We start from the raw sequence: 60,029 nt of genomic DNA on the forward strand, positions 1-60,029 counted from the left end.
ACCTATTAAGATATATCTTGTTAAGATAAATTTGTTTCAAGCTTAAAGCTAAGTAAGTTTTAGCTTGAGGGGAAGTGTTTATATCTTTTATTAAGATTGAGTTTTTTAGATAATATGTCTTTTTTTAGAGTTTAACACTGTCAACCAATCTGATTTCAAGGATGTGAGAAAATCTATCTTTTATTTAATTTCATTAATTGACATGACACATCCTTAAAATCTGATTGGTTGACAGTGTAAAAAAACTTGACACCGTTGGTGCATCATCCTTTTTCTCGTACCAATAGGGAGCCTATTGTTCAAGCTTTGCAAGAAAATCATCAACTGGAGTTGCTTTCTTAGCAAATAAGTTGTAGCCTAAGCTCATCTTAAAATTAGTATCGGTTAAGATAGAGATAAATTTTGGTAGTTTAATTTTTTATCTCTGTCATATCTATAAATCGTACTAGTCTATTGATGAAATGCACCGAGAAATATTTTCTACATCCAAATACCAAAAATAGAGAGCATAATGTTCAAGCTTTGCAAGAAAATCATCCACAGGAGTTGCTTCCTTAGCAAATAAGTTGTAGCCTAAGCTCATCTTTACTTAAGAACAAAAAATCAGTGTCTTAGCTTCCATCTATAAAAAACTGTATGTCCTTTTGCAGTTTTGCTTGATTGAACTTGAGAAAATGTTACAAGTAAACAAAAGGGGAAAAAAACAAAGTTTTTCCCTCCAAAATAAGACCAAACAACATCATAATATACTACAAATCATGACTTGACAAACACTGCAACTAAATAAAAGTAGCTTTAGCTGAGTTCAAACAAGAAAAGACTAAAGCCACTTACTTATCATCCCTTACCAGAACAGATTAAAAATGTCACATAAGTAAAGGATCAACACACTACATGATAATCACAATGGATAACAATCTTAAGTAATTTTGTAAAGTCCAGTATTTGCAGCACCTAGCATGTGCTCATAGTCCTTCATCCACTGTATCTTCTTTTGAACCAGCAACTAGATGAACTTTCTCAGAACATGAAAAGTTATCTGCAGATGATGTGTGAGGGGCACACCCATTGTTTTGACTCATCGTATTCTCCATTCTTCTCCGATGTTTTCGCCCTCTTTTGTGGTTTTCCATCACACCTTGAGACAGAGTACTAATTCCACAAATGTCACACCAGAACTTCCTCTTCCTCCCTACAAATGCGTTTGTTTTCCCAGCTTCCTTAGTTGATACTTCTTTGATCTCAGAAACACCCATGCTCTGGCTTTTCTGAACTGCTTGCTCCTCTTTTGCACCTTCCACTGCATCAACATTGTTCTGAGTCATGCCTCCAACTACCAAGGCATGATGTGTCTGGATATCTGGTTTTGCATCCAACCCTAGAGTTGCGGTAATGAGATGTGTCTGGATGTCTGGTTTTGCATCCAACCCTGAAGTTGTGGAAATGATAGTTTCACCTTCCACTGCATCAACATTGTTCTGAGTCATGCCTCCCACTACCAAGGCATGATGTGTCTGGATATCTGGTTTTGCATCGAACCCTAGAGTTGCGGTAATGAGATGTGTCTGGATATCTGGTTTTGCATCCAACCCTGAAGTTGTGGTAATGATAGTTTCACCTTCCACTGCATCAACATTGTTCTGAGTCATGCCTCCCTCTACCAAGGCATGATGTGTCTGGATATCTGGTTTTGCATCCAACCCTGAAGTTGTGGTAATGATAGTTTCAGTTTCTATAGACTTCACATTCATATTACTTTTCATTGGTGACAGTGATGAACTTGTGCTCTTACCAATCTTCTCAGCTCTCTGAGCTTCCTTGGCCTTGTGCTTCTTACCGCTAAGGTGCATGTTCAAACCCCTCTCATCTGTGGTGCTGACCCCACATAGCTCGCATCTCCACGCCTTCTTGGGCTTTTTCATCAAACCAAATTGAGTCTCATTAACAGCGGGTTCCGCTGCTTTTCGTTTTGCATCATAAACACCAGGGTTTGGCTTAGCCTGCAGTGGGAAACTCAGTCAAAATATGATATGCTAATATGCAAATAAGACATACATATGGTGAGAACACAACATTGTTTCATTGCGAGTGAAGTTATGGTAAGGTAAGCTGGAAGAAATTTTATATGGCTAGCCAAACAAATAGGAGAAGCAACTTAATCAAAGAAATTTTGACAGCATAAAATCAGCATAGTTATATCAAAACGGAGATTTGCTTAGGGCCCTTAAAGTATGAACATAGTGATAGTGGGGTATAAGAAAGAAATATTAGGATTGATATAAAATAGCTGCATATTTTGGAAATTTATTGCAAACAGACATTATTCAACACTGCATTTCCACTCCCAGATACAAAAATATAACAGATATAGTATTCCATACTACAAATATTTCCTTCATATACTTCACTATATCATTCCCCACTAGAGTAGCTATGAGACAAGCCCAATAAAAAAAAAATTCAAATAAAAAGAACTTAAAATGTGTGATCAATCAAGTTAAAGTTCTACAGTCATATGCAGATGAGCTTACAATTTACAAATACAAGATTCACAGGAGAATTACCAGTTTGCAACTAAAATAACCCCATCTTAAAGTTGTTATGATGCAGCCAGTTGTGTTATTTTCTTCCTATCTTATTCAAGTCATATCTAATTGACAATGTCAGAACATTTTACAAATAAAAATCACTTTTAGCAGGGAATAAGTGCAGCTTCAAAGACAAAAGGTATTGAGCTTTTTCCTAGAAAAGTAATCAAAATGTGGAACCCATCCCCACAGCAATTGCTGCTAAATGTGCATACCAATGACAATATTTTTTCAGACACCATATTTTAACTTTTAAACCCCACCCACAAGCAAAGGAAAACAGAAGCTAGAAAGACCTCAGACCAAGACACAAGGTCAGGGGGCACATAATACAAACAACATGGAAGCACTTAACAAGACAAATATGGCTAAAATAATAAAGAAACAGAGAAAAAAAATATAAAATAAAGGATAAACAAACATAACACTAGAAAGTAGAAACTAACCAGCTGGATCACTTCATCATGGTTATTTGCTGGTTTGATTTCAGTAATATCCATAAAACGAGGTTGAGGCATATCCTCAATGGCAACCTGGTTTAATTTTGGGTTCAGACGCAGATTCACCCGCTCCTGAAACAAGAATAACAAATTAGCAATGTCAAACATTTTACTAGTATAAGTGTATAGTTGCATAAGTGATTGTAGATAGTAAAAATCATTTTAGGAAAAGGTGAAGTGGTTTATTATTAGAAAACTACTTTCAGTAGAATAATTTTGTAAAACCCGGGTGTGAAATTATACAATTGGTTATGTCCATCACAGAAGCTAGGATTTGCTCTCACATCGTAGAGAAAACCTACAAATTGTGAAAGAAACATCCAAAAACATAAGAATTGATTCAAACATTGCAGAATCAATTTTAACCCTTGCACACAAAGAGCCCAACATTAAATCACTTTTAGCAGGGTACCTAGTGAGAATGTGAGATTCCCAACACATTTCATCAGCATCAAATGGAAGAACTGGCCAAAAATACCCCAAAATCAGAATTTTCAACTTTGTAACAAATGTGAAAATATTCATTCATAAGCTCTACAATCCTGTGTTTTCATGAAACAAACAACCCTTACAAAAAAAAGCCATTAAATTGCAAAGGTCCATCCCCACAACAATTGATGCTAAATGCTCATACCAATGGCAATGAAGTCTTTTCACCCCCAAAAAGGACCTCCAACCAAAGAATTCAGGGACCACATAAGACAAATTGGCAAAAATAACAAAGAAACAAAAAAAAACAAGGAATTGCTAACAGACAAATAGACAATCAAACATAACACTGGAAAAAGGTAGAAGCTGACCCTATATTGATCTGGAAGTTTAGCAGTTTCGATTTCAGCAAGGTCCAAAATTCGAGGTTGTGGTGGTGGCATCACTGGCATGTCTTCTATTGCAAGTTTCACTCTCTCAACAACCAAAAACCTCTGTTGCGGCGGCGGCGGCGGCGGCACCAAACTCCTCTGCATTGGAATCCCCAACTCCCTCCTCACCTCCTCCTCCAGCTCCCGCCGCCGAGCCCGCGCCATCTCCTCCGTGATTATCTCCCGCCGTATCCGCTCCTTCTCCACCGCTCTCTCAATCTCCTCTCTCACACTCATCGTCGGAGGAACCATCCTCGCATAACCACCCTCCCCTGAAAAAAAAAACATCAATAAATGTCAGAAAAGATTGTTTTTTTCTGTAGAAACATGCAAATGGGTGTTCAAATTTCAATTCTCACCTCCCAATGGCCCCTCAGAGAAGTAGGTGGCGGCAGAATGAGGATACGCCGATTGCTGTGGCGGTGGCAGCGGCGGTGGTTGTGGTTGTGGCCTCTTGTCAATAGCACGATACTTGAACTCGTTCTCCATGGAAGAAAATCAAGAACACGGTTGAAGTTTGCAACCTAAGAGACAATGGTGATGATGATGATCACAATTCACAAACAATAAGCAACAAGAAAATACTCTGTTTTCTGTTACACACAGGTAAACAGGGGAAGTGATCGAGATTCTGACAGTACTGAAATTTATGTAAACAGTGAGAAAGCGATGATGATGATGATGACGATTACTGAGATTTATATGATGATTGAGAGATAATGAAACCAGGGTTTATAGGATTTTTCTGTAATTTTTTTGGTTTGGAATGGTTTTGTATTTGATTCTATGGTCGCTTTATGTGGTAATCGAATATTGAGAGAGAATTTAGCAAATTCTATAGATAGAGAAAATCAAAATAAAGATTTGGTTTCAATTTTGATATTTTGAAAGATCTCAATTCTTCTTATCATCATCACAAAATGGCGTGAGATATCTAACTGCTATGCACTCTCAAACTGAAAAAGCTTACCAGAAAAAAAACTCTCAAAGAGAAAACGCGGAGAGAAAGACTGAGAGAGAGACTTGAGTTGAGGTATTAAAGAATAATTATATCTTGACACATCATTTTTTAGGCGTAGAGAGGGGGAGGAAAAGAGATATGAAGAAATGAGAGAGAAAGTAAAGATGTGATAGATGATTTGATTGATAGAGAAAAGAGAAATAGATAGAGAATGAATGGGAAAAATGAGTAGAGAGGTGTGTGTATATATCATAACTCCGTATTAAATTGATTAACTGCTTACCCAAAAAAAAAAAACTCAGTATTAAATTAAGGATTAATGCGTTTTATTAAAGGGGAATTTTTTTAAGAGAGACATTTAATGGTTTGACCAGAAAATAATTTCTTTATTTAATTAAAATAAAATAAATTTAGTACTTTTCACATACATTTATTGAGAAATTTCCTATTTTCTCATACTTTCATGTATATTATTTTACTTAATTACTATTTCTTTTTTTAACAAAAGGAAAAGTACTTAATTTTTTTGAAATATAGGAAAAGTACTTAATTACTATTACTAAATAACTTTTATACTATATTAATTAGTGCAAGAATCAAATTAAAACAATCACAATGATGTCTTTTTTCTTTCCATAAAAAAAATGAGTGTTGGAAATAAAATAGTCTTTTTGACCAAAAAAAGAGAAATAAACTAGTCTTAAAATATTTTTTTGACTAAGCATAACATTAAATATATAAATTTCTCTAAAAAAAACTAATGTGTATTTACTATTTAGTCAATGCTTGGGTATTTTGTCAAAATGTCTTATTTTCATGTATATTATTTTACTTATTATTACTTAAAAAAAAATTAAAAGATATTGTTAATAACTTTTATACTACTCCCTCCATTTTAAAATTGTTGTTGTTTAAAGAAATGCACATAATTTAAGTGTTCATTAAATAATATAAAATTTGACTAAAACATATTTAAAGTTGAGTTTTATTAAAGTGAGCGAATGATACTTATTGGTTAAGTGATTGGTGAGAATTGAAGGTGGTAGGTGAGAGATACAATATTAAATGAGGATAAATATATGGAAGAAAATGTGATAATAGTCTTGAATTCCTAAAACAACACTCATATTAGAATACTCCATATGTGAAAAAACTAAAACAACAACCATTTTGGAATGGAGAGACTTTTAATTAGTGCAAGAATCAAAACAATCACAATAATATCCTTTTTCTTTGCATAAAAAAATTAGTGTTGTAAATATAATAATCTTAGAATATATTTTTTGGCCACAAGGGAAAAACTAATAGTGAGCATAACATTAAATATTAAATTTCTCTACAAAAACTAATAATCAAGAATAAAAGAATAATTTCTTTTTTTCAAGAGAAACAACTTTTGAAAATAAAAAATAAAAATTCTAATTAAATGCAAAAAATAACTCAAGAATAAATTGAATTATACCAAAAAAAAAGAAGGTAGAGCACTCAAACAGAGAGAAATTGAGATAGAAAAAAGAGAGTACATAATTTTAGAATGAGTGGTCTAATATTGGAATTCCACAAATAACCAAACTACCAGTTTGTTTAGATCCAAATCTATATTTACATACATTTATAGGTAAATTACTCGTCTAAATCTTTTGTAGTTTTGGTGATAAATTGTGAGTAATTTTCCATATACCAATCTTTCCGATTGTAGTTTCTACTCAAGTAATTATTTAAGGCCAAACAACATCATCATATATTGTAAATCATGATTTGACATGCATCCATTGCAACTAATTATAAAAGAACCTTTTAGTTTTAGTTTTGCAACCTCTCACCCTTCGGGGATTGGGGAGGCCACTTCTCTTGTTGCAGGTCGTGTTACTCCTTCTCACTTGGGAATCCTGGCAGAGCCTTTCTCGAAAGAGGAGGTGGAACAAGCACTTTTCCAGATGCATCCGACGAAGGCCCCAGGAGCGGATGGCCTTCCTGCGCTTCTCTATCAGAAATTTTGGCATGTGATTGGAGATGAGGTAGCTGCTTTCTGCTTGCAGATTCTGAGTGGAGATGTATCTCCAGGTATGATAAATCATACTTTATTGGTCCTAATCCCAAAGATAAAAAAGTCTGAGCATGCAACACATTTTAGGCCAATAAGTTTGTGTAATGTTATTTTTAAAATTGTCACTAAGACGATAGCGAATAGGCTTAAAGTGATTTTACCAGATCTTATTTGTGAAAACCAGAGTGCCTTTGTACCAGGGCGTTTGATTACTGACAATGCGCTGATTGCATACGAATGTTTTCACTATATGAAAAAAAGAATCTCAGGCCGGAATGGCATTATGGCGCTAAAATTGGACATGTCCAAAGCGTATGACCGAATCGAATGGTCTTTCCTTGAATCGGTTTTACTTCAGATGGGTTTCCCTGTGAACTGGGTAAGACTCATCATGAATTGTGTCACATCTGTGTCTTTCTCTATTATGCTCAATGGTAATCCACAGGAAAAGTTTTTCCCTCAAAGAGGACTCAGACAAGGTGACCCATTGTCCCCGTATTTGTTTATACTTTGTGGTGAGGTTTTTTCAGCTATGATTGAGAAATCCATGGCTGCATCTGAAATTAGTGGAATAAAAATTAGTCGGCATGCGCCTGTGATATCTCACTTGCTTTTTGCAGATGACAGTGTTTTGTTTGCACGAGCAACTATGGAAGAGGCACAATGCATAAAGAACATTCTTGGCGCTTTTGAGCGTGCTTATGGACAACGGATTAATTTTGACAAATCAATGCTTTCTGTGAGCCGAAATGTGCATGATAATCGATTCAATGAAATTAAGCAGCTTTTGCAAGTAAAGGCGGTTGGAAGCTATGATCGATATTTGGGTTTACCGACCATCGTAGGTAAGTCAAAAACTCAAATTTTCAATTTTGTCAAAGAACGAGTCTGGAAAAAGCTTAAAGGCTGGAAAGAGAAATTTCTTTCGAGGGCAGGACGGGAGGTTCTTATAAAATCGGTGGTTCAAGCCATACCTTCCTATGTTATGTCATGTTTTATTTTACCTGATGGTTTGTGTGCAGATATTGATCATATGATTTCGAGATTTTATTGGGGTGGTGATTCAACTCGCCGTGGTCTCCATTGGACAAAATGGGAGAATTTATGTAAGAGCAAGGTGGAAGGAGGCCTGGGGTTCAGAGACGTTAAGTCTTTTAACATGGCCCTAGTAGGGAAGAATTGGTGGCGTATCTACACCCGCCCTGAAAGCTTGGTGGCTCGGATTTTTAAAGGTGCCTACTTTCCTAGATGTTCATTGCGAGACGCAAAAAAAGGGTACCGTCCAAGCTATACATGGTCTAGTATTTTAAAAACAAGCTGGGTTTTTGAACGAGGGGGACTCTGGAAGATTGGTGATGGTTCACAGGTTCATATATGGAATGATAATTGGGTACCAGGGGGTGCACCCCTTATTTATAACCAGGATCTTGTTGATGAATTTCACTTAACACATGTATCTATGCTTATTGATCATGCTTTGCACAGGTGGAGGACAGATTTGATTGAGCTTGTCTTTAATCCTAGCACTGCAGCTCGTATAATATCAATCCCTTTAGGGGTGCATGGTGGCCCGGATGAGTTCCATTGGCCTAGCACTAGCAATGGTCATTACACGTGCAAGGAGGGATACAAGTACATGAGAAACCTTCTGTCCATGGCTGAAGCTTCATCTTCCACAGCTGTCACGTTAGAGGCCAAGTTCTGGAATTTTTTCTGGTCATCCCGAGCTCTCCCACGATGCAAAGAGACATGTTGGAGGGCTATCCAAGGTTATTTACCATTGAAAGAGAGGTTGTTTAGCCGTCGAGTTGATGTGGATCCAGGATGCTCTTTTTGGCGACGGAGAGGGAGAATGAGGACCATCTATTCATCCATTGTCCAGCAGCGAAGCATGTTTGGTTTGCTTCTCAACTTGCTGTCCGTGTGGCATCTTTCTCAACTTTTCGTGAACTTTGGCTTGCGTTTTTGGAGCTGCATGATGAGGAGGTATTGGCCCTTGTACAGTCCACGGTATATGCTTTTTGGGAGGCCAGGAACCATACTATTTTCCAGCAGTGGCAGTTCACGGTGGATAATGTGCTCGGCCGAGTACGTTGCTTGACGGAGGAGGTTCAGGTGCGAGATCAGATGCGGGCACCATCGGTGGCCTTGCCTGCGGCGTGGAAGACGCCAACTTCAGGTACTATCAAGTGCAATTTTGATGCCTCCTATCATGTGAATGGTTCGACTGGATTGGGCATGGTGGCACGGAATTGTAATGGTGAGGTGATGGCTGCTGCATGCTCCTATCCCCTTTCAGCTCTTTCACCACTTCTGGCGGAGGCTATGAGCTTGAGATGGACAATGCAATTGGCTATTGACCTTGGTTTTCGGAGGATTTGTTTGGAGACAGATTGTTTACAGCTGTATAACTGCTGGAAAGCACAGGACAATGGGCGTTCTTATTTGAGCTCTATTATTAGGGAGTGGTTCACGCTCCGAGGTGCTTTTGATGTTGTTACTTTCTCTTTTGTTCGACGCACGGGTAATGCCGTTGCGGATTTTCTAGCTAGGAACCCTGAAACCTACGCTAATCTAGTTTGGGTGGAGGAGGTTCCGGAAGCTGCTTTATCTTTGGTTATTTCTGATGTAACAACTCGGTTGCCGAATGGCTATTAATGAATTTTCAGTTTACTTTCAAAAAAAAAATAAGAAAATAATAACGCCACTTCAATTCGCATGTTCCTTTGCTCCCATTCATGCATGCACATGACAGTAATGAGCATGTGCAATGGAAATGGAACCAAAACCATTCCTAACGTACGGTCACTGAGGACTAAATTAAACAAATTAAACAAGGACAAATGAAAGTTGTAGTGAGTCAACATACTACATGATGATAATCAATCTTAGCAATTTTGTAAACTCCCGAATTTGCAGCACTTAGCATGTGCTCATAGTCCTTCACTCACTGACTCTATCTTCTCTTGAACCAGTAACTAGATGAACTTTCTCATGAAAAATTATCTGCAGATGATGTGTGAGGGGCACTCCCATTGTTTTGACTCATTAAGTTCTCCATTCGTTTCTGATGTTTTCGCCCTCTTTTGTGGTTTTCCATCATACCTTGAGACAGAGTACTAATACCACAAATGTCACACCAGAACTTCATCTTCCTCCCCACCAACGCGTTTGCTTTCCAGCTTCCTCAGCTGTTACTTTCATTGGTCTCAGAAGCACAAATGTTTTGGCTTTTCTGAACTACCTGCTCCTCCTTGTTAGCTTCCACTGCACTTGAAGCAACACTTTCCTGAGTCTTGTCTTCCCTTCCCAAGGCTTGATATGTCTTAATATCTGCTTTTGCATCCAACCCTGTATTTACAACAAATTAAAGAGTCACTAACGATCAAAGGATACTTTTGAAATAGTTTATTTTATCTTGAACTAGTGCTTTTTTACCCGCGCGTTGCACGGGGAATATGTCTATTGTATTTGATACATCGATTCATATTTTAAATTATAAATATTTAAGATGCTAAGAATGTAAGAATAATCATAATAAAGATGTAGATATTTAAAGAGCACAAATTTTGAAAAACACATAAGTTAATAAACCAAAAGCTTTAATTTTTGCATATGTGAGGTATAACTGAATTTTGTTTGTGAAGATGTATACTCGTGTTGCATAAAGGGTAATGCTTTTGTGTTTTAGATATATAACAATACATAAATATATATATAATTATTTTTTAAATTATTAAAAATACACTTAAGTTATAGAAAATGAATTTTTTTTTAACTCGTACAAATTTTCATTTTCATGTAAAATGTTTCTCTCCGTGAGATCTCGTAACTCTAATTTGTTAGCACTAATAAATTCATGTCATAATTTTATAGTACATATTAATATTTTGTATTCCTCTTACTTTTCTTATTATCAAATTATTATAGTTATATACTTATATAAATATACACTCTTAAAATTTTGAAAATAATACTAAAGTTAATTATATTAAATTTATTCTATTAAAATAATATCAATTAATTAGTTTAGAATATAATGATTGTATAAAAAAAGTATAATGATACTTTTTATATAAAACAAAATCTCACGTAGATAGCATTATAGTACTTTAAAATTAAAACATACAATTGAAAATTATACGCAAATACAAACAACAACCACTTTTAGGTTTCAGAGCAGACTTAAATGCAAATCATCTTACTCAATGGATTCTCATTTATCAGAGAAACAAAATCTTATAAATTTCATAAATCAATATAGAAGGGGAAATTCTAGTGTTTTTTTACCCACGCGTTGCACGGGGAATATGTCTATCGTATTTGATACATCAATCAATTATTTGATTATTTAAAATATATTAAACAACATATGAAATAGAAGGGTCTCAAATGCTAAGCAACGTGGACCAAAAGACTTGTCATCTAAGCCTGATTGAGATCAAGATGAAATCGTTTCACATTCTTCATGAACATGAAAACAATGACACAAATAATAGATATAAGGAATCACCAATAAAGCAAACGATAAACACATATTATGGAAAAAAAAGATGTGATAGTAACACTAATCAGGATTGTAAAAGATAAATCATAAAGTATGACATCATTTTGTGTTTATATCAAGTCATCCAAGTTTGAGTCAATATTGCAAGGTACCTTCAAAATTTATGAAATATATCGGAATTTTTTTTTGGTTTGTTTGCTCTGTCCTGTTTTCTTTCCGGCACTTTCTAGGTTTTCCTATCTTTCTGTCTTTGGGTTTCTTCTGTTTGGTTTTTGTCTGGCTCGATCTTTGGGTGTACTTTCGGGTTTTTTCCGCCGGTGTTGGTTGGTTTGTATTTCCTGCTTAAGAGTTTGCTCTCAAGCCTTTTGATATTATATATATATATATATATTTATTTATCTTTCAAAAAAAAAGTTTGACTTTTTTATTAGTAGTTTGTCAACACTACTTTAGTTGCATATAATAATAAAATGTGTAAGAAATATATATTGATTCGTCTACTTGAAATTTGTCTTCTAAAGGAGAAGAGCCGAAATATATAGGGAGTTTATGATCTTTTATAGTATATCAAGTAACAATTTTGTGTCTAAGGGTGACGACTGTCCTATTACCACAACGTGATTCCACCCTTAGTACATTCATTAAAAAATTATTCTTTTTTTGAAAATGGAAGAAATAGCACGTGATTCTTTTTCAAAAAATTCAACGTGTCAATACATTAGATAACAACTGTGATTCTGTTACATATTTAATTTTTAAAAAAAAAGTGATTATTAAACAATAGATGAAATAGAAGAGTCTGAAATGCTAAGGAAAGTGGACAAAAAAGAATCACCAATAAAGTAGATGATAAAGACATATTAATCATGGAAAAAAAAAAGAACGTGATAGTAGCACAAATCTGAATTGTGAAAGATAAATCATAAAGTATGACCTCATTTTTTTTATTTCAAGTCATCCATGTTTGAGCCAATATTTCAGGGTGCCTACAAAATTTAAGATATATATCAGACTTTGTATATACTTGTTTTAATCAATAAAGAATTATTTCATTGTAAGGGAAAATAGAACGAACCTTAAACCGACAATAATATTTTTGCATCAGATGTTCATCAACTTATAAGATGTCATAGACATCATGTTAACAATGAAATAAAGTTAGGTCACTTAGAAGTCAGTTTGTATTAAAAAAAAACTATTAAGATAAAAAATTAAACTAACCACTCATATGTTCTCAAAAACTTCTTGGCAGACAACATTGCGCTTGGAGTTTGAAACTACCCCTTGTTTATCCCCTAGTGTTTTTTACCCGTGCGTTGCACGGCAAATTGATTGTTGGAGTTGACATTAATAAAAAATATAACAAAATGTGATGAGTATAGAGAAATACGTGTGGTATAGAGTAAATTATATAAGTTGTTTGTATGAGAGCTGTGATAGTAGAGAAAGAATGACGTAGATTCTCTCCCATCGTTGGGTTAAATAGAGAATAAGAGAGGGAATTAGTTTGCCATGAATCGACATTTAAATAAAAATAAAAATATCAAAATATAAAAACAATGATAGACTTAATAAATTAATAAGATTACTCCCTCCCAATAACCAAAAAAATTAATAAGATTACAATTGGAAAGCTAAAAAAATTGATCAAACTTTGTTCTATGTCTACTCAAAATGAGAAGATTGAAAAAATACATTTGACCCACAAAATCTGCCCTTTTATCTCTCATCCCTTGTCAATCAAACACACTAACTCTTATCTCTCTCTCTCCTCTATTTCTCTCTTCTCTTTCACTACCATATCAAACAAAGCATTAGAGAACCTAGTTGAATAGTTTAGCAAGGCTATAACAAAATGGCATAGGAGTTCTTGGAAAATAATTTTAAAATTTCTTTAAATTATTTTTCAAATCTTATCCAATATAGCTTTTGTTTGAAAGTAACATATCCACTTCATTATCATTCTTTGTGTGCAATCACCCTCCTCTCTCTCTCTCTGTCTCTCTATTCTCCTGCCTACAACTCATTTCCTTCTTCTAGCTTCTCATACCTTATTTCAAGTAGTGCATTGATTTCTTTAAGGCATTTGATTCAAATTAGCCTAATTGAACCAACCAAAACACATAAAGAATAAAATTAAAAACAGACACATAAGTAGCTTCAAACCAATACATTAATCTTATGAATCAAATGCTAGACATAAAGAACTTTTAACTAAAAGGATTCATTCTCCTACCTCAGAAATTAAAAGCATTAAGCCACATGCTTTTCCTTCCCAAACTCTATCTCGAGCCTTTAATGTACTTCAACAATTCTTCTCTATTTTTTTTTTGAAATCTCCTGCATTCTTCATTCCTTAGCATAGTCTGAGAAAACAAATCATAATATGTCTTAGATCAAGAAAATCATTTCAACCTACAATATTATATCAAGAAACTGATTTTGGAGCAACACGCGTAGGTAGATTGGCGGAACCATCACCTATAACCCGAGTCAAAATAAGATTAGACATAAACAAAACTATGCAAAGAAGGAATTTGAAGAGGAAAAGGGAGAATGCTCACCACTTTTTCCGGCCAGCTCTCCAATTGAGTCATGGAACGTGACAAAGAGGGGAGTCGAAGCCATCATTATAAATTTAGTAAGGAGTAGTAGTAAATCTTCTTTCAAAATATAATTTATTTAAATCTTAGATAATTAGGGAAAATCTTTTAAAATTCAGGTTTCAAGATAAAATAGCACAACATAAGAGAGGCTATCTAACAAATTGACAATAAAAACAAAACAAAATCTTTAAAAAATATTTAATAAAAATACGATAAAAATTCGGATTTTTTTTAGAGTATTAATTAATTTAAGATAAAAATAAACAACCTAAATCCTAATTGATTTATACTCTAAAAATAACTCTAAAATAGAATAAAATATTTCATGTAGAATCACATACAAAGGAGAATAAAAAAACATAAAAAACAAATCAAAATATTGCAAAATTCCATATAGAATATAAAATGGACTCACCATCCATGGCTTCAAAAGAATCTCTTTTGGTGGAATATCTATAAAAAAAACCTGAAGAAAAGAATTTGAAATTAGCATGACAAGTGATGAACGAAATTGACCTTGAAGTCAAACATAAGTGAATGAAAGTTAAAGGTAAAGTAAAATAAAATTGAAAAAAACCATAACATATTATGCAAGCAAATGAAGAAAATAATTTGAAACCTCCATCTGCAACCTTCCCAATCAGTCCAAGGCAGCAAATCGGAGGGATGCGATTGCAAGTCGATGGCAAAGTGGTTCCGTTGAGAGATGAGACGATTTTGTGGGGGTGGTTCCGTTCAGTTGAGAGATGAGATGAAAATTGCATGGAGGAGATGAATTCCATGGAGGAGATAGTGGAGGTAGGCAGGGTTTTAAGAGGGTTTTTGCTGATGGGATGTATTATTGATTTAAATCACTTATCACAGATTTTATATTAAGATAAAATCATGAAATAAACAACATAAATCCTAATCAAATCTAAAATTAAAAAATGTACCAAATAAATATAGATAAAAACTATCAAAATCTAGCAAATCACAATAAAAACTCATAAAATCAGGAATTAATTAAAAATCCGAAAATTCAATAAAAATACCATAAAAAAATAAATAATAATATAAATTAAGATAAAATACAGAAATAAACAACATAAATCCTAATCAAATCTAAAATTTAAAAATGTACTAAATAAAAATAGATAAAAACTATCAAAATCTAGCAAATCACAATAAAAACTCATAAAATCCGGAATTAATTAAAAATCCGAAAATTCAATAAAAATACCATAAAATTAATTAATACTCTAAAAATAAATCAAAAATAAATTAAGATAAAATCAAGAAATAAAAAACCTAAATCCTAATCAAATCTAAAATTTAAAAATGTATTTTTTTATTAAGGAGAAATAAGGTAAGGAAAAATCAGGGCACATGTGGCAAGTGGGGCCAAGGAGAAATAGCTTACATGTAAAATATTATGTGAGAATTAATCTGGGAGCGACACGTCATTAACTTGGCATGTGAGAGCGACACGTCATGCTAGAAGTTGTTCTTTTCTAATATATATAAAATTTAAAAATGTTCTAAATAAATATAGATAAAAACTATCAAAATCTAGCAAATCACAATAAAAACTCATAAAATCCGAAATTAAATAAAAATCCGAAAATTCAATAAAAATACCATAAAAAATAATTAATACTCTAAAAATAAATAATAATATAAATTAAGATAAAATACAAAAATAAACAACATAAAACCTAAAATCAAATCTAAAATTTAAAAATGTACTAAATAAAAATAGATAAAAACTATCAAAATCTAGCAAATCACAATAAAAACTCATAAAATCCGGAATTAATTAAAAATCCGAAAATTCAATAAAAATACCATAAAAATTAATTAATACTCTAAAAATAAATCAAAAATAAATTAAGATAAAATCAAGAAATAAAAAACCTAAATCCTAATCAAATCTAAAATTTAAAAATGTATTTTTTTATTAAGGAGAAATAAGGTAAGTAAAAATCAGGGCACATGTGGCAAGTGGGGCCAAGGAGAAAAAGCTTACATGTAAAATATTAGGTGAGAATTAATCTGGGAGCGACACGTCACTAACTTGGCATGTGAGAGCGACACGTCATGCTAGAAGTTGTTCTTTTCTAATATATATAAAATTTAAAAATGTTCTAAATAAATATAGATAAAAAATATCAAAATCTAGCAAATCACAATAAAACTCATAAAATCCGAAATTAATTAAAAATCCGAAAATTTAATAAAAATACCATAAAAAATAATTAATACTCTAAAAGTAAATAATAATATAAATTAAGATAAAATACAAAAATAAACAACATAAACCCTAATCAAATCTAAAATTTAAAAATGTACTAAATAAAAATAGATAAAAACTATCAAAATCTAGCAAATCACAATTAAAACTCATAAAATCCAGAATTAATTAAAAATCCGAAAATTCAATAAAAATATCATAAAAATTAATTAATACTCTAAAAATAAATCAAAAATAAATTAAGATAAAATCAAGAAATAAAAAACCTAAATCCTAATCAAATCTAAAATTTAAAAATGTATTTTTTTATTAAGGAGAAATAAGGTAAGTAAAAATCAGGGCACATGTGGCAAGTGGGGCCAAGGAGAAAGAGCTTACATGTAAAATATTATGTGAGAATTAATCTGGGAGCGACACGTCACTAACTTGGCCTATGAGAGCGACACGTCATGCTAGAAGTTGTTCTTTTCTAATATATATAAATAAGCTTAATTAATTATGAAAGACGTCATTCAGTATAATTTTATTTTCATAAGCTCATCATATTATAATTTATGAATAAATGTTTATACAAACGTACTTATAAGGATGCTAAATGCTCATACCAATTGCATCTTCTAGGGATTGATCCCTGGAATTCTCCCACCCAACTCATGTCTCCTACTCTTACTACTTGAGATATCATATGGGGACCTCCTAGATTATCTTTTAATAAATATAACAAAACAACGCATATTTTAAAATGAATTCACGCGATAAACTAAAATGAAAATCCTCCGTGCATCGCAAGGGTCAAAGTACTAGTTATATATAGATTAAATGTTTACTTGATAATTATTTGATAAGTTATTTGTTATCATGTGAATATACCAATTAATCTTTATTTTGAATATAAATATTTATTTTACATTATTATTAAGATATAAATAATAAATTAGAAAAATTAATCAATTCATAGGTCTTCATATTAGTTTCACGACTGTTTGTATTCTTTTCTTATTTTATTTTGGGTTAAATGTATTTTTGATTCTAATTATACACTATAATCTAAAGCGGTTCTTATAAAAAAATTATAGTTTTCAGTCCCTAACAAAAATTGTTTAATTGAAAATAATCTTTAAGGGATCATAACACATTTTTGAAATATATTTTACCCAATGACTAGCCAACATGACAATTCTAATCAGATATAGGTGTTCACGTGTAACTTTTGCATAAGTTTTAGTCCTTTAAAATTCGCTTTTATTAAAAGTCATTCTCTATTTTATCCACTTCTTCCCAATGAGATATAAGTGTTCATGTGTAACTTCTGAATTCTTAAAATGGGAAAGACTATAATTATTTTTTATTTGATGAATTGGGGTGTGAAGAGATTAAGGAAGAGGATGGTGGTGGGTAGAAGGAGGAAGATAAAGAAGATTGAGGTGATTGAATTTCTGGATTTTTTAATGGTGAAAATGCATGAGCCATGGAGAAACAAGAAGATGAAGTAGAAGAGGAAGAAGATGATGAGAAAAATGAGGGACTAAAATATGATTTAAATAATTCACAGAGACTAAGGGTGTGTTTGGAAAACTCATTCAGGATCCACGTTTGGCCCGATCCACGTTTTTCAGAAGTAAGAAATAGTTGTTTTTTGATTTCTGGATCTACGTTTGGCCTCTCCACAGATTTGAAACCAAACACGCACTAAAACTGATGCGGCACTTGGTCACCCTCAGTTGACTAGGCTTCCTACCGGATAATTAACTAGTCAAAATTCAATGATACATAGGCAAAATAATTAAAAAAAAGATTTTAGTTTTTAGGATATTCCTTTTGAAAAACCCAAAAAAGATTGAAAGGGATGAAAATCCCTAATAGTCCAAAACCAATAAACAAAAATATCACAAAACCTGCGTTGATTTTGGCTCACATGTTCCATCTCCATTGATGAGCAACAAAACGAGCATAATCATCATCATCAGAGTGAAAACATGCCGTCCCGCTGCGCAATTTGCTGCGAGTTGCTGATCGCCGTCTTGCTCCCTCCACTCGGAGTTTGCTTGCGCCATGGTTGCTGCACTGTATGTATCCACTCGGAGTATGGTTTTGATCTGAATGTTGAATGAAGTAAAACTATGGAAGCTGTGAAATAAATTGAGTTCTTAATTGAAATTGGATATTAATTTACCAATCTGAAGTTATGTGATAGTATCATAGTACTAGTTTGTGGGAATTGGAATTTGATTTTGATGGATCGATGATTTTGATTGGGTTTGTGCAGGTTGAATTCATCATCTGCTTGCTACTTACTATTCTGGGCTATATCCCTGGTATAATTTATGCCCTCTATGCGATTATCTTTATTGATCGTGATCAGTACTTTGATGAATCTAGGCGTCCTCTGTATGCACCAGGACAACAGTACTGAGTGACACATACAGGGTTTGTTACTGGGTGTGTCCAACTCTCAATTATGTAATGGATATCATATCACTTGAACTGCATTCTTGTTTGTGATTTCATTGAAACTGCGCTTTTCCAATTTGTAATTTGCATCTTTTATGTGGCAGCGTCGTATTTAGTTGAGAACAGGTGCTCATAGTCATCTGGTTATGTGATTGTTAATTGTATGGATATATGTGCAGTGATGAAATTATGAAAAGAAATATGTTTGCTTATATTTTTGAAGGTAATATAGATTTCTGTTCTAGTTGATGATATAGATAGAAGCTTAGAAGTGATGTTGATGGCTTGCTCAATGGTTGATCATATGCATAACTACTGAGATTAAGTTTACATGCTTATTGAAATTGATCAGGATTCTTCTGCGGCGCTCTCTGTTTGTCGTTAGTTTATGCCTCTTGGTTTTGCATGTATCATTATCTCATGTTATAATCTGTAGAAATTTTCAGTTTGCGAATGAGTTCTGAGGGGTTTGAACTTTGAAAGTCACAACCATGTTTAGGGGCTGCTGGAAGTGAATTAAGAGTTATAAGCATGTACTTTTTTAGATTGAGTTTGACTTATCCTTTGATAGCAGTTTGCAAAACTCTATATTATCAGCCTTACGACTTTACATCCCCTAGCATCCAGCTTATTTATTTAATTTTTAATGCACTTTCATATCATCCTTAACTAAGACTCTTGCTAGCATACCATGTTTATTTGTTAAGGAACAGTTGATGGTAGGTTCTCCAAATGAGGTTCATAAGAAGATCAGTGATTACTGACAAGTCTCAATAATTGAATTTTATTCTGCCCTTTTTCTCTTTCCCTGGGTGATGAGGTGGGAGGGGATTTAGCGGACCTTTTAAATGTCTAAGACTAAGAAATGCTTAAATATGTGATTACGTAGTTATTGATTCTTGAAATTGTAGAGGATATTAACCTCTTTGTTGATCTTTTGAATTTACTCTTAACACTACTTATGAATATTTTAATAAAGGTTTCTTCCTTGTCATAGTGCTTACTAATTTGTACATATATGATGTTATTAGAAGTATAAACAGGATTTTATTAGCTTCAGCATTGTTTTTGAAATTTATTAAGTACTTCTAGTGACTTGACTTGTCCAGTGATTTTTAAAATACAGTCTGGGTTCTTTCAAGTGAAACAGGGAATTTAAAGACAGTGGAATTTATTGCCTCCTTTCAAGTGAAACAGGGAATTTATTAAGTAAAGTGTATATCCATTTTTACATTTTCAGTTGCTATTTCCTAACTCCATTTAAAAAAACAGTGGTTGCATACTTGCACTGTTATTGACAGGGGAAGTTGATTTATCTAGAAAGCATTCCAGATTCCCAAAGGAATGACTTAATTAAGTTACATGGGTTCAACCAAGATTCAGTACTTTGAGTGGCTTCTGGATTTTAACCTCATGTTTTGTACGTGTGTTTAGTTTAGACTGTATATTCTTAGTTTCTATGCATTGAACCATTTCAAAACAGTTGTTACCATCCTACAATTAGAGTTTACACTTGACAATGTCAATCTGGGATGACTGAGTGGAGGTCAAGTGAGTTTCAGTTTCCCTGATAGTTGCTTTTGTATATTGGATTATCATTATAGTCTATAGTATCCTTCCTTTTTCCCCCCGCACCCTTTTAATATTTTTTATCTCCATAACTATGTTAATTCAGCAGATCAGGGGTGGGATTTCTTTGACATGGTAGCTTTATTGCTTCTACCGTTTTATTGCCTCCTTTATGATAATCTCCTATGTTTCCTGAGAAAATAAAAGTGGGAAATAAAAATATAGAAGTCATCTTGCTTCTTTTCCCCTTCCTTTGCTGATTTGAATCCGTAGTTGCCAACTTACCACACTGTTTGATGTCATTCTCACCAGTTCTGCCGAAGAACATTATGTTTATGGTATGTTTTTGTGATTTATCAATTTGTATTTATAGCTTGGCTCTTTCTAAGTTCTAATGCTCTGCTCTTATGACATGAACCCCATGGGCCATGGCATGGAGTCATTATTCATGACTAACACACGAATCCATATATGATGCTGGGAAGATTATGTTGACCTTGACATTTGTGCTTCATTTCGTGCATCATGACTGCTTTGCCTACCACTTTCTTCATCTCTACATCATGCCTTCCATTTTGAGTTTGTACTTCAGCAGTATGATTTTCGATCTCCAGACCATTATCATCATCTGCATTAGGTCGACTTTCAATTCCAGTAGTTTCATTTTGTTCTCAATCTTGAACATCAATCTCGAGCCTAACACTTTTGCTCCATCATTATCAGGCTCTATTGTGGGTTGGTCATCAACTTATCATTGTCGTCAATCTTGTGTTCAAAATATATATCACATTCTTTTGCCAATGATGGTCATTCTCCAATGTCATAATCATCCTTGAGCTCCATCAAACTAGTTTCAAGATCATGCTGACATGCTCGATGTTTAATCCACCAAGTATTCTCAAATTAAAGCATATCATGCTGACATGCTCGATGTTTAATCCACCATGTATTCTCAAATTAAAGCATAGCCTTTGTCACCCTGACAATTTTCTAGGGCTAAACCACTATACATATCTTCCCCACTCTTGGAACGTTCCCACATGATGTCATATTCATTAAAGTCAAATGCAAGTCTATCTACAAGAATGCAACCACAAATTAGTATTGTCACATTCATTCAAAAAGACTAAATCAATAACGAAAGTGCATCCTCTAAGACCACACACATTGATAAACCTACTTAAAACTAATAGGAATAGCATATCTCTTTTTAGACTACAAATTTAGAGATATTGACCATTGTCCCCGTAGGATAGCTCAAGTAGTAGGAGTTGGGGTACATATGGGTTGGGTAGGGGAGGTCCAGAGATCGATTCCTGACGGGTGCAATTTATCTTTCCGATGTACCAAAAAAAAAAAAAAAGATATTGACTATTTAGTGAAGTTCATAAAAATCAAAACCTTCACACATGCAAAACTACAAATAGGAGACTACACGCTACACCGAGTTCGAACACAAAACTAAAAATAACCACCAACAGGAGTGTTCTTAAAGTATATACCTCTAAAATCCTTCATGCGAGGCTTAGTCACTTATATAATCCAACTAAAATCCGGAGTGCAATGCGAACTAAATAGGCTTTCATCCAAATTCATAAGAATTTTGTTCATTTTTTACTCAATGTGGGCTTTCATCCAAATTCATAAGAATTTTGTTCATTTTTTACTCAATGTGAATGTCAATGTTTGTTTGCATAAATCCAACGCATATCAAAACATAACAATTTTCACCTACCATATTAATGGATAAGTAACTATGAAATGGTGTTTTGATAAGGTTTTTTTTTCTGAATGGCGCGAAAAAAAATATTAATTGGAAAAAGGGGGTGAAAAATAAAAAATTTAGCTGTCTGGGGTAGTTTCTGACAAGGAATTTATGCCATTCGTGAGGTTCCTTGCGAATGGTAATAAGACAAATAACAAAGTCAGTACTGAATGACATGAACGGAAGCTTTTTCAGGTTGAACAAGAGTCATTCGAGAGCATCCTTGCGAATGCTAATAAGACAAGGAGGAATCTGCTTTTTCAGTGTGCCAGGAGAGATTCTCCTCCTTCCCGATGCATTCTTGTTTGTTGACTGGGAACAGGGAGCATTCGCGACCTGACACGCGAATGACTGACAGTGTTGTGGTGATGGGTGACACGGTGCAGAGCTGCAGAGGCATTCGCGTCCTACCTCGCGAATGCTTTGTCGGCCATAATGAGCCATTTCTGGCGGTCTCAAACCCCTAGAAAAGGACCCCCAGAAATGCTGAAGTTATATTCCATGCATGCTCGGCTTCACCTCTCCAACTCTCAATTCTCATCTTTCAAGCCTCATTTTTCAACTCTCAAGTGATAAGTTTGATACCTCTCAAGCTCTACTTACCCTCAAACTCTCTCAAGTCTAAAGTCTCTCTATTGTTTGTAATTATTTCTAACTCCATCTCTTAATCTTACCTTTCAAATATTTTAATTTATCATTTGTATTTGAGTCTCAAACTTTATTTGATGCCTAATTTCCGGTTGTATGTAATAACTTCAGGAAGATTTTGTAAATGGCGGATGAAGCAGTGCTAACTCTCGGCCCAAAAAATCTGACGTTGTTGGTGAAGCAAAACAAACATGTATCGGGATATGTTTGGAACGAAACAAATAAAAAAGTCTTGAAGCTGAGATTACCCCACATTCCTTTCAATGGTGTCCCTCCACAAATCGAACCATATGTTCGACTGGCTGAATTTTACGAGGCTGCTCTAGCTGGTTCTATCAAACAAGACAAAGTGTTGATATCAGCACTGGTGGAGCGTTGGCGGCCCGAGACGCACACCTTTCATATGCCGTTTGGAGAGTGCACCATCACTCTTCAAGATGTTGCCGTTCAGCTGGGACTAAAAATTGATGGGCAACCTGTTACCGGGGTGACATGGTGTAACTGGTCCGATCTCGTTATTCGTGCGCTAGGAGTCGTTCCACCGCCAGGTGCTATTAGAGGAAGTGGTTTAAACATGAAATGGTTAAACCAGTGTTTTAATTTTCAAAACCTAGGTGCACTTGCGCCGGCAGAAGCTGAATTTGCTGCAAGAGCATTCATTTTGCGCCTGATTGGCACTTTCTTATTACCCGACCACACGGGATCACATGTGCCTCTAAGATATCTACTACTAATAGAGAATTTAGCTCTGGCCTCCACATACAGTTGGGGTTCGGCCGTGCTTGCAACTCTCTATCATGAGTTATGTCATGCAACCGGTTATGAACGACAAGAAATCGGTGGTTGTACTTATTTGCTCCAAATATGGACTTGGGAAATGATTCCAATGACTGCCCCGTAAGCATGCCAATATTGCCACTCGGCCGCCCCCTCACAGGAAGGTATGCACGTAATTTATAAGTAGTTATATTTATTTGTTCACATAAATGCGACAAAATAAGCCGTTAATAAATCTTTAATAAATTTTATTTCAGGTGGGGAGGAAACGTTGGTCGTCAAAAGAATCAAATTGATTTGTGGCAGATCAAAATTGACGAACTGAGAGCTGAAGACGTGAGTTAGTTATGCTAATATTATATTATGCTAATATTATATTATTTTGATATCTTGTCTCAACCATTTTATGTTTATGTTGTTAATTTTTTTCGTCTAATTTAAATGTGTAGTTTGTGTGGAGGCCATACCCAGATCATGTTCTAAATTCGCTACCGGAACGGTGTCGGCAAAGTATGCACTTGTGGAGATCAGTTGTGCCAATGATATGCTACAACTTTGTTGAGTGGCACCAACCGGATAGAGCCTTGCAACAGTTTGGCATGTTTCAGGGGGTACTTGACCCACCATATCAAATTGATGAAATGCATGACATTTCCTTGTCGGGGAAGGAACAGGAAGATTGGGTTACAACCATGATGCCCTTTATACAGATGTGGGAGCAAAGACACCACAGGACGATTGAGCAACCCATGGTTAATATGTTTGCTAGCCCTAATGACCCTTACATGAAGTGGTACGCCCAACATTCCATTCGTTGGCTGACGCGCCAGAGTTCGACAACAGGGCAAATTGTGATGTTATATAACCTTTGCTTCTCTTTGTTCCTACGTTCGTAATTTTTGAAATACTAACTTTTTATTTTATTTACTAATGTAGGGTGAACACATTCATCATGTGTGGTATGAACTTTCTGACGTCGGCCGTGGTACGTATACACCTGAGGAAATGCAAAGCCAAGCCGCACATTGCCTTACATTATGCCACCAGCTTGACAGGATTACTGTTCCTGCCGCGTCAGTTCAACCCATGCCTACGGACTTACCACGTCCCACACATGCAGACGTACCATCTGTTGGAAGAGATGAAGCACAGGGTTTGGGCAAGAATTGGCAAGAAGTGCATGCTCAGGATGTGACTATACATGGAGGTACTCTACCACCCCGAGAGGGTGAGTACTCATTGTATCCCCTACATCATGGTGATTCATACCGACAATACTTTTTTGGTGGTGGGTCGAGACCTCCTGCAAATGAGTCAGGGTCATCTTATAGTTCCCAACACTACCAAGAGCCACATATGCAGATGCCGGAGTCACAACAATATTCTGGCTCCCAGCCATACATTCCGGACATGCATTTCGGTGAATCACAGTCACAACAATATTTTCATCAGGAGCCTCAGCCGATTTATGACCAGTTCAGGACACCGAAAATGCAGCACATTGATCCCCAAGAATGGAGCACTGTACCTAGATGGGGAGGCGGTGATGTAAGTGAAGTGTTGGATATCCCCTGAGCTTTAGAAGTGTTGGATATCCCCCGAGCTTCTAAAGTGTTGGGCCCCCGACCATCATTATGGAATGTTGCAAACCCATATGAGATTATCCATGCACAGGCTAGCTTTGTGTTTGACTTGAACCAAGCATTTGGAGTAGGAGACAATGAGCCCAACATCCAACATGGATTTTCTTACGGCCAAGGTAGCCAACATGAGAACGAAGCAGAACAGGAGGGTAGGCCATATCGAGTAGCAAGAGACACACCTTGGCCTAATTGCGGAATAGGATCCCACCGAACTCATCATTGATCTATTGTATTTTTTTTGTTAATTAATGAATATAAGTGAAAATTATTAGTTTAATCATAAACTCATTTCTCATCTTCTTCATCATAATTAATACAACCTCATAACAGTTGCGTACTTCCACCACATTATTGGGGCAAACACAAAATCAACAAACAAAAGCAACCCAAACATAAAAACAACCCTCAAACACAAGAACATCCCTCACACACAAGAACAACATCTATCTCTGTAGCGAAACAGATCTTCGACTTGATTGAGGTTCCGTCAAGTCCATCTCATTTCTTATTCGAGTTGACCTAGGACGACCCTTCGCCCTAGCGGTGGACGAATCTGGAACAATTCGATCCCCTTCCCTCGGTGGCATGTTCAGATCATTGTCAATGGGATACCACTGTCCCTGATACGCATCCAATATGCTCTGGAGCGTATAAACAGGGTCCATTAAACTCCAATAGTCTAAACTTTGATGCATACATGCAGCGATTGCGTGTCACATGGATACTTGAATGTTTGAAAGCGCCCACATTCGCATGTTCTATTATCCAACCGCAGAGACCAGACATACCCATTGCGATGCCTGCGCTGGTTAAAACCTTCCTCCACCTCAAACCTTGTCCTATCGATGTTGTACGTGCACACGATATGAGCACCTGCGAGTAGAACATTCTTTTCTATGGCTACAATGACCTTTTTACAGAATATGTGGCCATCGGCCTTTTCACGAGCTGTTGCCTGACCTCTCTGAACAAAGTAATTCACCATCCTCCCGTATGTGCATTTCATCAATGCAGTTATAGGCATGTTTCTTGCACCCTTCAACACTTTGTTAACGGCCTCAGATAAGTTTGTTGTCATATGGCCATATCGACGCCCACCCTCATCGCATGCTCGACTCTATGTCTGATTGTCGATGCGGTCAATCCAATCTCGGATAGCTGGACTTATTCCTCGAAACCGGCGCAGTACTCGAAAGCATCACAACATTGTTTGAAGGTCCAAAACACACGTTTAAATGTCTTCGAACCAACAACTACATTACCATTACAGTCGATAATGTCACTCGTGGATACTGCGTAATAGGACCCAGGGGAAAACCGAAGCATATAATTCAGCCATCTAGGGAGCAAGTCATATGACTCTTCCCAATCACCAAAGATCTGTGCAATCGCTCTCTGCTTCGCTTTCCAGGCTTTAAAGTACGATACTTTATACCTGAGCACACCAGTGATCCTCTCTTGAATAAGAGAAACATGTACAGTAGGTTGGGTACGTACTATCTCTGCGACATTAGAACAAAATCATAAGTTACTAAGTATTTTTAAGGCTAACAATATAATAATCATTAGAAAAAATTGTACCAAGAATGAATGAACAGATAAAGTCGGATGTCATCTTCTTATGATCCTGCGACGCTATCATTTTGATGCACGTATGCAGACCGCCCCACCTAGTTACCGTCCACATTCCAGTTTTTATAGAACACATGGCCCTCAACTTCCAAGAGCACCCATTCGGACATTTTGCCACAAAGTATGTGGGTTTGGATTCGGCCACAATATAAGTTATATTTAGCTTAAAACAATAATGCTTGAGGGCCATCTGGACATCTTTCTTGGTCTCAAAACACTGACCTATATATAATTCATCACCTAGCTGCCACGATGTCTGATCATACCCGCCAGTATAGAAATCTATCTCTTCATCGGGGTGTTCCCAGTTAATATATGAATAGTGTGGAGACTCATTCCAAAATGGGGTTGGGACGCCTGTAGCAAAGAAGATTTATACCAGACACGATATATGGATAAATACAACACCTGAAGAGTTAAAGTGACTATACATACCATGCGTTTCAGGAGAAACATTCACCGGCATCGGTAATCCAATAGGAGGTCCAGGATTACCGTCAGAGCCACCCTCGTCCGAGTCAGACGAGTCACCTCTGTTGTCCAATCTTTCATCTTCATCATGATCATCTGAAGATAAAATCTCCTCACCATCCACATTATCAGTGTCATGGTAGTCATAATCGTCATCCAAATTCACTGTGTCATCACCCAAATGAACAACCTCCTCAACGCCACGGCTACCACCGGCTTCATGAGTGAATGCCTGCGAGCGAATGCCTGCTGCGCACTTATCGGATTGGTTGAGGCCGGTATTGATGAACTTCCAGCTTCAGCAATATCAACGTATAACTCGAGCGTTGTCATGGAAGACTGCTGACGAAATCCATCCATCATGACATTCACGTCTTGTGTATCAACTAGCTCAAGAGGTGAAAAAAAGATGGGATTTGAGTTAGTCATAAATATGCAAATGACTCTAGAAATGATTTGGTTTCTTTGGAGCTTCAACTTCTCATGGATTTTCCTCTTCAAGCGGTCGAATGTGATGTTGCATTTGAGATGCATGGGTCTAGCTTGACCTTCAAAAATGACACATTGGTTGCCATTGAAAACTCTACCTCCAGAATACACAAAAGCAATGACCCTGTCCATCTTTGGTGATTTTTGAGCTATTAGAACGTATGAAGTTTTGGAGAAAATTCGCAAATGGTGTTGAGAAGAAATCTTGTTCGGAGAGCTTGGTTTTATAGCTGGGGTTCGTAAATTATATTTTTAATGCATTCACAATAAAGCATTTGAATGCCTGTCAACACAGCATCTACATGCCTGCTTGCGAATGGCTTGTCTCCTGTCTGCTTGTCACCCATCACCTGACAACACACAATTCCATGTCAGCCATTCGCAATAAAGCACTCGAATCCTTTGTCTCCAGATTCCCACATGCAGATTCTCACATGCACGTCAGAAAGGTACCTGATTCCTCTTTGTCTTATTAGCATTCGCAATGAATCTTACGAATGCCTACTATTCCTGTCAGCTCACTTCTGAACACTGAAAAAGCAACTGGAAAAGTAGTTTGTCTTACTAGCATTCGCAAGGAATCTTCCGAATGCCTAAAAGTCCAAGTCAAAAACTACCTCAGACATCTAATTAAATTTTTTTCACCCCCTTTTTCCAATTAATAATATTTTTTATGCCATTCAGAAAAGAAAAAAAAGCCTTTTGATAAAAGTGTCATTAAAAGTGGTTAAAAATGGCTAAGGGTGGAACTAACTTTTCTAGTTGAGGTTTTTTACATCCACAAGGTTCAAACCCGACTTCTTACTTAAGGCCTAAGGGGAATTAAACATGTAACACTTGAACAAACTATTCATTGGTTAATTATCCGTTTTTTAATGTTTGAAAATATCTCATTCAAATATATTTTTTTCTTTTATTTAAAAAATAATTTCTAAAAATAGTTTTTAAATACAAAAGACTAAATTACAATCAAACACGCCTTCACTTTCTATTTTTTTTAATCTTTGACGAATGCAGTTACTTATCCGAAAAACAATTGTTGGTCTCACGCAACAAATATTTTTACGAAATTCAAACTTATTTTTTCATCCAAACGGGATGTAAGTTACTTATTACTAATCACTTTCTATCCAAACAAAACTTTACCAAATATAACACACCAATGTGTTTGCTTGTGATTTGGTACTAATTGGATATTTAATTTGACTCGTTCATCAATCATATAGAAGATAGAAACCATTGTTAGGCAGCACAACACGGATAAGGAACAAAGAGGAAATGGAAAACGAGGTAGAAGAAGGAAGCGATTCAGAGTGGAGCGAGTTGACTCGGGAGTGCCTCATCAACATCCTCTCTCGACTCACCGTTGACGATCTATGGCGAGGCACCATGCTTGTCTGCAAATCATGGTTCAGCGCCTTCAAGGAACCCTCTCTTCACTCTGTCTTCAACCTCGACCCCCTCTTCGACTCGCCCCGCGAGTTGCCTCGCTGGTGGTCCCCCGAATTCGAGGCCAAAATCGATTCCATGCTTCGCTCTGTTGTTCAATGGACCCATATCTTCCTCACCCAGATCCGTATTCGTCACTGCTCTGATCGCTCCCTCGCTTTGGTCGCCGAAAGGTACAAAATTTCTCAAAAATTCAAATACCCAATTGTCTCTTTTGTTTATGTTTGCATATGCATGATTAGGGTTTCTGGAATTTGGTCCCAAAATTTTGATGCTTTTGATGAAAATTGGAATTGGGTATGCCATGATTTTTCAATTGGGTTTTAATTTTGGAGGCTGCAGAGTGTTATGTGATGGATTGTTTGTGGAATTGTGTTTTTATTGTGTATATAATGTTGGAATATTTAGCATTTATTTTTTGTTTATGTACAAATTATGAAGGCTCACATTGTTTTGTTTTGTGTTTTTTTGTTGCTTTGAATATGATGAAACTGTATTTCAGATGCCCAAATCTTGAGGTGTTGTCAATCAGAAGCTGCCCTCATGTTACTGATGATTCTATCTCTAGGATTGCTGTTAATTGTCCAAAGCTTAGGGAATTGGACATCAGCTATTGTTATGATGTAACACATAAGTCATTGGCTCTGATTGGAAGAAATTGCCCCAATCTTAAGGTTCTGAAGAGAAATCTCATGAACTGGCTTGATCCTTCTCAGCACGTTGGGATTGTTCCTGATGAATATCTAAATGCTTGTCCGCAAGACGGGGATACTGAGGCTGCTGCAATTGCAAGGTCCATGCCTCATCTAGAGTGGCTTGAGATTAGGTTCTCCAAGTTGTCAGCTAAAGGCCTCAATTTGATATGTCAGAGGTGTCCTAACCTTGAGTTTTTGGATCTTTCCGGGTGTGCTAACTTAACTAGTCGAGACATTGCTAATGCATCTTCCAGTTTGGCACACTTGAAAGACATCAAAAAGCCTAATTTCTACATTCCAAGGTCTGTCTTTCACACTGAAAGGTATGGACATTGGCAATTGTATGATGAGAGATTTCAGACAGATGTTTTCCGAATTTGAGCATTGTTACGAAGATTAATCCAAGATGTAAACTCTGCAATCGGCATGTCTGTCCCTCGTCCTTCACTCGTCTAGTCCGGAAATCTGAATAAGATTTTTACTGTGATTGTTACTGTTAATTATATATGTAGAAAATTTGATATTTGTCTTTGTAATTGCTGTTGTAAGTTGTTTGTCTTCCATGTATCTGCAATGTATTTATGCAGAAGATCATTTGTCTGAAATTCTCACCAATCACAATGGATCTATTTGCCTAATAATTTTGTAATTATTTCTTTCTTCTTTGGCTGCTGCATTACTTATATGATTATCTTAGCTGTCTACCATAACAAATTGTCTCAGAATTATTTTATATTCATGCTTATAGGACCCTTATCTACAGCGAACTTAAATTGTTAGTCAATGTGTAGATACTTGTTCTTGTGGAGTTATTAATCAATATCATTGAGGTGATTGCATATCTGAAGTATAAGATCAGGTCACTTTTTTTATTCAGATTGCTAGGCCTCTCTGTCTGGTTTCATTCTAGCTCTAGTTGAAGTGGTGTCTTTAGTCATTGTAATTTGAATGAATGGAGATAGTTGCCTAGTCAAGAAGACATCCAGCCTTTTTAAATTTACACACATCATGGAAAACTAAAGAGAGAGGAAAATTTACAAATGCAGTTAAAGAGTATGGTTATGCACTTCAGGAAAAAAGTGAAATAAACTTTTCTTATGGATTGACATGAAAGTCCGTTAACATAACACTCAAATGGCACTGAAACACCAAGTTATTTATTGACCCGCTAAGATGATAGTTTTGTGACATGTCTAGCAAATCACCAATGCAGTTGTACTGTAAATGAAGCTTTGGATACCAAGGTAAGAATAGGAGTGTAAGATGGGCATTCAGGTTTTGGGAATTCAAGGGAAGCAAGTAACTAAGAGCAATCCAAAAACGAGATGTCTGAGTGCCGCCATGAATAAGGTTGAAGGTTTGATTGAATAGGAGTTTGATCTGCCCCGAACATTGCTGGGCTTTATGTTACTTGGTCCTCTATAAAGACCCTTTGCTAACGGGGAAATCTTTGTTTGTTGGGCAACATGTTGCGTGCCTGGCTTGCTTGGTTCCATGACCATTCCGTACATTACTGCATGTAAGATAGAGAAATTGCTTGTGATCAAAATGTCCAATTCAGATTAAATGTCAGAGGAAAAGAAAAACTAGCAAATTTGGAGTTCAAAGTTGGTTACGTTTAGTTTCTTTTTGTTGCTTGGAGGTCATGAATTCCCTGGTTTCTGCCGTGCGTGTGCTTCCATAAGCTGAATAAATTACGATGTTGAAGAGAAAGAACCATATAGCTAGCGTTTTGCTCATATCTTGAACGTGATTGAATGCAATAAGAAAAAGTGATATTTGTGGAGATGCACTTATATTAGTAGTTAATATCATTATTTATAATAAGGTTAGAGCCCATACGCATCTAAGAGGAGCAACTTTAGTATTTTGAGATAACTTCGATATGTGGGCAAGTAGCAAAAGAAATGTTCTTGGCTTCTTGCAACATGCTCCGTAATTCATCTAAATATTATCGTATCTGCTTTATGGTATTCTTTCGGTTAAATAGAATAAATGAGCACACCGAATTTTGAAAATGGTTGAGAATTTATTCTTTCTGACCTGTAGGAATGGGAAAGTAGAAGAATAAATAGTCCTTTTTGCTGTTGGCAGTGTAGATTAACCCTGAGATATTTGCTAGTAAGTTTAATTTTGACTAACAAATTAAGTGACCTTACTGGTAAATAAATACACTCTTGGTTGTGGGATGTCAGCCAATCGAGTTAAGTTGGCTCACTTTTTAATCAACTCGAATGAGCTGAGTTAACTCACTTTGCCGACATAACGCAATCTAGAAGCTTGAGCAGGAATCGAGTTCTGTAAGCAGGTTACAAGATGTATCAATCTCAAGGTCAGTAATGTACGTCTACTGTACTCAAGGTCCACTATCACACATCACAATTTTTCAACATTTCAATCTATACCAATGCTTCATATATGGACCACAAATCAGCATATTACTTACAATTCAATTAATGTTTAGCGAAACAAGCAATTAAAAATATCCGGTTTAAGCTTCTGAAGTGATGAGACTGCGTCAACTTGTTTTGCCAATTCCCCAATGACTCGGTCTATATAGAGCACATATAGTCCATTTCTGCTTTCCAGAAGTTCCAATGCTTTTCTTGCCTGGATAATTGACGTTACCCAATCTTCAAGAAGCACTATAATGTCACAGCCACTACTTAGTTAAGTTGTTGTTTGTTGTGAGTCACAGAAATCAAAGCTCAAGATAAACGGAAATTACTTAATTTGAGGAAGAATATATGTGAAAAATTTAACATGAGCAGAAAGTATGAAGCATACTGTCGTCAAAATGTTCAGCTTTTGACCAATCTAGTAAGTAATCTGCCACCAAGAACTCAATAAGCTGGATCCTGACACCCACAAATAAAAATTAGATAAATGTATGTCTCTAAAGCACTACTCATTTGGATAAAACCTGAATTGATCTTCATTATGATTTATGAATCTGGATATTATGCTGACAGGCATTGGGAAAGAACTTACATTATGAACATACATTCATGCATGTCAGGAAAGGCATCATCAAAAGGATCACAGAAAAGCAAACGTTCTGCTAGAACCAAAATTCTTTGGCAAACTGAGAGTATAGCCCGCTGACCAATATAGGGCTCACTTCCAAGTTTACGGATCAAATGCTGAATACTAAACCGAGCATTGGTGCCACCAGTTTGTTGAGAGCCTAGAAGATAAGATTTTGAAAAGGGAAATGGCAACAAAAAGATCATAAGTCAATAAATAGAATGATTAGAAAGTTGACAGTAATATTTAATGGTGAAGCTGCAGAATAACAAATGGCACATTTTTATACTTGAAATGAAAGTAAACATTCATTTTCATGATCAAACTCAAACTAGTGATACCATTTTCTGACAAGAGCCTGCACATCTGCCTAACCAAATGTGTAACTAGGTTGTTGATAATTCCTTCGACAAGTTCCAGGTTCCTTCCTATAGATAGAAGATTCTTCAAAGAAACTTCAGAAAAGACAGACAACAACCTTCAGCATGGATAACAAAGAAATGTGGCCGTAGGTAACATGCGCAATTACTAACTGATATAATGGTGATCATATTGATACAATAAAATCAAAGAGAAAAACAGTGGAGCTCAGAAAGTATAATTTGATTTGATATTAATCACTCATTACTCAAATTACCACTTAATGAGAGGAATGGGAAGAGAGGGAACTTGTAATACGCTACCTTAAAGCTAATCAAAATACTATAGGGGAGAGTGGGAGACTGACCATGGAGTTGTATGTTTACAAAATAAATCGTTGGATTGTACTGTTACATTACAATGGTCTTATTTGCCCTATAATTCGACAGCCAAAATTCATTAAGAAGCTGATCAGTGTTTTAACAGCTCGATTGGTAGGAGCTGCGGATATGCAACAAGGGAGAGCCGGGTTATCCCCACAAAAGTTTCCCATCCCAATTTCCCTTCTCCTATCTCTCCCACTAGTAGACACATCCACTAGGACCACAAGGGTTTTTCTTAAACAGATCAGTGAAATCATCATGACTGCATGATTTAGCAGCTCTAAAAGACTAAGCATTACTCATATAACAAGCAGAATGAATATATGTGTGGACAGAATGAAGTATTTGCTATTTAAGAAGAATTGATTGTGAATGCCAAAAGTTCTAGTTTCACATCATAATTTAGAAGATGAAAAATAGCAGGAAAAGCTCCTCAATTAGAGAAAAGAGCAAAATACCCAATATAAAGTCTACAGCTTGATGTGCCAGGTTTCCAAACTTGGAATCATCCACCTGCAAAATATAATCAATACAAAACATGATGAAACAAATTAATCAACATAGCACATAAAAAAAGTTCACATTCAGTGTAATACATGAACAACATCAGTATTTCTATGAATTCTTCTTCTAACTGCATTACTGAAATACAAAATGTATCCTAAATGCTAAAAAGTAGTGAAGCACCCAACAGGTGATACAGAGTCGCAAAGCTCCACGAGAAAATCAACAGAGGCTCTAAGCTGCTCTGCTTCATCCTCCTCAATCAAACCTATGATTTTAGCGTCAAATTAGTAAACAATCTAGTACCATTCCATTCATTTCAAAATTCACAAAAGTATCCAAGTGCAGCATGCTAAAGCATCATCTAGATCTCATTAGAAAACCCACAATTCTAACTACTAGTTCTGAAAAATGCATAACTACACAGCCTAATACTAGTTTTTAGCTACAAATTTCCTTACTATGTAATGTACCTGAAGAGAGCCGCTGCTGACTCGAAGAAGATGAAGAAGAAGCAATTCTTCTCTTCCTTTCCTTAAATCGCACTACAGAAAGCAAAATTTCAACATCAATAGGTCAAAAAAAAGCATGATGCAGAAACAAAGAAGAAGATGATGATGATGATGATGAAACCTTGTCTTAGAAATCTGCGGCGAAGGACGTCGTTGAATCTGTTATCAGATCCATTTCCTTGACGATTAGGGCTCAATTCCCCCAAATTTCCGAAGAAATAGCACTTGCAGGAAGCACTCTCAGGGAAGAGATCACACTGCGAAGCATCTAAATCCAAAAACTCAAAATCAATTCGCCAAAGACCGTTCAAATTCACATGAGATAGATCAAACCTTGAGATTCCTTCAGATCTTCTCTGAGTCTCAGAATCTCTTGCTTTCTTTCCTTAGCCTGAGAATCCGAACATGAAAAGACGAAAACTCAGAGGAAAATAGCAAATCAGATTTCAGAAGAAAATAAGGAAGCGTTGCGTTTTGCACCTTTCGCTTCCACCGGAGAAGAGCGTCGGATTGCGAAGGAGAAAGCGAACGAGGCTCCTTTGTGTTGCTCAGAAGCTTGGATCGGAGAAGCGACACCGCTATCGCTATCTTCAGCGATTCATCGCTCGCGGTGGCACCTCCGTTCTCTGCCATTTCCTTCAGGTGAAGAAAGATGGTGCGAAATGGAAAAGGCGCCAAACTTTTGAGGAGGTTAAATTTGAAATTCTGATTTACTAGAGGCTATATTTCAAATTATAGTGATTTTCTCTATTTGGTCCTCTTTCCCTTTTTTTAAATTTCTCTAAAACAAATATTTCAAAAATTAATTTTGAATACAAAGTAGTCTTGCTACTACTCTTCCATATATTTTTTCACAATAAAAAGCAATATGTATGTGATATCTTATTTGGATTCATTAATACTATTTGGTAATCTTATATACTCCCTCCGTTCCTAAATAACTGACACTTTAAGGTTTCTACACACTTATTAAGAAATGCAATTATTCTATTAAAATTACTCATTGTGTTCCAATATTACCCTTTATCTCACCTGCTCATAAATTTTCTCATCATTTTACACCATTAAATGAGACTTACTTGGTTACTCCACTCATTTAGTGTACTCCTTTTCATACTCCTATATCCAATGTGAATTGTGAAGATAAACCTTCGTACTCCATATTCTCTTTTCACATCTGTGTTCATTAAAAAAATTATGCTAACCCATTTACTCATGTCTTTTGGTTGCTCCATATTTCATGTTTTCAATAAAAAAAAAACGGTTGAACTCTTTACCTCCATACATTTGGATGTTAAAAAAATTCTGGCTCTAGGAGTAGTTTAAATTAAAATGTGTTTACCTCCATAATTTTCAATTGCTTCCCACCATAATTTTTGAAACATAATTTGTGGCTCTATTTATATAAGAAATCTGAACATAAAAAGAGATCATATACTCTAACAAGTATGGCTGCAGAAAATCTTTTAGATGATATAGACTTAAATTCCACCCCTTCACAAATTGACAATGAAGGCATTCAACATTTTTTCCCAAATGAAGTACATGGAATGCTTCCAGATTTGAATGTTGACGGAGAAGAAAATTACCTTCTTGATCTCAATGCTCTTCCTCATTCTCCACAATTATCACAATCAAACCATGTTTTGTTTGATTTAAACCAGAAGCCATTTGATGCAGATGTGGATGGAGAAAGTAGCTTCACTGTAGGTATGAATGTATATTCTATTTTCTTTTAGCCATGTCAAATACCAGAGGCTTATCCAAATATGAAATCGTAACATTCATTTCCAAATATAAGATATTTAATGTCACCCATTAATATAACCTCATCCTCTACCGTCAAAAGAAAAACCTCATCCTGTAGTGCATGTTCTCTTGTTGTGAAACACCTCTCTATTTCTTCAGTAAAAATATTTCTCTAATCTTTACTATTGCTCTCTCTCGATCTATATAACTGATACAAACTGTGTTTGAGTGAATTTTTGCTGAATACACACCTGGGTACAAAGAGGGATTCTCCAATGATGAATGTTTTGTTTGAATGGTTGAGGAAGGGATGTACGAGAGTGAAGATCATTTTGGGGGCATTGCTTTTGGTTTGATTTAATTATTATTTGTGTTATAAATAGAATATATTATTTGAAATGCTTTATTTATGGTAATTATTTTTTTGTCTTTTTAAACAGGAGAAGAGAATAATGCAAACACATATGTGAGAGAAACAAATTTGAATAATGGTATCGAAATTATTTTGAGCTTTTTTTTTCTTTCTGGCCATCTGGGCATTGATTTTATTTATCTTAGTCATTTTTATCCTTTAAACTTATTTGGGTGTTCCATTCATTTTATTTTTACAATGATTGTTTATTTATTTCTTTTATGTATTTTAATGTTAAATAGATGTGGAAGTTAATGAAACAAATTTGGAAGGAAGCATTGATATTGTCCAAGAAAATTTTGAAGAGGAATAAGAAGTTAAAATTCCTTAGCAATGAAGAACGCACGGCTGTTTATCATATTCTACATCAAAATAGTTTTAATGGGAGATTAAAGAAAGGGGTGATAGATTCTGTGGCTTCCACATTTTCAGTTTCAAGAACAACTATTTTACGCATTTGGCGTCATTCAAAAGAAAGTGACTTGCATGATGTATCTCAAAGAAAGCCTAGAAATTGTGGACGTAAGAGAATTCAAATTGATTACGATCGAATTTCTGAAATCCCTTTACGTCAACGAACAACCATTCGATCTTTGGCTTGTGCTTTGGATACTAATCCGACTTCAATGTTTAGGCTTTTACAGGCAGGTGTTATACGTCGTCATTCAAATCCCATGAGGCCACTGTTGAAAGAAGAAAATAAAAGATCTCGACTACAATTTTCCTTGTCAATGTTGGAAGATAGTAGCATACCACATGATCCAATATTTAAAAGTATGAATAACATTATTCATATTGATGAAAAGTGGTTTTACATGTCAAAGAAGTCTAACAATTATTATTTGTTGCCACATGAGGAAGAGCCATATCGTACATGTAAAAGCAAAAATTTCATTACAAAAGTGATGTTTTTAGCTGCTATAGTTCGTCCAAGATTTGATTCACAAGGAAATGAAGTTTTCTCCGGAAAAATTGGTATTTTTCCATTTGTTACCCAAGAACCGGCTAAAAGGACAAGTTCCAACAGAGTGGCGGGAACATTGGAGACAAAAGCAATGACTTCCATCACGAGAAACGTGATTAGATCATTTTTTATTGATCAAGTCCTTCCAGCCATAAAGGAAAAGTGGCCAATAGAAGACGCCAAGAATCCAATTTTTATTCAACAAGATAATGCTAGAACACATATTAGTCACGATGATGATGAGTTCCTTAAAGCTGCTACACAAGATGGGTTTGATATTCGTTTGATGTGCCAACCTGCAAATTCTCCCGATTTAAATGTGTTAGATCTTGGGTTTTTCAATGCCATACAGTCTTTGCAGCATAAGGAGGCACCTAAAAATATTGATCAACTTGTGAGTGCAGTTGTGAAATCATTTGAAGACTTTTCAATTATAAAGTCTAATTTCATATTTGTAACACTACAATCCTGCATGATTGAGATCATGAAAATCAGTGGTTCTATGAATTATAAAATCCCGCATTTGAACAAACAAATGCTGCAAAGGGTGTAAGATCAAGTTTTGATCTAGTAGTACAACTCTATGTTTTGATGATTACAAGTTAACCTTTTGATATGAACAATTGTGGTACTCTAACGTGTTTTCTGAGTGTGCTATTTGCAGGCTCTGACCTCAACTCAATCTCACACAAATCAGAAGCACTGTGTATAAAGAGCGACCCAAGCAACGCTTTCGCATTCACCATGTTCAGTATGAACAGTGGAAAAGCTTCAGAAGTTCTGAAGTTATACAAACTCTGATGTGGACTCAGTCACTAGAAGTTCTGAAGATCCAGAAAGTCTGATAACCAAGAAACATTGAAGGCTCAGATATTCTGATGGTGTAGAAGACTCTGAAGATCTAGAAGCTGATTAGTGAAATTCTGTTGTCCAGAAGCTAGATACTCTGAAGGCCATGTTCTTCCCTCTGAGTTCAGAATCAGAAGAAACATTGATCAGAAGATCTGGGCTTTCCCTCTGACTCTGATCAACCGGCTTCACAAGTTCCAATATGAAGTATTCCCCTGATCAGAAGTCTCCTAGGTTTAAAGGTCAAGTCGCTATCCAAGTACAAAAGCAACTGTACCTTCCTGACGACCTACCTAACTGTCTCAGACACAGCAGAAGCTGGATTTTCCAGAACTGCCCTCCAACGGTAGCATTTCCCATGCAACGCTCAACCCTAATCCTTGGAGTATATAAAGAGTCTGAAGACTGAAAGAAACGGCTAGAAGCATTCACATACGCGCAAGACAAACTTAAATTCTTCTAAGCTTTCTTTCATCTGAACTTCATTGAGTTTACTATTAGCTTTTTAGAAGCAAATCTCTTGTAAACAATTCTTTGATAAACAGTTTGTTTAGTTCCTTTAGGAGATCAAGGCTGATCGGATCCTAGAGAAGACTAAGAGAGTGAATCTTAGTGTGAGCTAAGTCAGTGTAATTGTTAGTCACTTGTAGGTTTCAAGTGCAGTTGTAACTCTTACCTGATTAGTGGATTGCCTTCATTCTAAGAAGGAAGAAATCACCTTAACGGGTGGACTGGAGTAGCTTGAGTGATTTATCAAGTGAACCAGGATAAAATCCTTGTGTTCTTTTCTATCTCTTATCTTTAGCACTTAAGTTCTCGAAAGATTTGTCAAAATCTTTAAGGTGGAAGTTTTATACTGAAAACGTTATTCAAACCCCCCCCCTTTCTACCGTTTTTCATACCTTCAATTGGTATCAGAGCGCAAGTTCTGATTACCACACCTAACAGTGTTCAATGATCCGGACCGGTGTGAAAAACAATGGCTGCCACCACCAGTGAAACTCAAAGAGATGGTTACAATGCAAAGCCTCCTATGTTCGACGGTCAAAGGTTCGAATATTGGAAAGATAGACTGGAAAGTTTCTTTCTGGGTTTCGATGCAGATCTCTGGGATATTATTGTGGATGGCTACGAGCGTCCAGTTGATGCAGATGGCAAGAAGATCCCAAGGTCAGAGATGACTGCAGATCAAAAGAAGCTGTACTCACAACATCACAAAGCAAGAGCAATTCTTCTAAGCGCTATTTCCTATGAAGAGTACCAGAAGATTACAGATCGTGAGTTTGCGAAAGGCATTTTCGAATCTCTGAAGATGTCTCATGAAGGAAACAAGAAAGTCAAAGAATCAAAGGCATTGTCTTTGATCCAAAAGTATGAATCCTTCATCATGGAGCCAAATGAGTCCATTGAAGAAATGTTCTCCAGATTTCAGTTGCTTGTAGCTGGCATACGACCTCTCAACAAGAGCTACACAACAAAAGATCATGTCATAAGGGTCATCAGGTGTCTTCCTGAAAGTTGGATGCCTTTAGTGACTTCAATAGAGCTCACGAGAGACGTTGAGAATATGAGTTTAGAAGAACTCATCAGCATTTTGAAATGCCATGAGCTGAAGCGCTCAGAGATGCAAGATCTGAGGAAAAAGTCCATAGCCTTTAAATCTAAATCTGAAAAGGCTAAGGTTGAGAAGTCAAAAGCTCTTCAAGCTGAAGAAGAGGAATCTGAAGAAGCATCAGAAGATTCTGATGAAGATGAGCTGACTCTGATCTCCAAGAGACTCAATCGCATCTGGAAGCACAGGCAGAGCAAATACAAAGGCTCTGGAAAGGAAAAAGGAAAGTCTGAATCCTCAGGTCAGAAGAAGTCCTCACTTAAGGAAGTCACATGCTTTGAGTGCAAAGAATCAGGGCACTACAAAAGTGACTGTCCAAAATTGAAGAAGGACAAGAAGCCAAAGAAGCACTTCAAGACAAAGAAGAGTCTGATGGTGACATTTGATGAATCAGAGTCAGAGGATGTTGACTCTGATGGTGAAGTCCAAGGACTCATGGCTATTGTCAAAGACAAGGAAGCAGAGTCAAAGGGAGTTGTTGACTCTGACTCAGAATCAGAAGGAAATCCTAACTCAGACGATGAAAATGAGGTATTCGCTTCTTTCTCTACCTCTGAACTGAAACATGCATTGTCTGATATTATGGATAAGTATAACTCCTTATTGTCTAAGCATAAGAAGCTGAAAAAGAACTTATCTGCTGTTTCCAAGACTCCTTCTGAACATGAGAAAATTATTTCTGATTTGAAAAATGATAATCATGCCTTGATCAATTCTAACTATGTGCTTAAGAACCAGATTGCTAAGTTAGAAGAAATTGTTGCCTGTGATGCCTCTGATTGTAGAAATGAATCTAAGTATGAAAAGTCTTTTCAAAGATTCCTAGCTAAAAGCGTGGATAGAAGCTTAATGGCTTCAATGATCTATGGCGTAAGCAGAAATGGAATGCATGGCATTGGCTATTCTAAACCAATTAGAAATGAGCCCTCTGTGTCTAAAGCTAAATCCTTGTATGAATGCTTTGTTCCCTCTGGTACCATATTGCCTGATCCTGTACCTGCTAAAGTTGCTAAAAACCCTCTTAAAAAGGGATCCTTCTCTATGACTAAATATCATGCAAATATTCCTTTAAAATATCATGTTGAGACACCCAAGGTGATCAGAACCTCTGGGGTAACTAACAAGAGAGGACCCAGAAAGTGGGTACCTAAGGACAAGATTATCTATGTTGCAGATATCCTTGATAGCTCCACTGAAACACCAATCATGGTATCTGGACAGTGGATGCTCGCGTCACATGACGGGAGAAAGGCGTATGTTCCGAGAGCTGAAACTTAAGCCTGGAGGCGAAGTTGGCTTTGGAGGAAATGAAAAGGGTAAAATTGTTGGTACTGGTACTATTTGTGTAGATAGTAGTCCATGCATTGATAATGTGTTATTGGTAGACGACTTAACACATAACTTATTGTCTATAAGTCAATTAGCTGACAAGGGTTATGATGTTATATTCAATCAAAAGTCCTGCCGGGCTGTAAGTCAAATCGATGGCTCTGTTCTGTTTAACAGCAAGAGGAAGAACAACATTTATAAGATCAGATTATCTGAGTTGGAGGCTCAGAATGTGAAGTGCCTTCTGTCTGTTAATGAAGAGCAGTGGGTATGACATAGACGGTTAGGGCATGCCAATATGAGAAAGATTTCTCAGCTGAGCAAGCTAAACCTTGTCAGGGGCTTACCCAATCTGAAGTTCGCTTCAGACGCTCTTTGTGAAGCATGTCAGAAAGGCAAATTCACAAAAGTCCCTTTCAAGGCAAAGAATGTTGTCTCAACCTCAAGGCCGTTAGAACTTCTGCATATCGACCTTTTTGGACCAGTGAAAACTGAGTCTATAGGTGGCAAGAGATATGGGATGATTATCGTTGATGACTATAGCCGCTGGACATGGGTAAAGTTTCTAACCCGCAAGGATGAGTCTCATGCTGTGTTCTCTACCTTCATTGCTCAAGTGCAAAACGAGAAGGCTTGTAGGATTGTGCGTGTCAGAAGTGACCATGGTGGAGAGTTTGAGAATGACAAGTTTGAGAGTCTGTTTGATTCCTATGGAATTGCACATGATTTATCTTGTCCCAGAACTCCTCGACAAAACGGTGTTGTTGAGAGGAAGAACAGAACTCTTCAGGAGATGGCTAGAACCATGCTCCAAGAAACTGGCATGGCTAAGCACTTTTGGGCAGAGGCAGTAAATACAACATGTTACATTCAGAACAGAATCTCTGTGAGACCAATTCTGAATAAGACTCCTTATGAATTGTGGAAGAATATAAAACTCAACATTTCTTATTTTCATCCTTTTGGCTGTGTTTGTTATGTTCTCAATACTAAGGATAGATTGCATAAATTTGATGCTAAGTCTTCTAAGTGTCTATTACTCGGTTACTCTGAGAGATCTAAAGGTTTTAGATTTTATAATACTGATGCTAAGACTATTGAAGAATCTATTCATGTTAGATTTGACGATAAGCTTGACTCTGACCAGTCAAAGCTAGTTGAAAAGTTTGCAGATTTAAGCATTAATGTTTCTGACAAAGGCAAAGCTCCAGAGGAAGTTGGGCCAGAGGAAGATGAACCAGAGGAAGAAGCTGGTCCCTCTAACTCACAAACTCTGAAGAAGAGCAGAATCACTGCAGCTCACCCTAAGGAATTGATTTTGGGCAACAAAGACGAACCAGTCAGAACCAGATCTGCCTTCAGACCCTCTGAAGAGACCTTGCTCAGTCTGAAAGGATTGGTGTCCTTAATTGAACCCAAGTCCATAGATGAAGCTCTTCAGGACAAGGATTGGATTTTGGCCATGGAAGAAGAATTGAATCAATTCTCCAAGAACGATGTGTGGAGCTTAGTGAAGAAGCCTGAGAGTGTCCATGTTATTGGAACGAAATGGGTATTCAGAAACAAGCTGAATGAGAAAGGAGATGTAGTCAGAAACAAGGCAAGGCTAGTTGCTCAAGGCTACAGCCAGCAGGAAGGAATAGACTACACTGAAACTTTTGCTCCAGTAACAAGACTGGAGGCAATCAGACTGTTGATCTCTTTCTCAGTAAATCACAACATAGTTCTACATCAGATGGACGTGAAGAGTGCCTTCCTAAATGGTTATATCTTAGAGGAAGTCTATGTTCATCAACCCCCAGGTTTTGAAGATGAGAAGAAACCAGACCATGTGTTCAAATTGAAGAAATCACTCTACGGTCTGAAGCAAGCTCCCAGAGCATGGTATGAGAGACTCAGCTCATTCCTTCTGGAGAATGAGTTTGTAAGGGGTAAAGTAGATACAACTCTTTTCTGCAAGACTTATAAAGATGATATCTTAATTGTGCAAATTTATGTTGATGATATTATATTTGGCTCTGCTAATCAATCTCTATGCAAAGAATTTTCTGAGATGATGCAGGCTGAATTTGAGATGAGTATGATGGGAGAATTAAAGTACTTTCTGGGAATACAAGTTGATCAGACACCAGAAGGAACATATATCCATCAGAGCAAGTACACTAAAGAACTTCTGAAGAAGTTCAATATGCTGGAATCTACAGTGGCCAAGACTCCAATGCATCCTACATGCATTCTGGAGAAAGAAGATAAAAGTGGTAAAGTATGTCAGAAGCTCTATCGTGGCATGATAGGTTCACTTCTATACTTAACTGCATCTAGGCCAGACATACTATTTAGTGTTCATTTATGTGCTCGTTTCCAATCAGATCCAAGGGAAACCCACTTAACTGCTGTTAAGAGGATCCTAAGGTATCTGAAAGGCACCACTAACCTTGGCTTGATGTATAAGAAAACATCAGAGTATAAGCTTTCAGGTTATTGTGCTGATTATGCTGGAGATAGAACAGAGAGAAAAAGTACTTCTGGAAATTGTCAATTTCTGGGAAGCAATCTAGTCTCATGGGCAAGCAAGAGGCAATCAACCATTGCACTATCAACTGCAGAGGCAGAATACATCTCAGCAGCAATATGCAGCACTCAGATGCTCTGGATGAAACATCAGCTGGAGGATTATCAGATCCTTGAGAGCAATATCCCAATCTATTGTGATAACACTGCTGCAATCTCATTGAGTAAGAATCCTATCTTGCATTCAAGGGCAAAGCACATTGAGGTAAAGTATCACTTTATTTGAGATTATGTACAGAAGGGCGTACTTCTTCTGAAGTTTGTTGATACTGACCATCAATGGGCAGATATCTTTACAAAGCCCTTAGCAGAGGATAGATTTAATTTTATTCTGAAAAATCTGAACATGGACTTTTGTCCAGAGTGAAGATGGATCAGAACCTCTGACTATGATACTTCTTGATCAGAAGATGTCTAGTCTAGAAGGTAACTCAATCAGAGTGTGTGTATCCATTGGTACTGACTCTGAAGCTGAGACAGCAACACGTGTATCAGTATTTCTGATGCATAGTTCCTTGTGCCCGTGTGACAGTCTGTTATGATTGCGTGTAGATGTGCTTCTCTCCTGTGTGTGATTTGTGTATTTACTGTTACTATCTACCTTTAATTTTCAACCGTTGATCTTAAATTGCTTTTTGAATCAACAACGGTTATTTGTCAAAACCCACTATACACAAACACGATCTCTTTCACTTCCGGTTTTTACTCTCTCTCTCTCTGCTATTTCAAAACCGCTTATCCTCGATTTCTCTCTCGATCTCTCTTCATCTTTCAATCTTCATCTTCTACCTAAACCTTCAACCGCTTCAAAAATGGTGAGTCAAACCAGAAGAGCTACTGCAGATGCAACCCAGTTCCCTCATATGGTAGTTGGTCTAGCAACAGGTCAAAGGGAACCTGAGAATCCGTCTCAAGATCTAGGTCAAGCTCAAGAGCAGATTATTCCGATTGCAGAACGGGGCTGTGCCGTTCACTGCGTATATGCTCCTGAGGAACTTCAAGTCCTGGCAGAATGGAGATTCGACCTCGACAACCTGGCTACAAATGGGTATGATCTTCGTCCTGAAGTCCAAGTTCAAGGTTGGGGAAATTACTTCAACAGACTTCGAGGACCGGTGTATGATAAACTGATCAAGGAATTCTGGAAGCACGCCGACTGCGATGATACTCAGGTGGTATCTCACATTCTTGGAAGAAAGATCATCATCACAGAGAAGTCTTTCGTGAATTTGCTGGGTGCAGACACTGCTTTTGGGTATCGTTTCCAATTCACGGAATCGAAGCTGAAACCCAAGACGAAGGATGAGACCAACAAGGCCCTGTACACCAATTACAAACCGGGCAAGACGAATTACAAGGTAATGGACCTTCATCCCAGATGAACCTATCTTGGCCAATCCTTTACATGAGGCAGACCCTTTGGCTCAACAAGCTCACCCTGCCCCTGACCAACAAGAGCCTATTCAACCAGAACCTGAACCAGAACAATCTGTGTCTAACCAATCCTCGGTTAGATCACCCCATCCTCTGGTTGAAACTTCAGAACCTCACCTTGGAACCTCTGAACCCAATACTCAAATGTTTAACATTGGCTCTCCACAAGGTGCCTCTGAAGCTCACAGCAGCAATCACCCAGCCTCTCCTGAAACCAACCTCTTCATAATTCCTTACACTCACCTCCGACCCACATCTCTCTCTGAGTGCATCAATATTTTCTATCATGAAGCCTCTTTGATGCTACGCAATATGCACGGTCAGACTGACCTAAGTGAGAATGCTGAACGTGTGGCTGATGAGTGGAACAATCTGGGCACTTGGCTAGTGGCTCAAGTTCCAATTATGATGCAGCTCCTGCATGCAGAGGGAAGTCAGAGGATTGAGGCTGCAAAGCAAAGGTTTGCTAGAAGGGTGGCTCTTCATGAACAAGAACAGAGACATAAGCTTCTTGAAGCTATTGAAGAAGCTCAGAGAAAGAAAGAACAAGCAGAAGAAGCTGCACGTCAAGCAGCAGCTCAAGCTGAACAAGCCAGATTAGAGGCATAACGAATTGAAGCTGAGGCTGAAGCTCTTAGATGCCAAGCACTTGCACCAGTAGTGTTTACTTCTGCTGCTTCTGCTTCCATTCCAGCTCCTCAAGCTGCTCAGAATGTTCCTTCCAGTTCTACTCAGTCAAGCTCGTCCAGACTCGACATCATGGAACAGCGTCTTGACACTCATGAATCCATGCTAATTGAAATGAAGCACATGATGATGGAACTTCTGCGTCGAACTGATAAACCCTAGTTTTAGGATCTCTTCGCTTTTCTTTTTTCTTTAACGTTGTTTTATTTTTGTTAACTTCTGTTTCTTTTTATTTATTTATTCTACTTTGTTCGTTTGTGATTATCTATGCATATCTATATATATTTGTGTCACATATGTTTGCAAAAATCTTTTTATTCATACTCTCTTTATGTTTACATCATACATTCTTTCCATAGAATCTAGAATGGAGAATCCCTCCTCATTCTTCTGCACTCCTGGCGCTGCTCTGACCTATCCTTCTCCAGACGCTCCAGTGCATGCTGGATGTTGTTGAGCCTGTCCTTTAGCTCATTCCTCTCTAGAATCTCTTCTGCAGTCTTGAGCTTCTCTTCCAAACTCTCTTTTTCTTCCAGTAGCTTGAGTTCAAGCCGGCTGAGTTCTTGCACCTCCTCCACGAAGGCAAGAAATTCCCTCAGGTCTCTTTTTAACTCTGGACGCAGGTCCTCTTCCAGCAGTGTCCGTGTTAGCTCTGAGATGGTCCTAGTACCCTCTGGATGCCTGATGTTCAGGAACAAGTCCTCCTCAAAGGCCTTCCTTCTCAGCTCTTCTAGTGCTACGATGTATGATGCCATTTTTTTCTTTACTGAAACTTGTTCGCGTTGTGAAGCTTACCTTTCTCTCCAACGCTTTATATAGGCTTCACTTTCTCTCGGAAAGTTAATGCTCCTACAGTTTCTCGAGGTTAAGTTCTTGGTAACTGACCCTCCTCTTTACTCCCTTGGCCGGTGGTAAACGTTCTTATCTTGCATTAACTCTTCTATTCATTTCTCCTAACTCTGATTCTTGCACCGTTTTCATTCTCTTTAAACTTAGACCTTCTCTAAGGGGGAGTACCTTGTACTTCAAGCTAAGTTTTTCACACCCCAAGCTTTTTGCTTATGACAAAAAGGGGGAGTAAACCCAGTTTTTGATGTGTAAGATGTGTTAGTGTGATTTATTTTTTCTTTTGGAGAATTTAAGAGTTCCACCTTCATGACCATAGATGTGTCACTGGGCAAATACAAGGAATACATTTCACTTCTTCTGAAGTGATTCTAAGTTGACTCTGATACCCAAGACTCTGATACTTTGTCCGTGACTCTGATTACTTATGCGCTCTGATTACTCGATTTTCATCTATGTCATAAGTTTTTCACTCTGAACTCTTATATCATTTAGCTCAGAATCTAGACTTTACTAACGTTTTCATCAAGTATTAGATTCAGGGGGAGCTAAGCTCAGAATCAAGCAGTGACTTGAATTTAGAATGAGCAAGATAAACTATTCACATCAGGATAAGTCTTATTCTATATCTCTAAACTCTGAGTGAATTTAGTTTAATGTTTAAGAATTGTTCATCAAAAATCTTAGTTTTGTCATCATCAAAAAGGGGGAGATTGTAAGATCAAGTTTTGATCTAGTAGTACAACTCTATGTTTTGATGATTACAAGTTAACCTTTTGATATGAACAATTGTGGTACTCTAACGTGTTTTTCTGAGTGTGCTATTTGCAGGCTCTGACCTCAACTCAATCTCACACAAATCAGAAGCACTGTGTATAAAGAGCGACCCAAGCAACGCTTTCGCATTCACCATGTTCAGTATGAACAGTGGAAAAGCTTCAGAAGTTCTGAAGTTATACAAACTCTGATGTGGACTCAGTCACTAGAAGTTCTGAAGATCCAGAAAGTCTGATAACCAAGAAACACTGAAGACTCAGACATTCTGATGGTGTAGAAGACTCTGAAGATCTAGAAGCTGATTAGTGAAATTCTGTTGTCCAGAAGCTAGATACTCTGAAGGCCATGTTCTTCCCTCTGAGTTCAGAATCAGAAGAAACATTGATCAGAGGATCTGGGCTTTCCCTCTGACTCTGATCAACCGGCTTCACAAGTTCCAATATGAAGTATTCCCCTGATCAGAAGTCTCCTAGGTTTAAAGGTCAAGTCGCTATCCAAGTACAAAAGCAACTGTACCTTCCTGACGACCTACCTAACAGTCTCAGACACAGCAGAAGCTGGATTTTCCAGAACTGCCCTCCAACGGTAGCATTTCCCATGCAACGCTCAACCCTAATCCTTGGAGTATATAAAGAGGTTGAAGACTGAAAGAAACGGCTAGAAGCATTCACATACGCGCAAGACAAACTTAAATTCTTCTAAGCTTTCTTTCATCTGAACTTCATTGAGTTTACTATTAGCTTTTTAGAAGCAAATCTCTTGTAAACAATTCTTTGATAAACAGTTTGTTTAGTTCCTTTAGGAGATCAAGGCTGATCGGATCCTAGAGAAGACTAAGAGAGTGAATCTTAGTGTGAGCTAAGTCAGTGTAATTGTTAGTCACTTGTAGGTTTCAAGTGCAGTTGTAACTCTTACCTGATTAGTGGATTGCCTTCATTCTAAGAAGGAAGAAATCACCTTAACGGGTGGACTGGAGTAGCTTGAGTGATTTATCAAGTGAACCAGGATAAAATCCTTGTGTGCTTTTCTATCTCTTATCTTTAGCACTTAAGTTCTCGAAAGATTTGTCAAAATCTTTAAGGTGGAAGTTTTATACTGAAAACGTTATTCAAACCCCCCCCCCCCCCTTTCTACCGTTTTTCATACCTTCAAAGGGAACAAGGATTTCTTAGTCAATTGAAGTGTGATCCAGAATTAGTACAAGAAGTTCTCAGTTATTTAAACACTGATTCATCTTGAAGTTGTGGGACTAGATTGTAACAATGGACTAAAGTTTTGCATTACCTATTGTGACTGGGTTGTAGTCACATTCATGCAGTATTTGTAATGGTTTTGCAGTATTTGTAATGGTTTTGATTTTTCAATATTGTTTTTTTTTTAACTAAAATCTAAGCTAATAAATATACCATACATTCAAAACCTGAAGAGGGAAAGTAGTGCTTAGATTACTTGCCGAAACTCTTTCATATGTTCATATATTTAACTATTTTATGAACTAGTAACTCGTTATAAAAGGGGCAGAGCAATCTTAAGGATTCTGGAACTTAACCTTGTTTGTGATGTTCTGCAATGCTCAACTCCGTAAAGACTAACTTGGTTTCAAAACTATTTTTCACTGTGTAGACGGTCCTGAATAGAGTTAATACATTCACAAATATCACTTACAGCCAAGCATTCTGAACAGATGCAACATCATTACAACCACTTCTTGAATAAAATTAATAAAACCATTTCAGCAATATCACTACATATATTTAATAAAATTTAGGAAGATAATTCTTTAACATCATTACAACCACTTCTTGAATCTCTTCTTGTGGAGATGCCTCTTCTTCTTTTTCGTCTGCAGGAAACTCATTCAGATCAAATTGATAATTTGCAGGTGCAACATTTAAGTCAAAATCTTGAGCTGCTTTTCCTTCTGCATTTCCTTCCACGGGAAGTTCATTCAGATCAAACTCATAATTTGCAGGTGCAATATTAAAATCAAAATCTTGAGGTTCTTCTATAGGATTTTCAACGTTTTCCAGTATGACTTCTTTTGTATCTTCAACAACTTCAATTTGTGTACTATTAAGAGAGTCCACAACCCCTTCATCTTGTGTACTGTTGAGAGAGTCTTCAACCACTTCACCTTGTGTACTGTTGAAAGAGTCTTCAACCACTTCACCTTGTGTACCAAAATCATTCTTCACTGCACCCATTGTAATTTCTATTTCATATGAATTGGAATAGTGTTGAGATATTCTACTTTTATTGGTTTAAATATTGGAATGGATACACACGAGTCTTTTTGCCCTTTTCAAGCTCGGAGACAAAATATCTCAACTTGCTTCCCTCCTCCAAAAATCCAACCATAACACTCTTTGACCCCCACTCTTCTCCATATTTGCTACATCTCCTCCTCTAAATTAAGTTTAGGTTTTGAGTTTTCATAAATCGAATTCACTCTTCATTTCACACATGCCTCCTCAAGTGCTCAATTAAACAAATATTGGAACGCCTTTCACTTCACGCAAGTAGTCAAGTGTAATTTTTTTCATTCTTGAATCTGATCAAATCCAAACAAAAAGTTAAAGTGGTTTGAATATTTATTTTTCGCTTAAACTACCCAACTTAAGCAAATAATCATGATATCTATGAGTGAAGACTAAACCAAGAATGATTATTTTGAACTTGAAGAATCAAATAGAAAAATGTTGTAAGGAGTATGAAGGAATGGAGAATATTTGTTCTTGTGAACTGCTATTTGGCACGAAGACTAAAGCACGCCTCTCACACAACTAATGCATGTTAAATTTTTAAAATCATTGCTTTTAAAAATTGAACATAATAACTAATAAGCGGTGAAAATCATGTAATTTAACGGTGTACATTAATTCATCTCATTTCGTCTCAATAAGTGTCGTACGGTTGCCAAATAAAATGTTCGATTGAAATTTTGCGGCAAAATTGAATGACCTTAACATATTTACATTTACTTTTGGAGGAGGGAAGCAAGTTGGGATATTTTGTTATAATGAAGCAAAATAGATGAGATAAAAAGGATGAAGATAGTGAAGAAGATGAAGAAAGAGATGAAGATGATGAAGTTAAGGTGTTTTTTATTATTTTATTATTTTTTACTAAGAAAACGTTAGTTTTCTTACAGAAGTGTAACGGTAGACCAGTTTTGCAACGGAGTGTAAACGTTTGAGGATGGTTTTTGCTAATTTCGAAGTTCGGGGACGATTTTCACAAGAAGGCCAAAGTTGGGGGACCAAAAATGCAATTAAGCCAAATGTATACAAGCAAACTAAATCATATTTCATTCACTTAGAATCTTTGCCTAAATTAAAACTTTAAAACTTTGGTGACTTTTGATTGACAATATTCGATTTGATTATGCATGGTGCACAAGTGAATAAAACTGATAAATAAATGTTATAATACCCTGATGCATTCAACCCTAAAAGTTCTGCAACTCATGAGAAGGGGTGACGAATGAACAGTTGAGCGTTGGAGATGTAGAGACGTGAATGGTTCGACAGCAACCGGCAGCAGAAAAAAAGGCTCATCAGATCAATCAGAAACGACACGGTTGATGGATTGGTGAGAATTAGTGGGTGGAAAGAGCAACGATCACGCGGAACAACAGCTAGGATTCAGATTGATGAACGGCGGAGTGGGTAGAAAGGGTTGGAAACACGCGAAGGACAGCTAGGGTTGATTGGAGATGGGGAGGAAGAGTGCTGGAGAAACAAACGATGTCGTATTCCACATTTTAGTAAAAAAAAAACTAAAGAAAAGAAAGCCAGGTGGCGGAAGCTCATTGGTTGTTTCTTATGAATAGTAACTGAAGAATAAGATGTAGTAGATTTCATTAGAATCTTTGCCTAAATTAAAACTTTAAAACTTTGGTGACTTTTGATTGACAATATTCGATTTGATTATGCATGGTGCACAAGTGAATAAAACTGATAAATAAATGTTATAATATTTTTATTACTTTAAAACCTACCCTATAATGCTATTGTAATTCTTTCTTCATCTATTGTACACTTGTTTCATCTTTGCAATGATATCTCCCTCTCCATTTCCACGCCCGGCCATCATGCAGAGCATACACGCCACACTTTCACATCCTTTTTTCACTACCATCAGTCGACTTTGAGAAAAATTTCATGTACATTTTAATTTTTTGAATCGTCCATCATCATCACATGCTCATGTAGGGGTTTAGTTGTCAAGTTAGTGAGTGAAGCATTTACAAATTATTATCTTATTATACTCTCTATTATTGTGATTTCAGGGGTATGAGTTTGTCCTAATATAAAATGAAACAAAACTCATTTTTTCATAGTGTTTTATCATATGATTCAGCCGACCTTGTATTAAATATAAGTGATGAGATCGATCAACCTATTAAAATAAAACTGCAACATCTCAATTAAATATTGTTATGAAACTTCCAATAAACATTCATAATATACGTTTTTATGTGCTACCAAAGGTACATGTAATCCATTATCTCACATCACAAACATTTATAATTTGCAACCTTTTTTTTTTTTATATTGTTCGGGGTTATAAAAACCCAAGGAAACTAGGCTAACCTGGGGACGGAGGTCCCTATAATTTGCAACCTTATTACGCAGGGATTGCAAATGACACATAAACATATATCATAAATAGATGGGTAACAAAAGGATTGTTATAATGAAGAGAATTTTTGGATGATTATTTTGGTAGAAAAATGGAAATGGGAGCCATGTAAATCACAATAATTTGAGACCAAAACTCTTGTACTCAGCCCTTTCTGCTTCTAATAAAGCTTTTTTAAAAAACAATTGATGTTGAGACCAAAACTCAGTAAAAAAATTGTACTCAGCCCTTTTCAGCTTCTAATACTAGCTTTTAAAAACAGAAAAAGGTAGTTGACAAAAAAAAGTAGATTACGGTTCTCTACGATTTATAAAGGAACCAAATTTATATAAAATGTTAAAAATACATTGATATCATACAAAAAATTAAGACCTTTAAGTTTGAACCACAGGTTATCCAGTTCCTTCAAGAGCACACTCAATCGAAAATTAGACGTGCGCACACATAAAAGGCAGAAAACTGAATCTTAAAAGAAATGTAGCGCAAATAACCAACATGACATTTATGACCTGACCAGTTTAACAATTAATCTGTCAAGAAAATTAAGAAAAAAAATAGAAACTAATGAAATACAAAAACATTTGAACCCCTTGATAGGGCCACTCTCTTAGAGAAACGTACACATGTCTAGCCAACTAGAGAACAAAAACCGTAGCTTTATGGTTTAAATTTTCCCTCAATAAACACCTCTATGACATAAAAAAATTATACAACTCAGATGAAATTACCTGACACTGGAAGCTCCACATTATACCATACTGTAATACAAAATGCTCTTACTCAAGTGTGAGCTCGTAAAGGGAATGGAATTTGAAACAAGGCAGAGATGTTCATCCAGTAAGGGACCAGTATTCTCATGTAAACTCATCTGATCTGATTCACTTGAGCACACTCCGGCAGGCTTCAACATCAGATGCTTGGGAATCCAGCACAGCTTGCCCAGATGCAGAAGATGTAATTACCTGCAATGCAGAGTCAAAAAACGCTTTCTGGAACCAGTCATCCTCAACCTTCTTAAGGATTTCACTCACCACCTTGAAATCCAAACCCCCAGCCAAAATTAGTTTTCCTATTATCTCACCAAAATTACTTGGTGCTTTGGGTAAATCTATGCCAATATCATCTAGCGTAGAACCAAACGACAAACATCCAGTCCCTATGTCGCTAGCTGAAAGAATCTTCTTCTTAAACAGATGCTCCAGAAGTTTGGCAACCGGTTCAACGCATGGCGGACTTTTATCTAGTGCAAGGGCAATGGCTTCCTTGACAACCTCATGGTGATAAGCTGGAGCCTTAAGTTCCTCCACACATTGTAATGCCTCATCCAAAATCCGAACACTAAAATATTCCTCCAGAAGAGAAACAGTTTTGCGGTGAAGATCAGCAGTATTCAATTTTGCAGCTGGAGCCTGTGGAGAGGGTACGGCAGGAATTGGTTTAACAGGTGAAGGGATTTCAGGTGCAGGCTCAGCACTTAAACCAATGTTTGATGGACGAGCAGAAGGAGCACCACCTCCATGCACTAGGGCACTATTTCTCCCACTTATAAGTCCACCACTACCTTGAGGTAGTAGCTTAGTGTTTAGGGCTGTTGACTTTGAAACGAATGGAGCCTGACCACGTCCTCCAACTTGCATGCCTGACACATCTCCTCTTGACATCGACCGAGTCCTAGGCACTTCCCAGTTGTCATTATCAATTCCAGGCATCCCAGGCATCTTCCTTGTCCCTGGCATCCCAGGCATTAAACCTCCAGTACCAGGCCGGGGGAAGCCCCCAGGGCCGGTATTTCCAGGAGCACCAGAAACTACGCCACGGAGGTTTCTCATACTTGCAGTGGCACCAGGACGAAGTCCGAGATTTTTTTCTGCCTCTGAATGAATTTCAGTAATGGTTTTGGCTTTAATCTGCAAGAGTAAACATTAATACTTGGTAAAAAAAAATCAAGTAGCATCAGCAATTGAGAAATAATGTATCTACGGAACAATAAATTATGTAAGTTTACCTCTTCACGTCTCGGAATCCATTTATTAGCTCGCAAATCTATAACATCACGGACCATAAACCTCAGCCGTGGTGCAAGTTGGGGGTTTGAGGCCAAATCTTTCAATCGGATAAAGTACACATCATTTATATGCCGTGATTTTGGGCTTTCATCAAGCTGCTTACCAATAGTGTTGAAAAACTGACATATAGCTTCAACATTTTCCTCAGCTGGACACTCCTTGCTGTCAGAGGTTCCTAATAACTCCTGTTTCAAATATCAGTTATACACGAAGTTGAGTGCATACTCCCAAGCCAACAAGATATTATATAACAAGTCAAGGATTTAAGTCCTGCTAGAACCTGAACAATGTGATGGACAATCTTTTCAGGAACCATTTTTTGCTTCAACAGCTCACCAATTAAACGAATGTTTCCAAGCGTACGAAGCTTGAGAAGTCTTTCCTTGTCACGACGCTCCATCTCCTGCTCAGGAGCTGTCATCTGCCTTAATTCTTCCCTAAGTTTTTCTGCACCCTCAAAAGCCTCCTGGCAGATATTCAAGAGTAATCGCTTGAAAGTTATTTCTTTCCCACCAGGCTCTTCAGATGGGAATGGAGGCAGCTTTTCATTAAGATCTTGACACAGCTGAGCATACATGGGACAAAATGTTGGCTCCAACACCGCCTTTTCAAATATGAGCAAAATCACTTCCTGCAATCACAATGCAAGTTAATTAAGAACAAGGATGTGAACAGAAATATACATTCAATAGAAAATAAAGAGGAACCTTCAATATGTCAGCTGATGTAATGCCAGAATCGATCAACTGACCCTTCAGAAGATCAAATTTCTCAGGAGTCAACTTATTGAGTATTCTGCATTGAAGTGGTTAACAGCATTTAGTATAGCAAGGGTAGAAGCCATCTGAGGGCCATTGATAGAATAAAATGAGTGAAGATGCGAAGAAAGATGTTTGAACAGTAATTGAATAGTTTAACGAGTAAAAAAATTAATAAATACAAGAATCATGCCCCAACTCACAAACAAAGAATTATGGTTATTTTCACATATAATAAGATACAGTCCCTCAAACTATTCTTGATTGGAATCTAGGACAATTATTAAGACATTAGGGTACAGGAATGGAAGTTACAAGATGCTAGTCAGGATAAATCAAAGTCAAAAGGAAATCTACATCACACGATTAAGTATTAACAAGCATTTAAGAGTAAAAACTATTACCCTTTTACAGTCTTCAAGACACGATCCATTTCAGATACACTTCCCCTTCTAGCTGACCATGGTACCTCAGCCTTGACTAGAGTAGCAGGTCCTCCCTGAATTAACGAGAGAAACATAAATAAAAATAATAATTGATCCATTTAAAGCTTCAGTTACAATAATGATACGGCTCTTGTTCATTGACAGTGTGAAAAGTTTTATACTGACATTGGAACAAATTTGAACTCATAAAACATAACTGTAAACAGAAATCATGCATTTTACCCCTTGGTTAGAAGAGATTTGCGCCCTTCCATACTGAGAATTCTGTTGGTCTTGCCGATTAACCTGACTAGCATTACCGAATTCTCTATTCTCCTTGAGATTATCCCAAGACCTCTCATCAGCATTAGCAGGAAGTTGCCCAGACCGACCACGCCAGTCACGGTTATCTGGTTCAGAATATCGATTTTGAACTTGTTGTGGGGGCTGCAGAGTAAAATACGGCATTATTAGTTATTACACAATAATACCATATAATTACACCAATCAAAGCAAATGCAAACATGAGAATTTTTTCCATTAACTGATGAGATGAATCCCTATGATGCTACTGCTAGTATGTTCACTGCAAAATATAAATCAAATCAACCCTTATCAACTTCTTCAATCAACTAACCAAACACGATGAAAGAGGATTAGGACCTCAGAAAGCCTAACAGCTTAAATAAAAGACAGAAAACACACTCACATTGTTTTCTGAGCGGCCCCAAGTTTGGTCTTCACCAAGAAGTTCAGCGTCAATATCTTGTTTGATCTTTAAAATATCATCAAGGGTCTCAACAGCCTATGAGAAACGTTCGAACATAAATATCAGTTTAGATTTCAAAAGAAATGTTATCAGAAAATACAGAGACTACCCTAGAGAGAAGAGATAAATGAGCATTTATGCAGAAGCTTAGAGAACAAATAGGTTGCCCTCTAATGAACCAAACATTTTCCCAAGAAAAATTCCTGCCTGACTTTATTTCAGACAAAAAGTGTAAGTATAAACATAGCAAAGACTAGTGCACACAAGGAAATCTGTACATAGAAAAACAACTAGAAAGATAAATCCAACTACCAGCCATCACAGAATGGCAGTTAGACAAAAGATTATCCTAATTAATAGGAACACAATTACAGATAAAAAGCAGATGGATTTAAAAACGATTCTTCAGAAAAGGCATAATCAAATCAAAAACAAAAAAGGAAAAGAATCAAACACTAAAGCAGTTACCTCTCTAAGCTGTAAAAGCTGATCTCTGGTATAGCGAATGCGCTCACGGCCCTCAAACCGCGAATCTCCAGCCTACAATTCCAAAGGTTTTTAGATACAAATCTCTTAGTACAATACATACACAAACTATCATCATTCACTTATACAAATCAAACAAAGAACAAAACAAGTCAGAGGTAGATGGATAAGATCATAAGCAGTACCATAGTAAAGGTAGAATTCAAGTAACAGGAAATTCTAAGCCCAAACATCACAGTGTAAACAGCGATCAATCGGTTTTTCAGCTATGCATTGTATGAAGTAAAGTTGTAAAAATCATTGCAAATGTACTTACTCTACGGGCAAGCAGGTATCAAATCAACCTGTGTTGCATCCGTAATTTTTCACCTTTAACAAAATCATTTGTATAATGGTTATGTCAAATACTTAAACAAAATTTCCACCTTTCATGTTCAACAAAATCATTTGTTTTCTTTAGCATTGCCTTAAGAACAAGGAAGCAGAAAATTTAACAAAACCCTCCTTCAAACATTAGCCCTAAAGAAACAGGAGCCACTGAAAATGAGTTCTGGTATGGATGATGAAACATCTACAGACCAAGCAACAATCACCATAAAATATGGACGATAAAGAAAAACACATATAGACCAGTGTAACAAGAACACCATATCAGAGTCTATGCAACAATGAATTTGCCGAATTTTGAAATTAAGTTCTATGTACGTGGGACCTTTATGGAAAATTTGAAATTTAGTCAATCCCACCTAAAGCCCACTTGTTGCTTTTTGTCCATATTTACAGCAGGCACACATACTTAGTGTCCCACCAAGAATTAGGACATTAAAATTAGGGTTCCCTCTAGGTCTTAACTTGAACCCCTAGCAGTCAGACACATACAATGAACAAACACACTAAACATGAGAGAAAAATCTTTCTCCCCCATTAAGCTTTCTGTTACCAAACAAATTAGTCAAATTCCACAAAACACTACCATCATATCCAGACATACCCAAGTCCATCAATTGCAGAAAAAACCAAACTTGAATAAGGAAAAATAAAAACGAGTGCCAATGCCAGATGGAAACATATTCTTCCCCAATTCAAAACGTTCGCACAAAACCTAACACCTCAAAATCTTAATTTCAAATAAAATAAAATAAACAACAGCAAAAAATTGAGCTATGAAATTAATCAAGTTAACAACACGAGATCAAAAAGAGGAAAATCAAACATTGCATATGAAGTTCAGAAATTAATCACAATCCTTCAAAGCTGAAACTGGATAACAATGTAACAAAGCAAACAAATTCATAATCAATTTGTAATGAATAGAGTGTGAAAAGGGCAGATCCAGGGGAAAGGGGGAGAGATACTACCTTGATGGAGAAGTTGGGAAGCGCGGCGCCGTGGGGGCGGAGGAGAGGGAGATCAGCGGAGGAAGCAGAGGAGGAATCGAATCTGGGAGCGAGGAGTCTGGTTCCACGACCACCGCCAGGCCTCAAGCTGAGAACGGTTTGATCACCTTGCTGCATAACTCAGGAGATTGGTTGATGGATTGAAAGATAGATAACAAGAACAGATTCAGCAGCTACGATCGATGCTGAAGAAGAAGAAGAAGAAGAGATTGATTGATTGATAGATGGAGAAAATAGGGATAGAAGATTGATAGATAGAGAGAAAGGGTTGGATTGGAGGCGCTAGGTATTGGAAGGAGATATTTCTCTCTCTTCTTCTGCGGAGTGAGAAGAGAGAACTGCGTGTGCGTGCGAGACACAACTGAGGCTGATAAAAAAACCCTTGTTCTAATTAATTAGATCACTTGTGTCTTGCGTTGCGTACCGTAACATACAATGTTCCCTCATCACATCCATCCACACACCTTAAATTACTATAAAAGTAATTAAAATTCAAATATATTTCTCAAAAATTAGGTATAGGTTTTTTTTTTTGGTTTATCATGGAAATTTTAGAATAGTATTTTATTTCATTTTATTAAAATGGGTTAAATGTTTGTTTCTATGTAATTATGAATTATAAATTCTAATAAAAGAAATATTTTCTTTATATTCATCTAATTAGAGGTATGTTTTTAAATTTATTTATACTTTTTTAATGTGAAATCAATAATAATATTTCATATTATATGGATATTTTTGGTGAAATAATGAGATGACAAGACGAGCACAACAATGTAATTAAGAGCGGTCTCAACTAACTCTGTTGGGATAAGGACCAATTTCGGAGACCAAGTGACAACGCATGCCCAATAAAGCATACTTGTTAACATACATATTAGTCTTTCGAGGAACATGATGGGGAGCACATCCACCACAAACGAGTCGAATATCAACAATCTCCACCAACAAAGCTCTCAAATGTGAGATCAAAAGAGGAGACTCCAACATCCTAATAACAGCGAGCGAGTTGCTCTCATAAACGACAAGTCAAAAGCTAAACTCCAAAATTAAGAGAAGACTATGTTTTGATAGCATACGCATATATCAGTATAATATTTAACCTTTAAGTTGAAATTGAAATTAAAATTAAAACTAAAATAGAATAAAAAGTATAAATTTGAACGTGAAAAATTAAGGGATGTATTATAAATTGAATTTAAATAAGGACAAGGATAAAACTAATTTGAAAGAACATGAATTAGAGTAATTTAAGATGGTTTTATTTAAATTGTAATATGTTAAGTGTTTGTATATAAATTATATCATTTGGTAATTAGTGTTATGATAACGGTCAGTTTTACGTATATTTAGATATAATTTTAGGCACTTATTAGACTTGTGTGCGTCAATTTATATCATTTTACTTCTCAATTTATTAGTTTAGTAATTATTTAGCTTTAGAATAGGTTTTATGATAATTTCAATTTTAATCTCAACTTTTTTATGCTGAAAGTTCAAAGGTGCGTGTCAAAGTAAAATTGGAACCCCGAATTCGTTAATTGTCGGGTCGAGCTAAAACGTAGATATATGGTTCA

General features: G+C 36.5%; 8 protein-coding genes and 1 non-coding gene across 10 annotated transcripts; 5 read left to right on the forward strand and 4 right to left on the reverse strand.

Annotated features, from left to right (window-relative positions):
* Positions 1 to 647: 647 nt before the first annotated feature.
* LOC130713817 (uncharacterized) lies at positions 648 to 4,874 on the reverse strand. Of its 2 annotated transcripts, XM_057563626.1 has the most exons (5): positions 4,308 to 4,873; positions 3,889 to 4,220; positions 3,035 to 3,160; positions 1,793 to 2,000; positions 648 to 1,702 (listed from the first exon to the last, which is right to left on the reverse strand). In XM_057563626.1, exons 1-5 carry the CDS (start codon positions 4,435 to 4,437, stop codon positions 966 to 968), a joined length of 1,533 nt encoding a protein of 510 aa, XP_057419609.1. In that variant the 5' UTR covers positions 4,438 to 4,873; the 3' UTR covers positions 648 to 965. The 2 variants fall into 2 exon arrangements, with proteins under 2 accessions (XP_057419609.1, XP_057419608.1); XM_057563625.1 differs by having other exon boundaries at positions 648 to 2,000; positions 4,308 to 4,874.
* A 1,798-nt stretch (positions 4,875 to 6,672) lies between these two features.
* LOC130713173 (uncharacterized) lies at positions 6,673 to 9,614 on the forward strand. Its single transcript, XM_057562963.1, has 3 exons — positions 6,673 to 6,973; positions 7,157 to 8,725; positions 8,842 to 9,614. Exons 1-3 carry the CDS (start codon positions 6,673 to 6,675, stop codon positions 9,612 to 9,614), a joined length of 2,643 nt encoding a protein of 880 aa, XP_057418946.1.
* Positions 9,615 to 18,165: 8,551 nt separating this feature from the next.
* On the forward strand, positions 18,166 to 18,965 carry LOC130715023 (UPF0057 membrane protein At4g30660-like). The gene is made up of 2 exons (XM_057565017.1): positions 18,166 to 18,368; positions 18,569 to 18,965. The coding sequence occupies exons 1-2, from the start codon at positions 18,279 to 18,281 to the stop codon at positions 18,713 to 18,715; spliced, it is 237 nt and encodes a 78-aa protein (XP_057421000.1). The 5' UTR covers positions 18,166 to 18,278; the 3' UTR covers positions 18,716 to 18,965.
* A 4,518-nt stretch (positions 18,966 to 23,483) lies between these two features.
* LOC130714607 (serine/threonine-protein phosphatase 7 long form homolog) lies at positions 23,484 to 24,415 on the forward strand. Its single transcript, XM_057564512.1, has 3 exons — positions 23,484 to 23,676; positions 23,770 to 23,848; positions 23,962 to 24,415. Exons 1-3 carry the CDS (start codon positions 23,600 to 23,602, stop codon positions 24,406 to 24,408), a joined length of 603 nt encoding a protein of 200 aa, XP_057420495.1. The 5' UTR covers positions 23,484 to 23,599; the 3' UTR covers positions 24,409 to 24,415.
* A 4,537-nt stretch (positions 24,416 to 28,952) lies between these two features.
* LOC130711861 (F-box protein SKIP1) lies at positions 28,953 to 30,554 on the forward strand. Its single transcript, XM_057561635.1, has 2 exons — positions 28,953 to 29,369; positions 29,699 to 30,554. The coding sequence occupies exons 1-2, from the start codon at positions 29,026 to 29,028 to the stop codon at positions 30,270 to 30,272; spliced, it is 918 nt and encodes a 305-aa protein (XP_057417618.1). The 5' UTR covers positions 28,953 to 29,025; the 3' UTR covers positions 30,273 to 30,554.
* A 1,498-nt stretch (positions 30,555 to 32,052) lies between these two features.
* LOC130714231 (protein MULTIPOLAR SPINDLE 1) lies at positions 32,053 to 35,323 on the reverse strand. The gene is made up of 10 exons (XM_057564127.1): positions 35,158 to 35,323; positions 35,011 to 35,068; positions 34,799 to 34,945; positions 34,639 to 34,710; positions 34,354 to 34,433; positions 34,120 to 34,174; positions 33,260 to 33,373; positions 32,883 to 33,078; positions 32,679 to 32,749; positions 32,053 to 32,536 (listed from the first exon to the last, which is right to left on the reverse strand). The coding sequence occupies exons 1-10, from the start codon at positions 35,308 to 35,310 to the stop codon at positions 32,352 to 32,354; spliced, it is 1,131 nt and encodes a 376-aa protein (XP_057420110.1). The 5' UTR covers positions 35,311 to 35,323; the 3' UTR covers positions 32,053 to 32,351.
* Positions 35,324 to 36,125: 802 nt separating this feature from the next.
* Positions 36,126 to 38,355, forward strand: LOC130713174 (uncharacterized). Its single transcript, XM_057562965.1, has 3 exons — positions 36,126 to 36,387; positions 36,867 to 36,892; positions 37,081 to 38,355. The coding sequence occupies exons 1-3, from the start codon at positions 36,126 to 36,128 to the stop codon at positions 38,353 to 38,355; spliced, it is 1,563 nt and encodes a 520-aa protein (XP_057418948.1).
* Positions 38,356 to 53,029: 14,674 nt separating this feature from the next.
* On the reverse strand, positions 53,030 to 58,823 carry LOC130710362 (eukaryotic translation initiation factor). The gene is made up of 9 exons (XM_057559584.1): positions 58,414 to 58,823; positions 57,038 to 57,109; positions 56,510 to 56,605; positions 56,044 to 56,247; positions 55,780 to 55,874; positions 55,325 to 55,412; positions 54,898 to 55,248; positions 54,557 to 54,802; positions 53,030 to 54,458 (listed from the first exon to the last, which is right to left on the reverse strand). The coding sequence occupies exons 1-9, from the start codon at positions 58,567 to 58,569 to the stop codon at positions 53,430 to 53,432; spliced, it is 2,337 nt and encodes a 778-aa protein (XP_057415567.1). The 5' UTR covers positions 58,570 to 58,823; the 3' UTR covers positions 53,030 to 53,429.
* Positions 57,753 to 57,856, reverse strand: LOC130716408 (small nucleolar RNA snoR103). Its single transcript, XR_009012022.1, has one exon. It is a non-coding gene; the product is annotated as a small nucleolar RNA snoR103 (small nucleolar RNA).
* Positions 58,824 to 60,029: the final 1,206 nt, after the last annotated feature.

The sequence above is a fragment of the Lotus japonicus genome, chromosome 4 (assembly GCF_012489685.1).
Source record: "Lotus japonicus ecotype B-129 chromosome 4, LjGifu_v1.2".
NCBI classification, from domain to species: domain Eukaryota; kingdom Viridiplantae; phylum Streptophyta; class Magnoliopsida; order Fabales; family Fabaceae; genus Lotus; species Lotus japonicus.

What these genes read in the sequence shown, in the direction of transcription:
- LOC130713817 (XM_057563625.1), bottom strand. Translation starts at nt 4,437, where the DNA reads ATGGAGAACGAGTTCAAGTATCGTGCTATTGACAAGAGGCCACAACCA. An exon ending in AACTTCCAGATCAATATAGG is followed by an intron (nt 3,161 to 3,888) that starts GTCAGCTTCTAC and finishes TTCTTGTTTCAG; the next exon opens with GAGCGGGTGAATCTGCGTCT. An exon ending in ATGATGAAGTGATCCAGCTG is followed by an intron (nt 2,001 to 3,034) that starts GTTAGTTTCTAC and finishes TTCCCACTGCAG; the next exon opens with GCTAAGCCAAACCCTGGTGT.
- LOC130713173 (XM_057562963.1), top strand. Translation starts at nt 6,673, where the DNA reads ATGCATCCATTGCAACTAATTATAAAAGAACCTTTTAGTTTTAGTTTT. An exon ending in GAGTGGAGATGTATCTCCAG is followed by an intron (nt 6,974 to 7,156) that starts GTATGATAAATC and finishes CCTTTGTACCAG; the next exon opens with GGCGTTTGATTACTGACAAT. An exon ending in ATGTTGGAGGGCTATCCAAG is followed by an intron (nt 8,726 to 8,841) that starts GTTATTTACCAT and finishes ATTGTCCAGCAG; the next exon opens with CGAAGCATGTTTGGTTTGCT.
- LOC130715023 (XM_057565017.1), top strand. Translation starts at nt 18,279, where the DNA reads ATGCCGTCCCGCTGCGCAATTTGCTGCGAGTTGCTGATCGCCGTCTTG. An exon ending in TGCGCCATGGTTGCTGCACT is followed by an intron (nt 18,369 to 18,568) that starts GTATGTATCCAC and finishes GGGTTTGTGCAG; the next exon opens with GTTGAATTCATCATCTGCTT.
- LOC130714607 (XM_057564512.1), top strand. Translation starts at nt 23,600, where the DNA reads ATGGACTTGGGAAATGATTCCAATGACTGCCCCGTAAGCATGCCAATA. An exon ending in GGCCGCCCCCTCACAGGAAG is followed by an intron (nt 23,677 to 23,769) that starts GTATGCACGTAA and finishes ATTTTATTTCAG; the next exon opens with GTGGGGAGGAAACGTTGGTC. An exon ending in ACGAACTGAGAGCTGAAGAC is followed by an intron (nt 23,849 to 23,961) that starts GTGAGTTAGTTA and finishes TTAAATGTGTAG; the next exon opens with TTTGTGTGGAGGCCATACCC.
- LOC130711861 (XM_057561635.1), top strand. Translation starts at nt 29,026, where the DNA reads ATGGAAAACGAGGTAGAAGAAGGAAGCGATTCAGAGTGGAGCGAGTTG. An exon ending in CTCGCTTTGGTCGCCGAAAG is followed by an intron (nt 29,370 to 29,698) that starts GTACAAAATTTC and finishes ACTGTATTTCAG; the next exon opens with ATGCCCAAATCTTGAGGTGT.
- LOC130714231 (XM_057564127.1), bottom strand. Translation starts at nt 35,310, where the DNA reads ATGGCAGAGAACGGAGGTGCCACCGCGAGCGATGAATCGCTGAAGATA. An exon ending in AGATCTGAAGGAATCTCAAG is followed by an intron (nt 34,946 to 35,010) that starts GTTTGATCTATC and finishes TTTTGGATTTAG; the next exon opens with ATGCTTCGCAGTGTGATCTC. An exon ending in CCGCAGATTTCTAAGACAAG is followed by an intron (nt 34,711 to 34,798) that starts GTTTCATCATCA and finishes TGCTTTCTGTAG; the next exon opens with TGCGATTTAAGGAAAGGAAG.
- LOC130713174 (XM_057562965.1), top strand. Translation starts at nt 36,126, where the DNA reads ATGGCTGCAGAAAATCTTTTAGATGATATAGACTTAAATTCCACCCCT. An exon ending in AGAAAGTAGCTTCACTGTAG is followed by an intron (nt 36,388 to 36,866) that starts GTATGAATGTAT and finishes CTTTTTAAACAG; the next exon opens with GAGAAGAGAATAATGCAAAC. An exon ending in AGAATAATGCAAACACATAT is followed by an intron (nt 36,893 to 37,080) that starts GTGAGAGAAACA and finishes AATGTTAAATAG; the next exon opens with ATGTGGAAGTTAATGAAACA.
- LOC130710362 (XM_057559584.1), bottom strand. Translation starts at nt 58,569, where the DNA reads ATGCAGCAAGGTGATCAAACCGTTCTCAGCTTGAGGCCTGGCGGTGGT. An exon ending in GGGGCCGCTCAGAAAACAAT is followed by an intron (nt 56,248 to 56,509) that starts GTGAGTGTGTTT and finishes TTTACTCTGCAG; the next exon opens with CCCCCACAACAAGTTCAAAA. An exon ending in TTGTCCATCACATTGTTCAG is followed by an intron (nt 54,803 to 54,897) that starts GTTCTAGCAGGA and finishes TATTTGAAACAG; the next exon opens with GAGTTATTAGGAACCTCTGA.